Source organism: Diabrotica virgifera, chromosome 4 (genome assembly GCF_917563875.1).
Source record: "Diabrotica virgifera virgifera chromosome 4, PGI_DIABVI_V3a".
NCBI classification, from domain to species: Eukaryota; Metazoa; Arthropoda; class Insecta; order Coleoptera; family Chrysomelidae; genus Diabrotica; species Diabrotica virgifera.
The window spans coordinates 98,082,678-98,143,683 of NC_065446.1; the positions used below are offsets into that span (position 1 = coordinate 98,082,678).

The window sequence follows — 61,006 nt, forward strand, 5'->3', positions numbered from 1 at the left end:
TTTAGTATTCGAGTGTTAAGTGGAATGGTATTCGAGAATCTAAATTCTCTGGAAACGCTTAATTTGCAGAATAATAAATTAATGCATGTTCCAGAAGATGTTATGGACCCGGTTCTAGATACTTTACGAGTTGTTGATATAATGGGTAAGTCTAGCATTACATATTATAATTGTATGTTTATATTTAGGGTATGACAAGAAGATGCTGGGCTCCCTTTTTTAGTGACTTCGACCAGCTCTCTCAGGTGTAGGTCCTTTCTCGTCTTTTACAAATTAACCCTAAGGAAATTAGATGATTTACAAAAATAAAATAAAGTATTAAATATGCTTAAACACTGAACTGAAGATAAAGATGAGAAAGGAATGAGGAGTCATAAAAACCATAAAAACGAGAAAACTGGAATATCTTGGCCACATAATGAGAGTGGAAAATTACTCCCTGCAGAGGCTTATAATCCAAGGAAAAATTTCGGGAAAGAGGAATGTGGGAAGTGAATTTTCTGGTTGCGAAATTTAAGGGAGTGGTACGGGTGTAGTTCAACACAATTGTTTAGAGCTGCAGCCAACAAAGTTAAAATTGCTGTGATGATAGCCAACCTCTGATAAGAGACGGTCCTGCAAGAAAAAAAAGAAATATTGAACTAAATAAATAAATATTTCTTCTTGTATATTGATTAATACTGCATTTGAATGCTTATTACATGCATCCTACATGGTGATGAATTTGTCGCTGAGAAAGATCTGAGGGGCTTGGCCTGATCTTACGATAGTCGACTCAGAACCCTAGGGTGCTGCCCTGGAATGCGTCGTTTTTCTTAACAATCACCAGAGGACTGTTGTATGGAGATTTGCTTGGTCAGATGACTCCTGCGGACATTATCTCTTATACCTCCTGGTACATTATTTTCCTTTTCTCTTGCAAGTATTTGAAATGCTTGCAGACCACCAGTTTTTCAGTAAGGAGATGTGTCTTCCTCCAGGAGGTGGTTTTGGTTGTTGGTTGGTGGTTTGTGCAGTTTCTCATCGAAAACCTCTTCGACTTGTTTCACCAAACTGCAGATAATATTAAAGGCAAATGGTGGTGAGAAATCTACTGTCACTTGAATTCTCCGGTTTTTCCTCTGGGTTGCCAGTAAAGGGTTCTTCGGTTAAAGGTTCCCACGTGCAGGTATTCCTAGAAGAACCTATTCTTGCTTTAACCATGGCAATCCCAACACAACATCATGGTTCATTCCTAAGAAGACGATGAAGGTTGCAGCAGACTGAAGATCTTTAATGGTGGAAGTTTCGGTTATTCCGAGGCTTCAGGACTTCCTATCTTTAAGAGCCCACTGAACATCTATGGGCTTAATGGCTCCAGGGTCGACGAGTTTTACACTGGTAAAGTGTAGAATGCCTTGCGATAGTCTACGAGAGCCAGGACCAATGGTTAGTTGTATTCGATGAATACTTCTATAATCCCTTTTATGCATTGGAGGCGGTCATTAGTACCAAATCTTTTCCTAAAAGCCGCTTGTTCCCTAGGTTGGTAAAAACCTTGTGAATTCTTGTGAATAACTTGTAAAGGTGGCTTAACAGGCATATGGATCGGTAATTCTCGAGGTCCCTTGGATTGCGTTTTCGGGTATTAATATGGTAAGGGCACTATGCCATCTTATAGGTATTTTGTTTTGATGCAGACATAAGTTGAGCAGTTCCTTTATAGTATTTAAAAGTCTTTTTTTTCAATTCTTACGCATTCTATGACGATAATGTCTTCTCCCGGAGTTTTATTTATTTATTTTTTTTCATTTGTTTTAGAACGTTCCTTATTTCGTCTGTTAATATATCTGGTATTATTTCCTATCCTTGGTTGACTAATCTTTTTCCTAAATTTTCTAACTTTTCTGTTCTTCGACGACCATGATTTTGTCGACTTCTATATAATCCTGTATTGAAATCTTTCACTAGTCTAATACCTGGTTGCACCAACAAATCTTAAGCTCCATCTTAGCCCAGCTCAGCTTATAGATAGAGCCGCTTTAAGTCTCAACTTCGTTGCGCCATAATTTTCTATTCTTATCTAAGCAATCCACATGGCAATCTTTTGTGGCAAGCTGAAAATTGATCTAAGACTCAATGATGCACCGTGTTTCGTAAGCTGAGCTTAAAGCACATCTTAAGCTTAAGATCTTTTTTGCCTGGTGCAACCAGGCATTAATAATTTTTTTCTATTGTTGATCACAGTTTCATCTTTATCTTTTAATTTCGTTATTTCATTTTGCTATTTGTTAATTTTATCGTTAGAACTTTGAGTTTCTTGTTATCTTCGACCTTTTGTGGGATTTATTCACTTTTATGCTTTAGGTTGCTCCTCCTAAGAAATTTCTGTCTTATTTTACTTACCTCTCTAAGTTCATGGTATTATTTGCTTCTATTACCTGCTTTAAAATTTTCCCTTCTCTTCCATTAATGCTTGCATTTTGGAACATCCTTTCGTTATGTGGTTTCTTTTGGCAGTGTATATGCCAAAAGAAAACAGGCACTGCCAAATGAAATGCTGCCCTGACTAAAATAAAAATAAATGCTTACTTACTTTACTAATTCTTACGTTCTTCTTTTCTCTAAGAGATAGAGATAGAGTTAGATAGAGTTAGAGATAGTACAATAGTTTTAAGTACCTAGGATCGGTATTACAGAGTAATGGAAAAATAGATGGAGATGCATGCAGTAGAATTAGGGCTGAATGGATGAAGTGGAAGGAAGCGAGTGGTATGCTGTGTGACAGGAAAATTTCAATGAAGTTGAAGGAAAAATTCAATAAAACAGCCATAAGGCCGGCTATGAATCTTGGGCAGTGAAAAAGAAAGAGGAACAACGAATGCATGTGGCGGAAATAAGAATGCTTAGATAGATGAGTGAAGTGACAAAGAAGGATAAAATTAGAAATGAGTATATTAGGGGAAGTCTAGGTGTGGCACCAATTGATGCCAAAATGAGAGAGCATAGGTTAAGGTAGTTTGGTCATGTTCAACGTCGAGACGTTAATCACCCAATACGAAGAATAGCTGAAGTGCAGATTCCTGGAAGAAGTAGGAGCGGAAGACCACAGAAGACCTGGCAAAGAGAATGATGATGATTTAAAGGTATTCACGTAGCCCTACTGAAGACGTCTAGAGACAGAAACAGCTGTCTAGCGATGGTGGATATCTTCTGAATTTTCTGAAGGAAACATAAACTGTCGTTTACTTTTATCTTTTATCTTTATCTTTATCTTTACTCTGATTTTGAGTATTGAAACTATCTTTGGGACCTTTTCCTAGGCGAGTAAGACAAACTCTGATTGCATATTGTAGAATCCTTTTCGCTTTCTTTATTTGTTGTCTCTTGGCTTATAAACTGTAAAAGTCAGAGATAAAAAATGTTACCAGAAAGTGGTTTCAAAAATGGTTTCAGATTTAATTCATTATTTGCTATTTTAATTTTATTTTAATAACGAATTTAGTATCTGGGATCTTTTTTTTTTCTATAAATTCTTACTTTTAACATAATAATAAAAACATGTTTTAGATAACCCACTGCTCTGCGATTGCGAACTGCAATGGTATAAGAACTGGCTGCGCAATCTAAAGGACAAAGACGACGATCTAATGCAAAAGAAACGAACAGTTTGTACGATGCAACACGAACACAGAGAATACAGTCTCCAGAGTCTACCTCTAGACAAAATGAAGTGTGTCATCAAAAGCTACGATCTGAGTTCCAACAGCGTCACAGCCATCCAGCCCTTCGGTTTGGAAATTTCGGCCAGCACCCTTATATGTGTGGTAGCTAGATATATTCAACCATAGATAGAATTTAGACACCATAGAACTTAAAAAGATGGTTTTGTTATTAAGTTTTGGAGAAATATTTAGTCGATAAATGTTTTATAGAAAACAGTATAGAATTATAATAAGTTGCAGTTTAGATAGCGTGTACGTTGCCTTGTTGTTAAACAGCTTCTTTGCTCTAACGACTTGGTGTTATTCACAGTAGTCAATTTTTGTGCAAACAACGTAGGCGATTAGAAAATATTTTAGAATTTGTCGAATATTGTTGGCTACAGCATTACAGTTTTTGGTACATAGACAATTTGTCAATTATTCTTAAGAAAATGATTCTATAAAAGAACATTGTGGTACCAGTGTAGCCAATAATACGACCAGAACAGTATAGAATGGCAAATTAAAAATTTGATAAATATTACGAATCAAAAATAGTCTGATGAAAGCTACAAGACAGTATATAAATAAACAAGTTTGACAAAAGCAATACAGGTAAAATTTGCCATTCCATTTTGTATTTTATATAAAAGTACTAAGGTTCTTTATCCTATATATTTACTGAAAATTAAAAAATAGCGTACCACTCCTCGCTATATGATTGTGTCTCTTGCAATAAATATATGGGGGAAACCGAAGTATTATTGTATACATATCATATCGTAGACTTTACTGGAATACTAAGGGTAGTGATAAACATCCACCATTACCTATTTTGTCCCTTTTCACTCTATAACACGTTCAAAAATTGACACTCTACTATTTATAAAAAAGATATCTTGTCTTTCTAGTGACTATGCATTTATATCAACTTGTCTTCAAATATTCTTGTCTTGTAACATTTTTATGCCATATGTCATATGCCATATTATGTCATATTATGTCATATGCCATATGTCATAAGCCATGTGTCATATGCCATGTGTAATATGCCATGTGTCATATGCTATGTGTTATATTATTTTGAGAGGTATTATTATTCGAGGTTTTTTTCTATTTTTTTCTCATTTGAAGCGTGAATTAAGGATCAGAATAAAGTATCTATATTAATATATAATGCTCTAGTTCCCGGGTTTATAAGTATTTTGTTGCTTCTGCGCAAACATTGTCAGCAGCGATGCAGCAAAAGTTTGCGTCAGCTATTCTTCTTGATTTTTTCAGTGCAGCGCATGCTTGGTTTATATTTCTGATTGTATTTTCACGTTGCATAGTCATAAACATTGGAAATAAAGATATCCCCAAAAGTCAGATGTCATTTTTGGACTCCTTTCATGTATAGTTTTGTCTTTAACATTTTCTCTAAAAATCTCGATGTTTACAATCCATATATCTACTTAGTGTACGTGTGTGTGAAAATATTTAACCTTTTCTTCGGTTTTATTAAGTTTTACATCATTCAAGTCGCGTATCAAACCTAAATTTGGGACAATTGGCCTACATATCAGGTGGACGAGAGGATCTTATCATATGTGCCGCAATATTTTATAGAGTTTAAGTCATTTGATAAAAGATTAGAGTTAAGAACTATCCAAGGAATCTGCGAGACAGCAGATTTTTAAAAAAATCTACAGGTTCTTTAGGTAGAGTTCGTTTGTCACAAGAGTTTTGAATTGCCAGTGTATATCCTTTTTATTATTTTGTAATATACAGTGGCAATTCTGTATAAGATTAATTGTAAAAATTGCATAAATATTAGTCAATATATGAGCTTGATCTAATATTACTAATTATTTTCGAGGAAAGCATAAGAATTTTATCGTAGGTAAGTTTAATATTACAATGGTAAATAATAGTATATACTTTTAAAGCACTTAAGTGTTATCACATTCCTACTTCATGCAAATTGATCTAAATTAGGTTTAGTGTTAAGATATTTCACGAATACTCACATCAGCTACAAAAATTGTATATGAATATTTGTAGAACGACATATGAAAACTAAATACAGACTTTATCTAAATATTTATTTTATATACGTACATACGATTTCAAAATCCCTTATGATATTTTTAATAATGTTGTTTAAAAAATTTATAATATACCATTTGAAAATCTGTGGCACGCTTGCAATCTATGGAAATCTTATAATATATTTAAATGAGTTGAAAAAATGACTTACCACAGATTGTGCGTTTTTTCACTACTCTAAAACGTATAAATTGACATCAGCGACCATTACGACAACAAATTAAAAAATTAAATAAAATCGTGGTATTCGATTATTTATCCCTTTCGAACCGGTCGTAATATAAGAGCTTATGTGCTTAAGAGACTGCAGCTGTTACACATTTTTACAACTAGATTAAACACACTCTAGTTAATGATATAAACACAAAAAAAATAATGTCGTTCAGTACAGCGCTGTCCAAATTTTTTAGAGCTAGAAAATTATACTTTTTTCCTTCAAGACCTATACCAGCTCAGTAACCTAAGAAATGTACGAAACTACCGCTGGTACTGTGCGCAGAAAAAAAAGATAAGTATATTCCTTATGGAATAAATTAGCTAGATTGGCTAGAGTCGCTAGAGGTTTCGAGTTTCGAGTTTCGAAATTATGCAATGATAATTTTACTCTACAATAAAAATGGAACAGAAATTCGTAAAATACAAGCTCTATATATTATTACTTACACATTTATATTCTTTATGATATTATATTATATGTAATTTCCTAAATTTAAACTTCAATGATAACAAATATGTTGTTTATAATAGCGGTATAAACTTATAGTAAATAAATTATAATAAATTATAGAGCTATACAATCATGGTCATTTTGCAATGTAAGAGGATTGCTGTGCAACCTCTGTGCAACCATATGCTGTGCAACCTATTAACAATATACCTATACCTATGGAACAAAATTAGGGAATATGGGTTAAAACAGATTAAACAGACAAAAGTTTTTTTAATGTTCATATTTTTATTTTTCATATGTCGTTCATTTTAGTCCAACCTAGGATCTAAATATACAGGGTAAATGTTACTTTTCATAATATTAATATTAAAAAATTACATTAACGAATTATTTTTGAAGAAACTTTTAGATCGCATCAAATGAAGGTAATTCTTCTATATATGATTTGCTGAGTTTTTAGTGCCCTGTATGTTGTAGCAATATTTACTCCTCCGGGGTCATATAACCTAAACATATCACGTGAAAATCATCTATCTGAGATAACTAACATATCTTTTATTAATATAGGGAGTAGCAAGTAACGCAAGAAATTTTTAAATGGAGTATTTTTGTGTGGCTATGTACGGCAAGCCATTCCATATCAAAATGGCAGAAGCCAGACCATTTCGAGACATATCTGGTTAAGGCGGAGCTCCACTTCGCGTTAGTACGAACCATATATTCTGCAATAAATGCAATATTTTTCTAAAACGTATAGTGTCAGGTCGTTATCACGTACGTGCGCGAAGTTTCCACCTTAACCCCCCCATTTTTTACGATGTTTACCGTATTCATATAAATATATGTGAAGTGTAATCATTTATTGAATATATATGGCTGTTGTGTAGATGGTATCATTATCTATATCCAAAAATCGTTATATTCAATGTTTCCCAATATAATATTCTATTAATGTCAAAATTGAATAAAAATTTAAGCTGACACTTATGTATGTCTTTTATTTATTCACCCTGTAGTAAATTTTAGTAGATTTCCAGAAAAACGGAAGATCTGACAACAATGTAATTAGCACTATAATATCGGCCGCATTAGAAAACCTTTACCCACCCACCTTTACACCTTTACACCTATAAAAAACCCAAAAGATAATAGAGGCTTTCCATACATAAAGCTCACTCTATATACTCTGCTCTAGAAAAGAATATAACAAGACGAGAGAAATCAAGATAGAAAATTACACTTTTGAAAAAGTTCAACAAATAAAAAATTTGGTGTATTAACTGGCAAAAATAACAAAAGTGAAGAAGTAACGGAAAGTCACAGAAACCTGGAAGTATTATTTTCAGACCCTACTTGGAACACAAGTAGACATGGAAGATGAAATGGGTATGATCTACTTAGAAGAGAATGGAGTAGAAGCTCCAATCATAGAGGAAGTCCTCGAAGCCATTTTAGACCCAGAAAAATATTAAAGCTCCGGGAGTTGAAGAAATACCAGCAGAACTATATAAGGTAGGTGGCGACCACCTAGCAAGTCACATCCACGCGCTCATCAAAGACATATGGCAAGAAGAGAAAATACCCGACGACTCTAAGAAAAGTATAGTATGCCCGATCTATAAAAAGGAGACAAACTCCAGTGCAAAAACTACCGTGGAATCTCTCTACTATGTACAGCATATAAAGTCCTCACGTATATTATAAACCAGCGGCTCCAATCACTAGCAGAATATATTATTGGAGAGTATCAGACGGGCTTCCGACGGGGAAGATCGACACTGGATCAAATATTTACAGTCAACAGATCTTGAGCAAATCATGGGAACACGATATTGATGTTCGCAACGTGTTTGTAGACTTCAAACAGGCATACGGCTGAGTAAAAAGGAACAAACTATACTATATATTGGCTAAATTGGCAATACCGCACAAGCTAATAAGACTCATTAAAACCACAATGGATGAAACTTAGGCATGTGTACGAATACAAAACCACCGGAGAGACTTTTTCAAAATTTCGCAGGGACTAAAGCAGGAAGATGGGCTGGCCCTAACATTGTTTAACATAGCACTGGAGTATGCGGTTAGGAAAATGCAAACTGGACGAGGAAATCTACTGACCAACCGAACGGTTCAACTGGCCGCTTATGCCGATGATATTAATATTAGGAGTAGAACATCAATAGGAGCACAGGAAACAAATGCAGAGTTAAAAACACAAACAAAAATGCTAGGTCTGGAAATTAACACAGAAAAAACAAAAATAATGACTCAGGCGAGAAGAAATATAGTCCCACAAAACATCATACATGAAGATGACATTGAAACAGTTGAAAAGTTTCCACATCTGGGAGTAGAAATATATGCCGACGGATCAGAAGATGGAGAAATACGGAAGAGAATAACGCAGGCAAACAGAGCTTATTTTGACCTCCCCATATATTTCGGTCTAAAAGTGTCCACCGAAATACAAAGATGAGAATCTATAAAACCTTTCTTCTTCAGCCTTCAGTAATCCAACTTTGGACATAGGCCATAGGCCTCCCCCAATTCAATATTCAATATAAAACCTTAATTCGACCAATAATATGACTTAAGCAAGAAATTCCCAAACTACCAAGAAAAGGAACATAACGGAAAAAATACCAATTAGAGCGGCTCCAAGATAAAGAGGTAGCAAAAAGAAGAGAGGAAGAGATAAACAAGAGATTGGAAAGAATCACGACGATGACAATAGAAGGGGAATGGGAACTAATACAAGCAGCTGTGACAGAAGCGGCAGACCTTAGCATTGGGAAAGCAGAAAAAGAAAATAGAGAACAATGGTTTGATGAGGATCAAAAGAATCCTAGAGCAGAGAAACAACGCAAAAATGGAAAATATTAGAAACAACACAGAAAACGGTAAAGAGTATTATAAAAACAAAAGAAAAGAAGTTAAACGATTATGCAGGTAAAAGAAGAGAAAATTACTGGAAAAGCAACTAGAAATAATGTAAGAAAACTATGTCCAAATAGAAGTTAAAATTTTTTATCAAGGAGTAAAACACGAGAGACCCAAAATAAATGCACAATGTTTTGCAGAAATAAAGATGGTATGTTGCTGGGGGACAAGACAGAAAAATTGAATAGATGGGCAGAATAGTTCGGAAAATTATTAAACGATAAAGGCCAGACAGAAACAGAAATGCAACAGCGAGGGCAAGAAATCGAACAACAACAAATAAAAAATAGTGAAATCCTGTATAAAAGGTATATTTAAAAACCCTCAAAAGGGCCACATCAAAATCACATAACTAGTTTTCGACTGGTTTACCAGTCATCATCAGTGCTTACCTAAAATGAATATAACCTGATATAATAATACAAAGATATGGAAATTTTGACTAAGGTTAAAAAAATTATCAGCTATACTCACGTGCAATGTACATGCTAACCACCAAGATAGTATTTAACAAAAATATGTGGTTCAAAGCCCAGTAAAAGAAGTCCGTCAAGGAAACATTGGTTTAAAAAGCTACATTAAGTATGGGTGTTTAAAATATTTAGGATGGATAGGACTTCCGAACGATGACAAGACAGAAATGACAGTTCCACAGGAAGTTAAAAATTAACCTGTCATATTTAAAGACTAAGGTGTACAGCATGTTAAAATTAGAAATGATGTAACAACACACTCCATTGTGAAATTATCATTTAAAATTCATTAAGCTAGTTGTTATAATTAAAAATGTATTCACGTATACTGTAAGTGCAGTTAGGCAAACCACATTACACAAAAGTTTCGTATTCAATTACTAAATTCAGTAAACAAATCTTATTATCAAGAGATCATTACTAAATGTATTTTCATTACCAAATATAACACTCATCTTTAGTAAAACCAAATCAAAAGTCTAATTTTCTTTCTGGGTCTCGTTCATGTTCCTTTCCCACTAATTCCCTCACAGACATCTCATACCCCCAGCCCCTACTGTCATCATACTATTAGGGTTTTTGTTTTTTGTACCCTTAGGGATCCGGGCAGCCTGCGAGGAGAATTAGTCGCCTAAGTTTGAGCTTGTGCTTTCTTAATGACATATACCCTAGATTATTTAAGACATTTTTACACCTCAGTTACCCCCATTGTGATTTCTTACACACTTACCCACACAAACTCCAACAGCTACCAATAAGTTAAATAAATTCGATAACTTTAAATCAACACAAAATTGCTTTTTTTAATCATCGATCTCTTGACAATAAGATTTGTTTACTGAATTTAGTTATTGAATACGAAACTTTTGTGTAATGTGGTTTGCCTAACTGCACTTACAGTATACGTGAATACATTTTTCATGTTAACAACTAGCTTAATGAATTTTACTAGGGAACGGACGAGAGCGCGTGAAATGGTCCTCCGAAAAGGGGGTTGTGCTATGGGCCGGCGTCCCGTACATATGAAAATTTTGAAGCCACGAAACAGAAACTATTGCCTCGGAACAAGACGGATACTCGATATAAACGACACACGCAACGGAATAAGGATATTTGCATAGGTACGTGGAATGTGTTAAGTTGGTACAGACCTGGAATAGCGCCAAGAGCCATTAGACAACTGCAAGAATATAACATGGATATAACAGCAATACAGGAAATAAGATGGACAGCAACGGAAAATTTAGAAATGGAAGATGTTATAGTCTTTTGGTCGGGTAGTGAGAACAGACATGAATACGGATGTGGATTCGTAATTGCAAAAAGATCAAAAACGGCAGTGATAGATTTCAAGCCAATAAACGAACGTATCTGCTATATTAGACTCAAAGGTAAGTAGTTCAATCTCACTATATTCTCAATTTATGCCCCAACAGAAAATGCCGAAGAAGATAGGAAGGACGAATTTTACGAATTACTAGACCAACAGTATAAAGCAGCGCCAAAACATGACATCAAAATAGTAATGGGGGACTGTAATGCTAAACTAGGTAAGGAAGACTATTTAAGAGAAGTAATTGGTAAACATAGCCTACACGATACAACAAATGATAATGGACACCGGCTAACACAATTCGCGATATCTAATAACATGATTAATAAATCCACCCAATTTGAAAGAAAGGATATTTACAAGGTCACATGGGTGTCAAATGATGGAAGAACACGTAACCAAATAGATCATGTCCTCATTGATGCAAGACACTCTAGTAGCATTATTAATACACGAAGTATGAGAGGAGCTGACAGCGATAGTGATCATTTTCTTGTAAAATCAAAGTTGAGAACACGAATATCAGTACAGAAGATGGAGCAACAAGAACAAAGAGAAAGATGGGACATAGAAGCTCTTCAAACACCAAATAAAGAACTGGAGTACCAAGTAGCCATAAGCAACGGATGTCAATTGCTGGGAGAGGAAGACCAAAATGTAGACCTAGGAGATGCATGGCAGCGAGTGGCATCAGTGATAGAACAAGCAGCGAAAGAAACCATTGGGAAAAAGAGGACTCGCCCAAAACAGAAATGGTTTGACAAACAATGCGAAGAAATGCTGGAAACAAAAACTCACAAAATAATGAAAATGCTACAAAACCCTACAGATGAGAACAAAGCAGATTTTCGCAGAACGAGGGCACAGACAAGGCAACTACTCAGAACTAAAAAGAGAAGCTACATAGAACAGCAAATACGAGTAATGGAAATAAGTGGCGAGAGGAATCAAATAAGAAAATTCTTTAGGGAAGTGAAGACAGTCAGACAAGGTGGAAATGTTGGGGTAACCAAGCTATGAGAAATGAAGCAGGTGAACTGATAATGATGGAAACAGAAATCGTAGAGCGATGGAAGGAATACTTTCGGAATTTACTAAATATAATCAAGTATATTCAAATGGGAAATAAGCCACAATTTTACCTAAAAATGATTTTCTTAACGTTTGGACGCCCAAGTCGGGTGTCTTTGAATTTGATAGATCTCAAATATGTCAACACGCATGGGATAATGAACATAGAGTTCAGTGGAGAGATTCAAGTATAGTCCTAAAAGAAGCAGATAGTAAAAAGAGAAAAATCAAAGAAGCGGCTCTAATTATGCTAAATGAAACCAATTGTGTCGCAAATTCCTCGGTAGAATGCAGTAGGATGTGGTTACCCATATTAAAGGAGGAAGTCAATAGAAAGAAAATACCACAATTAGTAAATCAGTAACATATCGAGTTAGTACATATTTAGTATTTTAGTATTATTTAAAATTTAAAATATCAAGTCAGAATTTGGTATTAGTTTTGAGAGTAAACTAAATGTAAACCCAAATACTTACGATGTCGGGATAGTATCACGAGGTTTTTCCTGGTTTTCCCTCGTGATTTACTATGGAATCTCTAACGCGAGAATTTCAGTGCCACCGTTGCATTTGGTTGTCTTTTTAAAGACAGATCACATGCTATGATTTTTTGTGGCGGATATTCTTGAGTTGGGATTGATTTCATGTAATCGAATGAACTATCTTTTAGTAAAGTCGTCCCAGGAGCGCAACTCATCAATATTGGCAATATCATTTTAAAGTCGTCTACTTTAAAATGTACAATACGTGTCTGAATTGCCGATATAAATGAGTCAGATTAAATAAATTATTAGAAGAATTTTTTACTAAGCAACAGCATTTTTGTTTATTTAGTATTATTTTGTATTTTGACAACGACACCCGACTTGGGCGTCGAAACGTTAATAAAATCATTTTTAGGTAAAATTGTGGCTTATTTCCCATTTGAATATACTTGATTATAAAAATGCCACAAGAAAATAGCTTCAGAACAACATTACTAAATATTGAAAGTGAGATGGAGGAATCAGAGAATACATTTCATTCTGCAGATGTGGAAATACTACCACCAACACTCCAAGAAGTAAAGAATGCAATAGCATCTCTTAAAGATCACAAAGCACCAGGAAATGATGGTATAAATGGAGAATTGATAAAAAAAGGAGGAAACGTTTTACATCAAAAATTGTATGACATTATTCTCAGAGTATGGCAACATAGTTCAGGAACCGAAGCTTTTCGCCTCGCAATTTTTACATAATGGATGGATTTGCTTGAAAATTTGAGAATAAGTAGTGAATAGTCCAAGGATCAAAATCTATATGATGCCGAAAGGCGCTTTTACCACAGGGGTGGTTGCCACCCCATCTCGGGGATGGGAATTTTTTATTATATTTTTACCGCAAAAGTTGATAAAAACATTTATTTTAAGCAAAAAATGTTCTATGTATTCTTTTGATAAAATTAATAGTTTTCGATTTATTCGCTATCGAAAATGTTAGTTTAATATCGAAAAAATCAATGTTTTTCGATATTATACTAATTTACGATTCACTCAATTTTTGCCGTAGAAAAAATTTTTTCAAACCAAGTTCTTGGGAATTGAATAACCTACAATTTCATATTTAAACATTTTTTCGTATCTCTGATGCTAATCTTTTTATTTTGAAGAAAATGGCATTTTCTACCAAACTACAAAAAATCGTTATTCGTTTTTAACTCCATTTTTTTAAACACTAATTATACTAAGCCAGTTAAACTTCTGGAATCTATTAATAATACATAAATAAAGAAGAATAAATAATGAATAAAAACACCGATAACTTACATTATTATGCTTCCAAACGGATTTCTCCTTTTTTTTAAATATTTTGATTTTTTAACCGTAACTTTTTTATTTTTTATCCTAGAAAGTTTGTTAAAAAAGAATTGTGTAGGTTTTTATAAAATCTATAAGGCTATTGATGCTAAGTCCTTTTAAAATCCTCAGTCACAAAAAGAGGTGACTTTTAAAGGGTTGGTAAAGGTGGTTTTTGCATGTTATTACAAGTTTTAATTGTCAATAGCTCACTCAATTTTTATCGTAGAAAAATTATTTTTGAACTATCTTCTTGGGAATTAAATAACATAAAATTTTATATTTAAATATTTTTTCGTATCTCTGATGCTAATCTTTATATTATGAAGAAAATTGTATTTTTTATCAAACTATAAAAATTCGTTATTCGCTTTTAACTCAATTATTTTAAAAACTAATCATTATAAGCCGGTCAAACCTCTAGAACCCATTAATAATATATAAATTAAGAAGACCAAATAAGGTCAATAACTAATTTTAACTAGAGTGGTGAGTAGGGGGAAGTTTCCAATCACTTTGTCGCTGAAAAAAGATAGGGACTGATATTCTTTTTATTATAAGTCACTTAGTTTTTGAACTAGAGACTAATTTTTTATTTCAGGAGATAGATATTTTAAATACTTTATTTAGTTTGGACAAGTTATTTCTGAAAAATGCATAGTTTTCCCGTCTTTTGACTTTGAAACTACAATATTTAGCATTTGACGAAGAACAGCTAACATATAATAAAGTATAGCTCGATTACTATTAGTCTTACAGAAAATTAAAACAACGGTTTTGTTTATTTTTTAGAAGGTACATTTTTGTTAAGCAAAGTTCTTTTGATAAAACAAAAACTTTTTGAGTTGTTAGCAGAATACTGATTAAAAACATTAATTTTTCGATATAAAACTAAGACTTTCGATAGCGAATAAATCGAAAACTATTAATTTTATCAAAAAAATTTAAAGAACGTTTTTTGCTTAAAATGAATGTTTTTACCAACTTTTGCGGTCAAAATGAAATAAAAAATTTCCACCCCCTACATGGGGTGGCAACCACCCCCATGGTAAAAGCGCCTTTCGGCCTCATATAAATTTTGATCCTTGTACTATCCATTACTTATCCTCAAATTTTCAAGTAAATCGATCCATTCTGTAAAAATTGCGAGGTTTTGTCTTATTTTAAGCTTCATTACTTGGACTAACAGCAGAAAATGCCTAGAGAATGGAATGGAAGCGTTATAATACCCATACATAAGAAGGGAAATAAAGAGCAATTCCGAAACTACAGAGGCATATCGCTTATTAGTACAGCGTATAAGATTCTATCAATTATCTTACTAAAGAGACTCACTCCGTATTCGGAAGATATTCTAGGCGACTACCAATGCGGCTTTCGAAGTGGAAGGTCAACAATAGATCAAATATTTACCATCCGACAAATATTAGAAAAAAACTGGGAATTCAACCGAGATGTACACCAAATCTTCGTAGATTTCCAGCAAGCATATGACTCGATAAAAAGAAGCAGACTATGGCTAGCAATGCTAGAAAGGGGAATACCAAGAAAATTAGTGCAGCTCACTCAAATGTGCGTGGCAGACTCATATGCACAGGTAAAGATAGGAAACAGAACATCGATGCCATTTAGTATAACATCAGGGCTTAGACAAGGAGACCCTTTATCACCATTGCTATTCAATTTGGCTTTAGAATACGCAATAAGTAAAATATCGTCTGAACTAACAGGGGGATTCGCAAATCGAGGATCAAAACTATTGTTGGCCTTTGCCGATGATCTAGATGCAGTCGCTTATTCTACAAGAGACGTAAGAGAGGTGTTTTCACAGCTCGAGGAGGAAACAGGTAACCTGGCCTTCGAATAAATGAAGAGAAGACGAAATATATGCTGGTGACCAAAAATCCAAGACCAAGAGTTAGGCAGAAGGTAAATATTAATGACCACAACTTCGAAGTAGTAAAAGAGTTTAAATATCTGGGAGCAGTAATCACAGAGGACAATCACATAGAAAAAGAGGTCTCGGCAAGAATAGCTGCGGGAAATAGAGCATTATACTCCCTATCATCATTATTAAGATCTAAGCTGCTGAAAAGACAATCTAAATTAAGACTGTACATGTCAATTATTCGCCCAGTTGTTACATATGGGAGTGAAACATGGACTCTACATCAGCGAGAAATAAATAAATTGCTGATATTTGAAAGGAAAGTCTCAGAATGATATTTGGTCCTCAAAGAGATGAATTGACAGGAGAGTGGAGAAGGCGGCGCAACGCTGAATTGGTGACTGTATATGGTACTGAAAATATCGTCAGACATATAAAAGCTGATCGGATAAGATGGGCAGGTCATGTAGTAAGATCAGAGGAAGACAGAGTGCTAAAGACAGTGTTCTTCGAGAGACCAGACGGTAGAAGATCAGTGGGCCGTCCCAGAAAAAGATGGAAGGATGATGTTGAAACCGATCTATCTAGGATTGGGGTACAACAATGGCAAATCGAAGCGCAAAATCGCAGACGATGGAGGGCCATAGTGGATGCGGCGAAGACTCACCCCGAGTTGTAAAGCCAGTCAAGAAGAAGAAGAAGCTTAATGAATTTTAAATGATAATTTCAGAATGGAGTGTGTTGTTACATCATTTCTAATTTTAACATGCTGTACACCTTAGTCTTTAAATATGACAGGTTAATTTTTAACTTCCTGTGGAACTGTCATTTCTGTCTTGTCATCGTTCGGAAGTCCTATCCATCTCATTGTCACTTGCCGCCATACTTTCAACATGTAAACAAGTCAAATCCAATCCACATTTCTGTCTTGTCATCGTTCGGATGTCCTATCTTGTCCTATTATCCTATATGATTTTGATGTGGCCCTTTTGAGGGTTTTTAAATATACCTTTTATACAGGATTTTACTGTTTTTGTATTACATGGTATACAGCCAACCACAGGAAAACTTTTCCCTTGTGAACCATAAATACAAGAAGCGGAACTACAACAAACACAAGCACCGACAGAAATGGAGATATTAACAGTAATAAAAGACCTAAAAAATAATAAAAGTGCCGTAAAAAGCGGAGTGCCAGCAAAGATATTAAAGGTAGGAAGAAATATACTGCAACAAAAAATAGCTCGACTAATAAAGAAAATTTGGGAAAACGAAAAAATGCCGGAGCAATTGAACACAGCACTCATCTGCCCAATTCACAAGAAAGATGATAAGACCATACCATATGTGAAAATTACAGAGGAATCTCACTGTTAGAATTGGTGTATAAGGTATTAACAAAAATTATAATAACTAGATTTAAAGCTTATAAATCAGAGATAATAGGAGAATACCAGGCTGGTTTCAAACAGGGAAGAGGAACAACCGACCAATTTTTTTTGCTAAAATTATTACAAAGCAATATAGTTATGAACAAAATGTAGGCTTGCATATCATGCTGTTTATCGATTTTAAACAGGCTTAGGACTCCATCTCACGAAACGGTCTATATGAAGCAATGAGAGCACTAGGAATATCAGAGAAACTGGTACGATTTGTTAAAATGACGTTAACCAACACAGTCAATAAAGTCATGATAGAAGGCAGTTTTTCAAATCAGTTTAACGTCAACAGAGGATTAAAACAAGGGGGCCCCCTGTCATTAGATTTATTTAATCTAGTACTAGAAAAGATAATTAGAGGAGCCAAGATCCAGACAAGCGGCACGATTTATAACAGAAGACAACAGTGTATAGGTTTTGCAGATGACTTGGTGTTTCTGGCACGTTCAAGAGTAGAACTTCAAAAAAGCAATTTGAAGAAGAAGCAAAAAAATATGGCCTGACTATAAACCAAGTATATGGAAATGAGAGGAGAAAATAAGTGGATTACTCTAAGGACAAATGACAAAGATTATAAATTTGAGAAGGTAACTGAATTTGAGTACCTTGGAGTAAGACAAATAGAGGAGACGAAGAGAGAGAGATAGATAAACGGTTGTTGAAAGATAGCAAAGCAGTAGGTTAATTAAACGCACTGTTGAATGCAAAAAATGTGTCCAGGGCAGCCAAGATCCGAGCGTATGAAACAATAGTGAGACCAACGGTGTTGTACGCATGTGAAACTTGGACAATGAACCAGAAAGAAGAAAAAAAGCTAAAAACTTGGGAGAGAAAAATATTGAGAAAAATTTTTGGTGGTGTAAAGGAGGCTAACGTGGAATGGCGCAGAAGAACAACCCAGGAACTAATGGAGATGGAAAAACCTAAAATTACTCAGAAAACCAAGGGACAGAGAGTTAGATGGTTGGGTCATGAGAACACCAGGTAGACCTGTAGAAACGTGGAAAAGAAGTGTCGAGAAAGAGATTAATACTGTTGCGAAACCTGGGCTGAAGCAAAGATCAGTGCAAATGATATGACAGAATGGAGGCAGACAGTGCAGAAGGATTGGAGTAGCAAAATAACCTATAAAATGGCCGGAAAAGGAAGGAAGGAATTTGGAAGATCTACCATATTCACTATTAAAACTCTATTGACAGCATCTAATCTAATCTAGAAGGAACAGTCAAGGCCAGCCAAATTAAAGGAACTATAGCCCAATCCTCAACACAAAAAATAGCATATGCAGATGACATATTTCTTATGGGAAGAGACAATGGAAAATTAAAAGAAGTAGTAACAACCCTGGCAAATAAAATACGGAAAAAAGGTCTAGAAGTGAATGAAGGGAAAACAAAATATCTACTCTGCTCTAGAAGAGCACAATATAGAAGATAACAAGGCGAGAGAAATCAAGACAGAAAATTACACTTTTGAAAGAGTTCAACAATTTAAATATTTGTGAGCAATAATATTGTGAATGGCAAAAATAAGAGAAATGAAAGAGTTACGGAGCGAATACTAGCAGGCAACAAAACATACTAGAAGTACCATAGGCTAATGAAGGACAAGAACTTATAAACAAACAATGTTTGAATTGTTTTTATTTGAATGGTAAAAATCTGTCTTCCTTAGAGCCTCCTTGACAACAGATAGACCTAGAAATAGTGTTATCGGGGGATGGAGGAAGACAGATTTTAATCAAAACGAAACCGTAGATTTTCTTATTTTTTTAATCAAAACGAAACCGTAGATTTTCTTATTTTGTTTTTATTTATTTATACTTTTTTTACTTATCAGTGTTACCACTCCTAGCCCTTATACAAGCTTCAATTTGCGTGCGCATGCTCCTAATCAAATTGTCAACATTTTGTTGTGGTGGATTCCATTCTTTAAGAATAGCTTGTACTAGCTGTGCGATGTTTTGTGGATTATACCGGCGAGATTAATTTTTTTTAAACATATCTTACAAATTCTCCAGAGGTTTAAGGTCGGGTGAGCAAGCAGGCAACTCAAGAACAGTGGTATATTCTGCTTCAAGGAAGTCTGTCACTCTTCTAGTAGGTGAAGGTGCATTATAATTCGTTGTATCATCCAAAGTTGGTTGGATGAAAATTAAAGGAGTTTTTTACCAATAGTTCCTCTTCAGAATGGGACACTTTCTCTTTTATATCTGTTAACAGATCTGGTAGCTTCCGTTCTTGTTTGTCTTTCTTGTCCTCCAAGTAAGCACACGAATTCGTCAGTCATCTGATTTTATACAACACTGTTTCGTCTGTGAATGGTACATTTTGACAATTCTTAATGTTCCAGTTTGGGTGTTAAAGGAACCGTCTTATGCTGCCTGGATAACCTGGATAACTCGGGAACCCGTAACTATTTCCTGTTGTATACTTCTTGGGCACGAGCTATTTCTTATCGTTTCAACTGGAACTTAAACTTGTAGCTCCTAAAAGCTGCCTTGGAGCTGCAGGTGAGAAATTGGATCTTTTCTAGCTGCTCGGAAAATGAAACGATAGTAGCGAGACGTTGTTACTTTTTAGCGACTTTTCCTTGCTCTATTTTTAAGCTCTGCTACTTCCTGATACCTAGCATGTCTTTTGGACACAATGCCCTGTTTTACACCTACCACTGCAGCTATGTCCCTCTGAGACATTATTTCTTGCACCACAAGAGCAATAAACTTTCCTCTTTTCACTTCTTATAACCCCACCTAAGGCATTTTTTCGTTTTTGAACGCAAAACTTGGTTTACTTATTTTCGTTCAATTTACAATTAAAGCAAAAAAAATTTTAATGTACCGAGTTATATATAATCCGGTTCTCTTCTACCGTGAGGTGGCGAGAAATCTGTTTTTACTTTCTATTCATCTTTCTCCAAAGTTTTGGCTTCCTCCCATGTGAGGTTTCTGCTTTGTAGAGATTTTCCCGAGAATGTACCGAGTTGTGCTATCTAATTATTTTATTGATTTTTTTATTTTCAATACAAACTTTTATTCTTCGTAACGACTTTTTTTTAATAAATATTAGTTTGAAATACATGGTGATTTCATATAAGTTTAGATAATATATAACGGCACTGCAGGCCTCATGAGCACATGGCTTGAAATTTTTCAACTGCCTTTCTCCACTTTACTCTGTCCAGAGCAGCTTTCTTCCAATTTACAACGCCTGCTCTTTGTAGATCTTCTTTGGCTGCTTCCAGTCACTTTTTACCCGATAGACCCCCCCTTTTTCTACCCTCACCTCTTAATAATATACTCTTCGCCCATCCCCGGCTTCCTTTCCACATGTCCGAGCCAGCTAAGTTCTAGTTTTAACCATATGGCGGATTACTGGCTTCCCAAACAGTTCTTCAACCTCCGCATTCGTCCTTCTTCTCCATTCGTTCTGTCTCACTTTCACACCACCGAAAAGCTTCCTCAGCACGTTCCGTTCCCATCTTTTCAATGTATTTTCTTCTCTCTTATTCAAAACCAAACACTCACTACTATACAGTACTGTAGGTTGTACCACCGTACTATATAACCGCAATTTTGCTGCTCTTGAGAAAAGATAGCTCCCTTCGAAATTATTTTTTAATTTCTGGAACTGTATCTCCTTTCTTATCTGGAACTTTCATATAAGTTTGGTTGTGTATATTCTCTAAATTATTCCTTTTCACAATGTACTATACTTAATAATACCGACACACATGTATGTCGTTAATAATACAGATCATTACTCCTTTTCTAATTTTTATTGGTATTTATAGATATAAAATATAAATAAGTTTTATCTGCCTAAGATCGTCGCATCAGAAATTTTACAGTTGGTTATAAAAGCCCAGTCATTTTGGCCTATCGATGTAAATGTTTGGATGTCAGCCAGATATAGAAATCGAGTAGAAAATCAACTGAGTGATTTAATTATGACGCAAAAATAATTATGGTTTGCTGTACCCCAGTCTAGTAAAACACCAACAATGAGTTTTTTTTACACAGGTTTGGATTCAGTTTTGTTTTATTGTAAAGAGAATGTAAATGTGCATGTGAAATAGAATGTAAATGTAAAAATATCAGATGGCATCGAAAATTCAGTTACTCCCAATAGACTAAACAAATATACAGAGTGAGTCTGTAATTTGGAGTAAATTAAATAGTTCAAATACTGATTGTTTTTTTGAAAAATACTCAGACCTGTCAATTAGTATTTCAAATCTATTTTTTTAAATACAATAATAATGTATACAGGGTGTCCCAATTTAGAGATATGACGTCATCGTTGATTTTCTTAAATGGCAACACTGTTATTTTGATAGCTATTTGGATAGGGCGTGTAAAGTTATACGTGACTGCAAAATGTCAAATTTTTATTTCCCACCATTTGCAAGATAATAAGAAATAAAATTGTCTGTAATTTGGAATAAATTTAATAGTTAAAATACTAATTGTGTTTTTTTTGAAAAATGCTCAGACCTGTCGATTACTATTGCAAATCGAAATTTTTTACATACAATAATATTGTATACAGGGTGTCCCAATTTAGAGATTTAATATCATGTTTTATTATCTTGTAAATGGTAGGGAATAAAAATTTAATATTTTACAGCTATGACATACATGTATAACTTTACACACTCTATCAAAACAGCTATCAAAATGACAGTGTTGCCATTGAAGAAAATCAATGATCACGTCATATCTCTAAATTGGGACACCCTGTATACATTATTATTGTATGTTAAAAATTTTGATTTAAAATACTAATGGACAGGTGTGAGCATTCTTTAAAAAACAATTAGTATTTGAACTATTGAATTTATTCCAAATTACAGACGTAACTTTGTTATTTCTTATTACTTTTAAATGGTAGGGAGTAAAAATTTGATATTTTGCAGTTATGTATAACTTTACACACCGTATCAAAATTGCTATCAAAATGACAGTGTTGCCATTTAAGAAAATCAACGATGACGTCATATCTCTAAATTGGGACACCCTCTATACATTATTATTGTACGTAAAAAATTTTGATTTGAAATACTAATCGACAGGTCTGAGAATTTTTCAAAAAAACAATTAGTACCTATTAGAGCTATTAAATTTATTCCAAGTTACAGACTCACTCTGTATATGATGAAGACATCACGGAGACACAATTATCTCTGAGAACGGCTAATGAAAGAGCCGCTGTTCAATCTATAAGTTATGATACAAATAGCACTTGATGTTACTTTATTGATTTCCAAAAATAATTTGACATACTGCAATACCAAAAAACCATGCAGATTTTACCTTGAATGGATGGTGAGCTCTAAACTGAATAGGGGCGCTTTTCAGTACTTGATGGAAGACTGCTGGGGCGGGAGAACATTTTGATTTGGTTTAATTTTATCTCGACCCAAATCATTTGTGCGGAAAACGCACAAACCTAGGCGTGGCGTGATTGTATCTGAAAATTTGTAAAAGATCTGAGTTGAAACCAGTATCTTCTTTTCTCAAAGATTAAGAAGAAGCGTTAATAGCCTTCCCTCATTTATTTCTGATTCATAACTGCATGTCTTATTAACCAGAAGTCCCTGATGTGTCATGATTATATTATAATCTCGTATCATACCACCTATCATCCCGTAATAGTTCGGGGCCCAGGAAAATGTTGGCAGTAAATAATCAGGATTTTGGGTTTGTTTTAGCCAACCATGAGTCCAACTGTACCTTTAGTATTGTTCGTACCTAAGTTAGTGAATTATTACATTTATAATGTTCCCACAAACTGTCAAGGGCCTAAGGAATGAGGATGAGGTGTGAGTTATTCTGAAAAAGAAGCTACTAGGTTTCTAATTATTTTCAAATCTTGATTCCTTCTTCTTTTAGTCTTCGCATCATCTTCAACAGACATGCATTCAACTCTAGAATAAGACTTATTGAGAATAACGCCTCTCTCGTAGAAACAGCATTATTTGTGAACCCAAACTGATTGGGGGAAATTTGATTTTCAGAAAGGTAGCTTTTAAATTCTATTATGGCTTGAGTTTGGAGGCAGTTTTAGGAAATAATTTGTCAGACTCATCGTATGGTATTTTTTAAATTTTTTGGCTCCTGGACTTTTTGGAAGTGCGATAAACTCAGGCTTCAGCCGTTCTGTTGGTATTTTTCCAGCGTTTAATAAATGTTATTGGGTATCTTAGTGATTGTTACTATCGATTTGTTGTCCATTAGTTTGAGTAGTTCTGCTTATATACATATTACCAGGGCCTGCTACTTTGCTACGCTTTAGCTGTGTTATTGCTGAATATACTTCTGTTGTAATATATTCTGTCCATCATTTACCTCTTTCTTTCCCTCGAAGGTGTTATCACATTGGTATTCCAACAGTTTTTCTAGATATTTTTTACAATTTCTCATTTTATTCAGTTCGCATTTGTCGAGGTGATTTTTCCATCATAATGAATTAGATTTCCTTTCTGTCTCCGTCTTAGGCCACATGTGAGTTCTTTAATTTTTCTATGTAACTATCGTACATATTTGTACATTACAACTATCGTACTTTTACTATTAGTCCATGTGGTGAGACCGCTCCCGTCTGGAAAAATTTCTGATTCGGTTTCTTTGTGGATTCCTATTCAAAAATGTCCCCTTTAAACAAATCTGAAGGGTGCCGGGCGGAATTTTTGGGCAGAAATTGTTTAAAAAATTTTTTTAAACAAATACAACAGATCACGTTTTTTGCTCCGGAACATATATTTTTGAGTTTTTTTGTCGGTAATTCTGAACAAGAAAGGTATCTTGTAAATTTTCTCAAAAATTGATAGTTTTCGAGTTATAGGCGATTTAAAATCTGAAAAATGCGAAAATACGCATTTTAGAGACTTAAAAACTCATATTCAAATTAGTATTTTTGAGGTTGCCAGATACTTAAATTAAAGACTAATTATTCAGCTTCCAGATTCTGAAGAGTGATCGCGTCTAACTTTAATTTATACCGTTGTTTTTTAATTGTTAAATATGCGTGTTTATCCGATTTTTTTGCCGGTGCGGCGCGCTCCTTTTCAAAAATCTTTTATTTATCTCCGAAAATATTCTTTCTAAATTCTTTGGAACATTCTAAATAAAATAAGTTTCTTGGCATTTTTCTCAAAAGTTAATAGTTTTAAAGTTATAAGCGATTTAATATCCGAAAATGCGTTTTTTGTCGTTTTTCGGATTTTCAATCGCTTATAACTTAAAAACTATTAACTTTTGAGAAAAATGTCAAGAAACTTATTTTATTTAGAATGTCCCAAAGAATCTAGAAAAAATATTTTTCGGATGAAAATAGGAGATTTTTGAAATGTAGCGCGCCGCACCGGCAAAAAAATCGGATAAACACGCATATTTAACAATTAAAAAACAACGGTATAAATTAAAGTTAGACGCGATCACTCTTCAGAATATTGAAGCTAAATGTTCAGTCTTCAATCTAAGTATCTGGCAACCTCAAAAATGCTAATTTAAATATGAGTTTTTAAGCCTCGAAAATGCGTATTTTCGAATTTTTCAGATTTTAAATCGCCTATAACTCCAAAACTATCAATTTCTGAGAAAAATTACAAGATACCTTTCTTGTTTATATTGACCCAAAAAATCTAAAAATATATGTTCCAGAGCAAAAAAACATGATCTTTTGTATTTGTTTAAAAAAAAATTTAAACAATTTCTGCCCAAAAATTCCGCCTGACACCCTTCAGACTTGTTTAAAGGGGACATTTTTGAATAGGAATCCACAAAGAAGCCGAATCAGAAATTTTTTTCAGACAGGAGCGGTCTCACCACATGGACTATATGGAGTTTCCAATTTCTTAACATATTTCCATTGCTTCTCTGATTGTCCTTCTTATTGTTATATTTATCGTTTTAATCTCTCTGGGTCATATTTGGATTTTCTTTTTCGTCCATTAATTTCAGAATATTTTCCTGTCATCCACGATTTTTATTGATTAATTTATCTGACTTTAAGTGTTAATCCTTTACATTTTGAACTATTTCTGTAATATATTTGATCGTTTTTTCGACGAAGCGACGATCGTATAGTGTCGTCGGCGAAACGCAAGTTAGACTACATATTTTATAAAAAAAAAGTAATAAAAAACAGTACAAGTGAGAAAAGACTACGAGGAAGAAACTTACAAGGTATTCTTCTTCTCCAAATGTAATTTCCACGAAGAAGGTCGGCAATCATGATAATATACATCCGTACCATTCTCTCAGGTTGCGCAGCCATGATATTCTACGCCTTTCTATGCTTTGTTTCTTGCAATATGTTCGATATATTTAAATTTTCTTGTTTTAATTGTATTTAAGAATTCGCTTCCTTTATTCATCCTTTTCAAAACTTCTTGGTTTGGGAAGTGTTATGTCCAACATATTTTCAGAATTCTTTTATACACTCACAATTATCAGAATTACTTTTCATTTATGTCACATACAAGATCCAAGCTTCCATTCCATAAAATAAAATGGAGCATACGTAGCAAGTGGTCAACCTAGCTCTTAGCTCCAACTTCAAGTCTCTCGTGCAAAGCACTAATCATTTTGTTGAAATTTGCTCTAGTCATTTTTATTCTGATTTTGATTTATTGAAAGTAATCATTTGTGGAGTGCAGTGTTCAAAAATTTCCAATCAGATGTCCAATCTGTTTCCAGCAGATGTCCAATCATTCGAGATTGGCTCCGCTTTAATGGAATTCGATGGAATACCTTCAAACAAGTATTAAAACATATAGCAATATGAGCAAAAGGGCAAGGTACTGGAACAGCGAATTGAAAACAGAAGTAAAAAACAAGAAATAGCCATAAAGAGCTATAAGAAAACAAAGAAAAATATAATAGACGATAACAAAGAAAAATAGAAAGGAATGATTGGTAAAAACAACAGTAAGAAAAATAACAGCAGACATGAAAATATTTGGAAATGAATAACAGAAATATATACAGTGCGTCCATAAAATAACGCATAAATTCATTATTTCGTAAATGAGCTGCTTTAAGGAAAAATCCCGATACAGGTCGATTTTTATTCTTATATTACGATTTTTTGGCATATATATAATACTAATGACGTCATCTATATGGGCGTGATGACGTAATCGATGATTTTTTAAATGAGCGTAGGGGTCATGTGATAGCTCATTTGAAAGGGTATTCAATTCTCTATTCAGCAATATAAACATTACCACAATTATTTATACAGGGTGTTCCAAATTATTTTTTATTAGATAATTAAATCAATTGAGACAGAAAGAAGAATGTATGTAACTTATTTACTGCTGTCAGAAAACAGAAATTTTTTTTTGAAAAATAAACATTGATTTTCTCTTAAACTAAATGATCAAACTGTCAAGAGGCAGGTAGGTGATAACTTTAACATTGAATTTAAGCGAAAAACAATACTTATTTGTCAAATAAACATTTTTTTCCTGTTTTCTGACAACAGTAAAACGTATTTTGAATAAAATATACTACACACATTCTTATTTCTGCCCCGATTAATTTAATTAATAAAAAAAAATTTTTTTTATGTAAACAAAACACCCTGTATAAATAATTATGTTAATATTTATATTAGTGAATAGAGAATTGATTTCCCTCTCAAATAAGCTATCACATGACCCCTATTCTCATTTAAAAAAAATCATCGATTACGTCATCACGCCCAGATGGATGACGTCACTAGTATGATATATATGCCAAAAAATCGTAATTTAAAAATAAAAATCGACCTGTTTCAGGATTAAAGTCGCCGGTTTACGAAATAATAAATTTATGCGTTACTTTATGGACGCACTTTATAACAAATTACAATTTATTGTATGACAATCAAATATAATAAGAAGGTTGATACTTATATGAACGAAAAGAAAAGGCAGCAGAGTAACCAATATACAAAGAGTTAGAACATTTAATCTGCGACAAATATAAAGCAAAATGTTTATTTCTCTATGCTTTAAAATATTTTTTTAAAATAGCAGAGGCGATACAAATCTAATAGAAAAGCAGTGACTCTGGTAGAAAACTTTTAAGGGCATTCATAGAACTTTTCGAAATTCGTAGACAATAATTATTATTAAACTAGTACAAACATCTGATGCGAATAGGTCTGGATTCCGCGTACCAAAAAAAAGTTGATTAATAGCAAGCTGAAAATTTGTTAATAGCTTAACGGTGTCTAGTCAGACAAACTTTAATGTATGGGAACACTGGAACAGGGTAAGTTTTAATTGTGGAACAGGTTAAAAATTTGGAACATCAGACTATGAAAACGTCCTATGTATTTTGTCGGACGGAACTTCCAATTGATTTGTTGCCCTTTCATTAAACTCTCATGCAAAAAATCGGACTGGTATTTATCACCAACGTAATTCCTGTTATTTGACATGTTCTACGTGTCGGACTTATTAAAATGCCCAGTTGGTGATAAATAGCAGTCTCATTTTTGCATGAGAGTTTAATGAAAGGACAACAAATCAATTGGAAGTTCTGTCCGACAAAATATATGGGACGTTTTCGTAGTCTGACGTTTCAAATTTTTAAAATTTTCCACAGTTAAAACTTCCCCTGTTCCAGTGTTTCCATACATCAAAGTTTGTCCGACTAGACAGCCTTAAGCTAGTAACAAATTTTCAGTTTGCTATTAATCTACTTTTTTTGGTACGCGTGATCCAGACCTAGAATACAACCCAATAGAATAGCAAGAACATACACAAATAAATAATATAAAAATAATTTTATAAAAAGGGAAAACGTAGACCAAGAAAGAAATTGATTGATAAGACAACTTAAAGAGGCGGGAAAAATTAAGCAGAAAATATTATCCGAAGACATTCGAAAATAAAAAATTATGGATGACATGAGTAAATAAAAAAGTAATATAAATAAGCCACACCTGACACATGAAAGTGAAGATGTATGGAGAGAAAGAAAAAAAGAAAAAGTAACTTAATTGATATTATAAACTATTGCCCTCCTCCCAGTTTAAATAATAAAATCTCTTCAACTTTTATTTACCTTATTCAACTGTTCCAAACACTCACGCAATCCTTTTGAAATAAAACAACACTTCCAGTGAACCATTTTTAGATATCCTGATTTCAAACTAATTTTTACTTATGCATCCACAAGTATCAGTGATGTAGCTGATGAACGTATTTTCGAAGACATTACCCCTGTCTCCCGTCCAGACAAGGAGTGTACTCTTGTACTCCTGTACTCGAGAACTGCAAGCAATCTCTAACACACTAATCAGTGTGCCAGCATAAATTTAACTTATTATATCAGATTCTCTGAGTGACTTAAATGGTGTCAGACAGATGTATCATACTCATGCCAATTTAGCACATGTGTAATTAAGTGGCTGATAAAGCAGCAACAGAAACTGTCAATATATCATGACAGTACCTATAATGTAAAACATACAATTTCCAGGCCAAAAAACATTAATGAAATCCTACATTAACAACACCTAACAAGAAATATGGAGCCAGACAGAAGCAAAACTAAAAGTTATTAAACCAGATGTTACTTCTGCTTTACTACCGCTACCAGCTCAAATATGTATATGACCAAGTAGCCCTCAACAGACTGCGGCTAGGTCATACAAAATTTACACATGGATACATTTTCTCCAAGGACCCTCAGCCGATTTGTCAAAACTCTCAGTGCAAAACATAATGATAGACTGTCCAGTGTATACCTACTTAAGAGCAAGATCGGCAGCGAAAAGACAATACAATTTGAAAGAAGCTCTAATAGAAGACTAGTACAATAATCAACTGTAAGATTTCAAAAATATTTGTATTTTTTAAAACTTCTCTGTGAATGTAAATATGCTGTGTGTAAAAATTTTCTCTAAAATAAAAAGGAACCACCCCGCTAATAACTCTAGGGGTTTGTAAGGTCAAAAGAAACCATTGTCATATAATTAAACTTTTTCATTCCCTTAACTCAACTTCTTGATTACGGATCTGAGATTACAACCGTTTTTAATGTATACGATTAGCAAAATAATTATGAAAATAATTTCGTAAGAATCCCAAGCACTATTTTGAGAATGTCTAGTATAAATTCCTAGTACTTCCACAACTCTCTTCTATGAACTATTGGTAAAGCTCGAACCGTTCATCAGTCACCATGGGGGTAAGTTTAAAATGATTATGAAATACTTTCCAAATAGTTAAAAATTTATAGATTTTCTTGGAATATAACTTTTCTAAATTCCGGCTTATCCCATGATAGATATTTTACTCATTTTCTCTTATAAATTATTATTTTGATAAATTTTGTCGTTGGTTTACATATCTGTAGTGCAGTTTTTTCTATTTTATTTTTATTTAAATATCTACCATTTTTCCTTCTATTATTTTAATCTTTCTGTTGTGTCCTGTCTTTATTAGCTGCATTTTAACTCCAGTTTGTCTGTACCAATTTTTTTCTTTCATTTGCTCTATCATTCGTATTTTACGTATCATCTAATATATTTGCTTATTTCTAATTAACAATATATGGTATTACGGTCTCATGTTTACTTTGATTTTATGTGTTGTTCGCTCCCTCCCATTTTGCAAACTTCTAAAGAGTAATAAAGTAGGTACTATACTCTAAGAACTATGGATACTTCTATTCATGTCTTCTAAATAGTTGCTGTATTAGTTAAATATTTTGTGTCGACGCACCTCTGGATTTTATTCTTTTTTATTCTTAGTGTGCTTCATCCTTTAAGCTATTTTCCTTGTAATAGGTAGTAGGCACTAAGATTTATGAGTACTACAGATATTTTTTTTTGAATAGTTTCAAGTTGTCGGTCTGGACTGTATTATCTAACTATTGTCCGCGTGTGTAAAACTCTGTGTGCCTGCTAGTAAGGGCCGATCGTTTGTATAGAGATATAAAATAGAGTTGAGGACAAAACGCTTCCGTGCGATAACTCATTCCTTTGTATCCTAGAGCAAATTCTGTTTTCTTTGAAAGTCTTTCTCTCTCTACTATGACGCTACAGGTTAAGCTCTGGCCTCACGCAGCTTCCGCCTTCAAGTATCTCTGTCTCTAGCTCTTCTCCTCCAGTTGTCCACCCTCAATATCTCTTTAGCATCGGTTCTCACTTTGTTTATCCACTTTTTCCTTAGTCTTCCTACTGGCCGACGTCCCACCATAGTTCCGCTAATGGTTCTACTACGTGTTCTGTCGTTATCCATTCTTATAAGGTGACCTGTCCAGCGCAATCTAGAAGTCTTTAGTCATGGTATAAAGTTTCCCAAGGAGAAACCTAACGATTCCATATCAACAAGCAAATCCAACTTGTTCAAGGATGATAAATAGAAGTTTAAGAGCAGATGTCAGCCTGTTAAGAAATTTATATATGGGGAACAGCAGCAATATTGGTCTGTAACTCGTAGGATCATCTCTGCCTTTTCAGGTTTCAAGAAGAGTTTATCCAAATTTTTGGCGATTTATCACATTTAAAGCCTAAATGTTTCCTTGTTGCTTGCCATTTTTACAACGTTTTTATAGTTCCTCCGTCTCCATTTCTGGCTGTTGTTGGATATTCTACTTATCTACATTATAATACTCAACACTCTCTATAATAATATTATAGCTCTAGTTTATATTCCTAGTTCTCCATTGAATGGATGGCCATCCCATTGATGGCCATCTAATGCATCGTTCTAATAAATAGTTTGGGAGACAATTTTTACGTTTACATTTTATATCAATAATTCTGGAATATACAAAACAATATTTAAGCTTAACTTTTTTTACTTATTTCCTTGTGCTATGATCACATCAAATTGTTTCAGGACGCGGCAGAACTAAGCAAGGAACAAGTTGCATGTGAGTAAATTCTTCAATTTACATTAAAAACAAAACTAACCATAATATTTTTAGTGCTTAAAAATGCCTTTGACACGTTTGACGTCGAGAAAAAGGGCAGCATCGGTACTGTGATGATTGGAACCATCTTAAGTATGCTGGGTGTTCAGACAACGGAGCAAACTCTGAAGGAAATCATTGATGAAGTAGATGAAGACGGTAAGATATACTTAATGTTAATATTCTAATAGTATTAAGATTTTCTTGTTAAATAGCAACTGCCACCGCTTGTCTAATGGAACACTGTCATACGCCTTATTATGCGTCTCTCTCTTCTTATTTTGTTCCAAGCGTTTTTTATTAACATATTTTAAGTACTGCTGTGTTTCTGTCTTTTCAGCTCCCCTATAGGAATGAACAAAATCTTTAAACTCTTCTGTTCCTTTCCCTTTCCTTTTTGTTTCTATAAGAATTGCTACAATTTCAATTCCCTAATTTTTTTTAACACCTTAGTTAGCTTAGTGTGAATACCTTGCTTATTTTCCTTTTGATGAGGACCAGGTCCATTGCCAAAACCTCCAATCCTAGTGGAGAAAAAAAAATTTGTAGGGACCTTCTATAATTAACCAGGTGGCTCCAGTTTTTAGGCATTGGATACTCGCCCTCACTCTTGTCATTTTGATATAGAGTTTCTTGAATACGTGTTAAATACCCTATGCTTTTAGATGTTTCTTGGTATATGTGATATCCATCTATCGACGTCAATGTACATCTACTAACTGTTCTGATAGAGTCTGCCCTTTCATCCTCCTTTTTCCTTACCTGAACTTTGGTGTGTTACTGTATTTAAAAAAGCTGTATTTCTGACAGGATCTGGAGAACTAGAGTTTGAAGAGTTTATTATACTAGCTTCAAGGTTTATGGTTGAAGAAGATGCTGAAGCTATGCAACAAGAACTTAAAGAAGCATTCCGTCTCTACGACAAAGAAGGTATGAAAAATAATTGAAATGTTTTTTTAAATAAATCTTTAGTTAAATTAACTTTTGATAGCTTTTATATTTCGCGAGTAACATTTATTAAAAGCATAATCACCGACAGTAGTGAAGCATGGCAATTGGAGGAAGGATAAAAGAGGAAACTTGTGGCCCCTGAAATGGATTTCTGGAGACATCGATTAGGAAATCTAGACTGGAAAGAGTAACGAACAACAGAAGAAGAAATATTATGGAATTAAAAAATACAGTAGTAAACGATATTGGAACCCAACAACTTAGTTGGTAAAGACATGTACAAAGAATTTCTGAAAAACATCTGCCAAAATAAGTCTTAATGTGGATTCCTCACGGTAAAAGGAAAAGAGAAAGCTTTACTTGGAGAGAAGGTATGAATCGGAAAATAAGAGAAAGAGAGCTAGAAGAAGACTTATGGACGAACCGAGAGTAGTGGCTACTAGTTATCGGAAGACTTAAGAAAATGTTTTAAACCAAACCATACTGAAACAATAGTTCTTGTATTTTATTGTCGTATATTGAATATTTTTTGGACATTTCTATTTTAGAATTCAATGGATTTGTTTTATATATAATTTAATAGTTATTTATGATATAAGTGTTAAAAGTAAAATTTTAAGGCACGCATGTGAAAGTTTGCAGAATGAGCGAAGCGAATTCTGTAATTCACATGAGTGACTTAAAAATGTACTTTTTTATAAATATTATTTTACTATATTAATAACTATATTAATATATACAATATTTTTTCTACAAACGTCTTATCAACAATTATAATTTATTTATTCTCAATTATAGGCCAATACCTAATAAAACTTTTACTTGAACTTGACTGACATTCCATTTTTATATTTTTCTTGACATTACATCAAAACTACCTATACTGTCAATACGTAAATCATAACTATAGAATAACATCTACTTTTATTGTTGTATATTCTAACAAATTTTAATAGTGTCAAAAAATATAAAAATGGAATGTCAGTCTAGTTCAAGTAAAAATTTTTGTAGATATTTTTCTATAATTACATTTGTAGAAAAAATATTGTATGATATGCGTGTTAAAAAGTACATTTTTAAGGCACTCATGTGAATTGCAGAACTCGCTCTCCCTCAGTCTGCAAACTTTCACATGCGTGCCTTAAACGTGTACTTTTAACACTTATATCATAAATAACAAACATGTTAAAAATACAATAATACAGTTTAAATTAAATTTTAAAAAATCTTTTAAACCATATTTTTCAAATTGCGCAAGTTGTACTATTAATATTAATGTTAATAAACGAAATATAAATATTTTGACGTTTCACAATTTGACAATTCACTTTTAACTTCAGTGCCTTAAAAATTTTAAAGCACTAGTGCCTTAAAGTAGCATTTTCAACGCTCCTATGGAGTGCTAAAATAGTTATTTATGAAACAGTTCGTGAAGTATGCTTTTTGCGAACGCACGCGATTTTTAGAGCACGAGCGACAACGGAGCGAGCGTTATACATCGCGTAAGTTCGCAAAAAATACTTTACGCACAGTTTCATACAATATTTTATCTACGATAAACAAATAAAAAAAACTGTAGCCCTTCGTCACTGGAATTTATTTCTATTCTACAATTTTTAGAACTTTGACATTTAAAAATCCTAACTACTTTCAAACCACAAAACTGTCAAAAATTTTGTTGTAAGTCATTGCTCATATTGTCATCACCATGACAACGCGAAACTTAAGGATATTTGATTATATGAAAGTGTGCCAAAAATTCCATTGAAAGTGTGCGAAAAAGTAAATCCCATTTAAAATACATTGTTACTTCACGCACACTTTAAACCCTTCACGCACTGCTATCTATAATGACAGTTTTCACAAACTAAAAACTTATACATAATATGACATAGAGTAGATAAATTGCATTTTTAACACGGTTGTAGAAAAAATATTTTATTACATTTTTTATATTTATGACAGGAAATGGTTATATTACTACTACAACTTTAAAAGAAATTTTAAAAGAGCTAGATGACAAAATCACCAATGAAGAGTTGGACATGATGATTGAAGAAATTGATGCTGATGGATCTGGAACCGTTGATTTTGATGGTAGGTATTTTTAAAATTAGATATACAAGTATAAAGAATAGCTTTAAGGATATGTGATAGTAGAAGTTCTGAGTCGCATTGGTATGCGTAAGGTTCAACGACTAGCTGTATCAATACTACAAAGAACCTTAACTTGCCAGTCCTCTTCTAGTAGATTTCTTCTCTCCATTGCTTCGTCCACTTCATCTCTGAAGGATCTTTGGTGTCTACCTATCTTCCTTCTTCCTATAGAGCTCCACTCTGTTATTCTATTTATCTATCGATTTTGGTCTGCTCTTATGACATGTCCGTACCAGGTTAATCTCTTCTGATCGATGTAATCTATTATATCTGAGATCACTCCCATTCTTCTCTTAATTATATGTTAATTATTCTATCTCTTCTTGTTACCATGCAGCTTCTCCTTAGGAATTCCATCGCTGTTTTTCTTATTTTGTTTTTGGTTTTCTTATTTTTGTCCAATTTTCACACCCACAAGTGAGGATATTTCTTGTCATGGTTTTATATATTGATATGAAAGAAAGATGCTGCGGACTATCTATGGGCCTTGCAGAGAAGAGACAACAGGAGAATGGAGAAGAAGACACAATGATGAACTCCAGACAATATACGGAGATGAAAACATAGTACGCTACATTGAATCAAACAGAATACGATGGGCGGGTCACGTACTAAGATCAAGTGACGAAAGACTTCTAAACGCCACATTCTGGGAAAGGCCCGATGGAAAAAGGTCAGTTGGTCGCCCAAGAAAGAGATGGAAGGACGCAGTAGCCAGCGATCTACGCAAAATGGGAGTATAGCAATGGAAAATAGCTGCTCAGGACCGACAACAATGGAGGGAAATAGTAAACGCGGCCAAGACTCACATAGAGTTGTAGAGCCAAATGATGATGATGATGATGGTTTTATATATTCGTCTTTTTGTTTTTATACTAATGTTCTTATTCCACAGTACCGGGTTCAATTTTCTTATGCAGTCTCTTGTTTGTCCTAGTCTATTTTTTAAATCTTCTTTCGTTGTTATTTTATTTGATATTATGAATTAAATTCAAAATATTAACAGGTGGATAAAAAAACTGGAACGAACATGTAAACCGAATGGGACTAGATAGATTAGCGACCATCTTTAAAAACAACAAGCCGTATAGCAGAAGACCCATTGGAAGGCCGCCGAAAAGGTGGAAAGACAATGCACAATGAACAACAACTGAAACAGAATAAGAGGCAGACAAACAGAATTAATCCTAGTCGCACGAAGAAGAAAAAATAGAATAATTTCTTTTTTCTTCTAATTTCTTCTGCACACTGATATTTTTATAAAAAAAGGAGTTTGTTATAAAAAATAATTATTACTTATTTGGTTTCAGAATTTATGGAAGTGATGACAGGCGGTGATGATTAATTATGCAGTAAAATCTGGTCGAATATTTTGCTTAAAAATATTATTTTTGATGTGCAAAACTATTTTTATAATCAATTTTATCTATAGGGTGGTATAGAACTGCAGATTAGATTATAGTCTAAGAGCTAGTGAACCCTCCGACTAACGGTCGTCCTGTAAGGCTAGAAATTTGTCTAGTGATAATTCATAGCACACCAAGGCTAAAAACCATGACCTGGCAGGCATCAGCCGTGCACGTGTATCTACCAGGTGAATCGAAAAGTGCATAGTTTAGGGGTAAAATAAACTTTCTCCTGTAAGGTTTAAATTTAAGTATGTGTTTGAGTAAGTCATTTAGAAGAAATGTGTTTTGCATCGAATAATTTTTTTTAGGTTTTTTGAATCATTCCAAACAGAAAAGGTCTTTAGTGATTTTTCTCTTAAGTTAATAGTTTTTGTTATATAAGGGATTGAAAATTTTGAAATTTGCATAATCGGCCATTTTTAATCCTAAATCGGACATTTATCTAAAAATTTCAATATTTCCAAGGCACGTAGATATTCTCTAAACATTGATTGATGAAATCCCGAAGAGTTTTTTGCAATAAAATATCTAAAACACCTTTGTTTTTTTTAATTGCTAATAAAGCGGTAGCGACACTTGTAGTATAAGTGAGGACGTTTGAGTTTGCATAAATTCATTATCTCGAGAATGGGCAAATTTCAAGAGAAATCCTCAGATAGGTCGATTTTTATTTTTGAATTAGGACTTTTTGGCATATATATAATAATAATGACGTCATCCACCTGGGCGTGATGACGTAATCGATGATTTTTTTAAATAAGAGTAGGGGTTGTGTGATAGCTCATTTGAAAGGTTATTTAATTCTCTATTTACTAATATAAACATTAACATAATTATTTATACGGGGTGTACAAAAAATGTTTTTCTTCTATTTGTCAAATTTAATCAAAGTTAATTTATAAAAAAAAATTTTTTGTACACCCTGTATAAATAATTATGGTAATGTTTGCAAAAAAATAATTTTAGGAAAAACCCCTAATCTTTCCCCTCGCCTGGCAAGGGTCTTATGCTCTTCAGAATCGCCTGTCATTTTACACATTTCTTCTAAATGACTTACTCAAACACATACTTAAATTTAAACCTTACAGGAGAAAGTTTATTTTACCCCTAAACTATGCACTTTTCGATTCACCTGGTAGATATACGTGCACGGCTGATGCCTGCCAGATCATGGTTTTTAGCCTTGGTGTGCTCTGAATTATCACTAGACAAATTTCTAGCCTTACAGAACGACCGTTAGTCGGAGGGTTCACTAGCTCTTAGACTATTACTATGAAAGACTTTTTGGTAGAACATGTTTTTGCAATTTAATAGGTTGCTTATATACTATCTATAAATTTTACTGTCTTGATACCAATAAAATGTACTGTCGAAAATGATGTTTTTATTAATTCGAACCGAATAAAAAATTACATAGGGGTTCCTCCATGTACACATCCAGTGGAAAATGGAAAAGTAAAGTACAAACCACAAGTAAAGGAGAAAAACCAAGAGCGTTTTTAGAAAAAAAGGTTAAAAGTACATCAACAAAATATTACAATAATAGAAATCCTTAAGAACATGCCATCACCATCATAATCATCAGTTATTCCATCCGTCATCAGATGTAAGCGTTCATTTTTCGACAATTTGCTTCATCTATCGGTTCTATTATATCCTCTCTACGTGACCTGCCCAGTTCCATGTTAACGTAACATTTTTTTTGTTACACCTGTTCTTACACCTTTGATCTTCTTATTCAATCGCTGAGGTGTTGTTAAAAAATAATGTTTTGGTTCTTATACATTAAGACTAGCAGTGCATACTCGTTAATAGGGGAGTGCATGTAGATTTTCACTTCGGAAAAAATCAAACAAGATAGAACTTTTTGTAATTTCCTTAAGAAATGTTTAATAATCAACATATCAAAAAGTTCTACTCGAGAAGTGGGTGCTTCATTTTTTATTAAACAAATGAACTACGAAATTAGATGTTTTTTTAAATAACTCTGAAAATATAAATTTTAGAAAAAAAACTTACTTAACCACTGAAAAACACAGAAAATGTTCCAAAAAAACCTTATATAAAGAATTTTCTAAAATTTAATCTGTATCTTCTATAATTTTTTATTTATAACGCTAAAGTCACCCTTTTCACAAACATTGGCGCATGTAAAGGTGAAGTGCATGGTTGAGTTATTTTAACGTAATTCTTTTACTAATGGATCAAATGAAATTTTACAAATTGAACATGAAAGAAGAATAATTAAGCTATCTTTCCGTTATAACAGAAAGAAATAAAATGTATGATCATAAGTACGGCGGAAAGTGAGCCTTACATGAATCTTGTTTAAAAATGATTTAAAAATGTGTAACTAATACAATATTTCTTATAAAACTCTAAATTTTGCACAACTTACCTCTCAAGCATCTCGCTAAATGATGCTTTATTCAAAAAAAAATCTCAAAAATTTAATTCAAATTATATGACGTCTCAAAAAATGTAATTTTTTAAATATTCGTAGTTTTATAGAATTACCACCACTTTAAGACGGTATTACTCAAGTTTGAACAAACCTATTACAGTTTTATAAGTACTTTTTGAAAGCTTAGAATGTAATCTTTAAAATGCAATAAATTATTTTACTTTAGATATGAAATAAACTATTTCTTTTTGAGAAAATTAAGAAAGATAACAAAAATGTAATACAAAAACCGAAAATTACCAGCTAAAAACTGTTTATACAAAGTTATCAAAACTTTTTTCTGTAAAACTTACCTAAAATACATTTAATAATAAGCTTCAAATGTTCAATACATTTAATAAATGTTCAGTAAAAAATTTTTTTAGCTCTTATACAGTATGTCTGCGTAACTTGATAACTTTTTTATTATCAGTTTTACGAAAAAAAGTTATCCTTTATAAAATACTCTGCATCGTATATGATCTAAGATGCAATCATCAAATATCAAATTTAATTAATTTTATACGAGGTATGTCAAAAATATGAATTTCACTCAAGAGTTAAGTACCTTTACATTTCACAATATCGAAAAGTAGTATTAAGAAAAGTTGTTTGGAATTAAAAAAATTGTTTTGGTGTTCAATTACATCCTTCTAATTAAAATATTGTGAATAATAAAGGCATTTAACTCTTAAGAAAAATTCATATTTTTTACATACCTCGTATAAAATATAAAAAAAAATGATATCTGATGGATGTAACTTAGATTTTAGACCAGGGAGAGCATTTTATGAAGAATACCTTTTTTTCGTAAAGGTGATAATAAAATAGTTATCATAATTGTAATAAGATGATGATGCGTATCCGTAATTTGAGAAAAAATTGAATTTTTTTTTCAATTAGAATGATGTAATTGTATTTTTAAACACAGTTTTTAATTTCAAACAACTTTTCGTAATATCATTTGTTGATATTCTGGAATATAAAGGTACTTTATTCTTTAACGTAATTCATATTTTTGACATAACTCTTATAAAATTGATCAAATTTGATATCTGATGGTTAAGTTTTAGATTTTTGACTATCCAGAGCATTTTATGAAGAATAACTTTTTTCGTAAAATTGATAATAAAAAAGTTTTCCATGTGGTTCCTAGCTACGCAAACATACTCTATAAGATCTTCTGTATAAGAATTTTCAAATTGCAATGTCATATTCGGATTCAGCATAATCAAAAACAAAATAGAAACATATTTGATCAAAGTAAAATGATGAATTTAACGATATTTTTAAAATTATTTATACAAAAAAAATTGGTATTGTTTAAACAATTAATAAACAATTAGCGGCCAAATCTGCGAGTAGAACTTTTTACTTTAACAAGTATACAGGGTGTCCCGAAAAGATTGGTCATAAATTATACCACAGACTCTGGGGTCAAAAATAGGTTGATTTAACTTTACTTACCTTAGTACAAATGTGCACATAAAAAAAGTTATAGCCCTTTGAAGTTACAAAATGAAAATCAAATTTTTCCAATATACCGAAAACTATCAGATACCTTTTATTGGAAATATACGTGTGACATTCTTATGGTAGGAGGATCTTTAAAAAAAAATTATAGTCAAATTTGTGCACCACATAAAAATTTTATGGGGGTTTTGTTCCCTTAAACCCCCACTAACTTTTGTGTGCGTTCCGATTAAATTATTATTGTGCTACCATTAGTTAAACACATTATTTTTAAAACTTTTTTGCCTCTTAGTACTTTCTCGAAAACCCAGTTTTTATCGAGATATTTTGAATATTTTTCAAATCCACCACATATTTATATATGGAGATGTACGATTATAGAGATCGAGAGGTAATAAAACGAAAATAATATTTTATAATGTTACAACCATATAAAAATATGTGGTGGATTTGAAAAATATTCAAAATATCTCGATAAAAACTAACTTTTTGAGAAAGTACTAAGAGGCAAAAAAGTTTTAAAAACAATGTGTTTAACTAATAGTAGCACAAGAATAATTTAACTGGAACGTACACAAAAGTTAGGGGGGATTTAAGGGAACAAAACCCCCATAAATTTTTTATGGGATGCACAAATTTCACTATAACTTTTTTTAAAGATGCTCCTACCATAAGAATGCCACACGTTTATTTCCAATAAAAGATCTCTAATAGTTTTCGATATATTGGAAACAATTGATTTTCATTTTGTAACTTCAAAGGGCTATAACTTTTTTTATGTGCACATTTGTACTAAGGCAAGTTAGGTTCAATCAACTTATTTTTGACCTCAGAATCTGTGGTATAATTTATGACCAATATTTTCGGGACACCATGTATAAACTAACAAAACAAGTTTTAGAAAAATACAAGCTTGTTTGAATTTTTCCGAAACAATGCATGCTTTCAGTAGTAATTGCACAAGAGCTCTGAAATTATTGAATTTTTCCCGAGTGACACTTTGACAGTTTTAATTTCACGAGCCGAAGGCGAGTGAAATTATGTCAAAGTGTCACGAGAGCAAAAATTCTATATTAATTTCAGAGGTCGAGTGCAATTTGTTGCGATTATTTCATGAATAAAACTGTTCAAAACCAAAATTGTATTGTAATTTATTTATGTAAGTACCATTAAACACACAGTTTTTATAAATATTTGACGATTGAAAGTCATCACTTTTATAATTTTTAAAACATTAATTGTCATTAATGTCACTGAATGTATTTTTTCGTAGCAACGAAGGGCATCTGACGTAATATACTTAAAGACGGGAGATTATCAAAAATTATTGATTTAATTCAGATTTCTGTAGCTTTCTATTGGTCAGAATCTCCTATGAATGAAATAATCAAAAATTATCGATTTAATTCAGATTTCTGTAGATTTCTATTGGTCAGAATCTCCTATGAATGAAATAATCAGTTTAATTTAGATTTATGTAGGTTTCTATTGGTCAGAATCTCCTATGAATGAAATAATCTCTGAAATATTATCTGAGAAATTCAATCTATTGATACCAAAATCATGGTAGTATTTGGACGTGGGTACCAAAATGTTTAAAAGTTATTGTTATTAGCCATTTAATTTGATTTAATTCAGATTTCTGTAGCTTTCTATTGGTCAGAATCTCCTATGAATGAAATAATCGTTCTAATTGCACTCCCCTATAACGGTTTTGGCTTTTTTGTTTGTTAGGTGAGATTTCAAAACAGTTTGTAGTCGATAAAATGCTGGTACATTCCTAATATACCAGCCCCTAATTTATGGATTTTATAAGTTCCAAGTCTCCAACTTCAGCAGAGAGGAAATAATAGAGTATAAAACAACTCAAAAAGGGAAATGCAGCAGGTCCAGATGATATTGTAAGTGAGCTGTTTAAAGTAAACACTAAAAAAATGACACATTTACTGTATAAACTATTTGAAAATATATGGAGTCAAGAGAAAATTCCCAAAGAATGGGACACCTCAAAGTGCGAGAACTGGAGACCTATAACCCACTTATGTGTTGCGAGTAAAATAATGACCCGTATCATGCTTAACCCTGCTGTCCTGTTCGGGTCTATTTGACCCAAAAAATAATTTATTTCTTATTTTACAAAATATTACGCGGCGTAGCGATTTGGTGTTTGGTGACTTTATTACCTAATATGAGGTCTTTCAATTGCATATGAGATAAACATTCTACTTCCTGATTTTTTTGATTAAAATGAAATTGTTACCTAGAGTACGTTCGGGTCAATGTGACCCGCGTACTTAAATCGTTAAAAATTACCTGTGTATGTGTGTTTAGTTGGCAGTATTCTATATTAGCAGTACCTGTGTGTTTGTCAGCCGGATACGTCTCTAAATAAAAACAGGTTTCTGCAAGCTAAAACTTGTAAAATAAACTGTAGTATAGCTGGACGATCTTGCAAACCAAATTATAAATATGACCAACATGGACAGACAGCATGTATTTGGAACCAACTGGAGAGGTATGAATAAAGTTGGTTTCCAAGCATACATTGGTCTTTTATTTTTAGCTTGAGTTTATAAGTCCCATGGTGAATCAACTAAAAGTTTATGGAATGAAGAAACGGGTCATACTATATTTAGATCAACAATGTCGCTTGATATATTTACAAAAAGTTTACAAGTAATAGGTTTTGATAACAAAACTACTAGACAGGATAGAAGACGTTTTGATAAACTTGCGGCAATACGTGAAATTTATGAAATATGGGTAGAAAATGTAAAAAGAACTTTTAACCCTGATGAAAATGTTACCGTCGATAAACAACTAGTTGCCTTTAGAGGCCGTTCTCCCTTCAAATGGTACATTCCAGCAAGCCAGAGAAATATGGCACAAAACTTTAGGGTTTATATAATTATGAACAGTAAAACTTCTTACGCTCTAAAATTGCAGATCTATACAGAAATGCGTGTGATGTGTGACTTGAATAGTGATTTGGAATGCCACAATATTTCGTGTATAATAACTTTTTTACATCGTAAAATTTAGGAAAATTTCTTCTAAAACAAAGTAGATACAATGCCGGGGATTATAAGTAAAATAAACCGGAGTTTTCAGCAAAAATCGCGAATAAAGAAGTTCGTAGCTCGTCTTTTATGCTTCATGCAAGATTTGACACTATTCCCAAAAATAATAAAAATGTTTTTCTTTTGAGCACTTTCATCAAATGAAAAAGTCCCAAATTATTTTAGATTACAATTCTAATAAGGGAGCAGTGGATACTCTACATTAGCTTGTTGGCACGTATACATGTGAGAAAAGATAAATCGCTCGCCAATGATTGTTTTTTATAATCTACTGGACATTTCTGCCTACAACGCGTTCGTGTTATGGGCATCAATAAATATCCAATGGAATACCAATCAATTGGGAAAACGGCGAATTTTTCTTGAGGAATTCGGAAAAAACTAATGAAACCAGTCATCATTTCCAGAAAAAATATACCAATAACTAAAGGCTCTTACGAACTGGCAAAAAGGACACGAGCAGGAACAAGTAGACAATATGGAAATGCTAGTGAACCGTCTATCAAATCTAACTCCGCCTGCTAAACGAACACGCTGTAAACTTGCCGTAAAAACGATAACAAGACAAATTATTATGTTGGATTATATCACAAACATATTTGTAAAATCCATTCTTTTTATTAATGTCCCAGTTGTAAACTGAATTAAATTTTTGTAGATATTTTTTACTAGGCTTTTTTGAAAGAAAGAATGCATTTTGTTTTTGTTAATAAGGTTAATTTACATTAACAACATAATTTTTGTTTAATTAACCATAATTTCTTGTTAATAAAGTTTTATTTATCACCATTAGCTTATTTTATTTCGATTAAGGAGCTTAAACCATAGTTGGGTCATATTGACCCGAACAGTACATTTGTGTAGTTGACTCGAACGGGACAGCAGGGTTAATAGAATGAAAAATAAAATAGACCAAAAATTGAGACCAAATCAAGCTGGCTTCCGAGCAAATAAGTAATGTATAGACCAGATCTGCACGCTCAGAATGATTATCTAGCAATCAGTGAAATGCCAAAGTAAACTATATCTAAACTTCATTAACTTTAGGCGTTCGATATCCTACATTGGACCAAGAGCTAGCAACGTCGGAAAAAAATCATTTTAAGACGGCTGATTGCACACTTGTACAGGTAAACATATCGAAATTAAAATTATTGTAAGACGAAAAATTTTTTTGTCATTACTTTTTAAACATTATTAGATATATGAACTGTAAAATTGAAAGACATTTCTGTGGTTTAAAAAGTAATGACAAAAAAATTTTTCGTCCTAAAATAATTTAAATTCAATATACAGGGTGATTGATGAGTGTGATAAAGCTCAGTAGTTCCGCTATAGTAATAGATAGCAATAAAGGTTAATAATAAAAATGATGGCCAACTTTCAGCTTCACATTACGAAATTAGTTAGATTGTTACAGGGTGTTCGATAACATAGTGGCAGACCAAACTTATGTTTTTTTAAATGGAACACCCTATATTTTATTTTATATTCGAAATCCTCTTAACTTACCCATCACAAAAATATAAAGGTTTGTTATGTTATATAGGGCTTTTACAAAGTTATAACCAATTTTTTATGAAAATCGTAACAAGTTCAGCTCCCTGTATAAATAAAAAAAAACAACAGCGTGAAAATTATTAAGAATTGTTAATATTGCTAATTTTCCTTATATCGAATACAGGGTGAGTCCAAACGCAAGTACATTCTTTTCTCAGAAATTTTAAGTGGAACGATTTACGATTTTCATAGAACATTGGTTATAACTTTGTAAATACCCTATATAACATAACAAACCTTTATATTTTTGTGATGGGGAAGTTAAGAAGATTTCGAATATAAAATAAAATATGGGGTGTTCCATTTAAAAAAACAAAAGTTTGGTCTGCCACTATGTTATCGAACACCCTGTAACATTCTAACTAATTTTTTAATGTGTAGCGCAAGGCTAGCTACAATTTTTGTTATTAACTTTTATTGCTATATATTACTATAGCGGATCTACTAAGCTTTTTCACACTAATCAATCACCCTGATTTTGTGTTTACCTGTACAGGTGTGCTGCGCAGTAATGAACGCAACCTGTATCAGCATCCAGATGGCCGGTACGGTGTTCGAGGAAGCATAGGGAACAATATATGAAAGAATCAGCCGTCTTAAAATGATTTCTCGAAAACGTTGCTAGCTTTTAGACCATACTTTCAGCAAAGACAGAGCATGCAGAAAAAAGTGAGAAATTAGATAAAGAAGGTAAAAAAGTAAGTATGAAGATAAACATGAATAAAACTGAATTAATGAAGATTAACAGACCGAGAGAAATGGGCATACAAATAGAAAACCAAGAGCTGAAATCAGTGGAAATAGTTAATTACCTAGGAATTATACTGAACACGACAGGAGGAGCAGAGGAGGATATCCAGACACGAATTGACAAAGCACAGACAGCATACTATATGTTACATAATATATGGAAATCTAGTGGGATAAAACTGAACACCAAAGTAAAAATCTTCAATAGAAATGTAAAGGCAATACTATTATACGGATCACAAACTTAGAGAATAACAAAACACAACACTGGAAAGATTCAATCCTTCATCAATAAATGCTTACGAAAAATTCTAAGAATATTTTGGCCCAACAGAATCACAAGCTCAGACTTATGAAAGAAAACGAAGCAAGAACCAATAAATAAAGAAATAAGAAAGAGAAGATGGAAATAGGTGGGCCATACTCTGCGGAAATCAGACACATACAAAACAAAACAAGTATTGGAATTCCAACCTCCAGGAAAACGGAAACAGGGGAGGCCGATAAATACATGGAAGAAAACAATTAATAAAGCAGCAGAAAATGTCGGCCTAACCTGGAAAGAAGTTAGAGAAAAAGAACAAGATCGGCAAAAATGGAGAATAACAGTAAATGCCCTATGTTCCAGTGCCAAAGTTCAAAAATGCCCAATGATGTTCAATTATGTTCAAAAATGTCTTAGTTCTGAGGCAAGGTATGGCTAAGACACCAAAACAGTCCATTCTTAGACGAAATGATAAAAGTAGAATTATATAGTATACTAAGCATTCACAAACCCAGATACAAAACGTACCCCCAGATGAAATCCAATCAAGTAGTGTAGAGTTTAGGCTGTTCTAAGACGATATGTGGCAGAAAACATGTTTTGATGAATTTTTCCCAGATTTTCCCAAAAGGAGTTTTCAAGACTAATGGCAAAGGTATGGAAAAGGAAGCAGTTGTTCTAAATATAATGGTAATTGAATTAATAAATACACCTCCCACCCCGACTTCGTTAGTGCCCTAACTCTAAAAAAATGGAAAATCGTTTTTTTTTTTGCCTAACACGTTCATTAAGGCGTTATCTCCATTTTGGAATATTGTCGTATAATTTAGTTTTCTTAAAATCTAGATATTGCGCCTGTATCGTTATTATCTTTTTGGGGTTTGGCGCTCCCAGCATTATACCCCAGGCTGTGGGTGAAAAAACGTGATATAATTCAGGAATTTTTGAAACCTATTAGGTGTTGTAAAGGACGATGGCAGGAATAACTTATACTAAAATGTAACCAAAAATTTCAGGAATTTTTTTATTTATGATGTTTTTCATTTGTTAAATTTGCAATTTTTAAAGATTTTTAATTTTGCAGGATATTCATTTTAGAAAAAAAATTTTAACTAGAAAATTGTAGTAAATTAAAAAACCTAAAATTTGAGCAATAACAAGTTTAATTTTGTTGCCAAAACGGCCGTTTTTTGCAATTTCAATATTTATTGTAAAAATAATTTTTATTTATTTTTTAAGACTTTAAAATGAAGATCCTTCAATACCAAACAAAAAAATTATAGTGCCCGATTGGTAAACTTGTTGCTTAGATATTAAAACTTGTTTATCCTAAGGGGTCAAATGTAGAAGGCAACAACTTTTTGAAAAAAAAATCGTAGAAAGTTAATCCAAGATCCACTCTCCTTCTAAAGACTTATATTTTCATATTCTGATGTAAATAAATGCGTAAACATTTTTTAAAATCTTATTTTGGGTTTGAAAATAAGGGGGCAAATTTCGTTATAAACATTTAGAACTGAAGCCGCCCCTGTACATTCTATGAGTTTCTAGCTTGCAGATTATTGTTGTCGAAGACAAAATAAAGATTCAGAACAGAATAAAAATTTTCTACGGCCAACTGAAGCCGAGATAATTGCTTTTCTTCCTAAATCGTAGTGACTTTATTTATAACAATTAAAAAATTATTTCACAGTCATGAACTAAAGAAAGACTTAGATTATCTTAAAATAAAAATAATTTTAAACGAAAATTACATTTAATTATTAAAAATTATTTTTAAAGTGTAGTGGAGATTTATTATTCTCTACGAAAGTGATTTATTCTGTCGGTTTCCCTTAGCAACGGTTAGCAACTTACAGTACATTAAATCACGGTTTTTGCTCCAAATTTTAAAGCACCGCTTGGATTGACTTGAAACTTGGCAAACAAATAGATAAAATGTCAAAAAATAAAAATTGTATTGGGCCTCTGTGTGCACTTGCCCTGGGGGTGATCTTCACCCCGTAGAATGGGTGAAAAAATATACGTTCAAAATAAGTTAGGAAATGGACAAAACGTATAATTCTAAGTAACTTTTGTTCTACAACTTTTTCTCATTTAGTTAATACTTTTCGAGTTATTTCCGAGTACATACGTTCATTTTTCAACAAGAAAACCCTCGTTTTTAGGCGGTTTTTGGCAAATAACTCAAAAAGTAAGTATTTTATTGAAAAAACATTCTGAGAAAAAATATAGCCCACTAAAAAATAAAAAAATGGTGTATGTATGAACTTACTAGACCGTCAAATTTCAAAGTGAATATTTCAAAGTGAATTACACAAAAAATGATGCACTTTTTGAAAAACACTCATTACAAATTTTAGAGTATTTAAAAAGCATGTGTATTTGTTTTTTATAAAGAAGTTTGTAGCATCAATAGTAAGCAAGTTACGCTCAAAACAAAGTGGGTCTCTTTTTTTTTTAGTCAAAAAAACTCGGGAAAGTCAGCCCCTAATTAGCATCAAAAATGAAATTAATCCTTTTTACTTCATAAGTTGTTTTACTCGTGTATTATTTGAAAAAACATTTTTTTCACAATTAAAAATTAAAACAGATTTACTTTAAAACCATTTTTTAATAAGCCCTTTTAACCGATGAGACTTACATATCATATAAATAATACATGAGCAAAGTAATTTGTGAAGCGGTAACGATTAATTTGATTTAAGATGGTAATTAGGGGGTGACATTCCTGAGTTTTTTGATAAAAAAAGAGATCAACTTTATTTTGAGCTTAACTTGCTTACTTTTGAAGCGTTTAACATGTCTGCTCTAATGGAGGCAGGGATAGAACTAACTATAAAAATACTGGGGGGTCGAAATGGGGCCAATAGAAGAAGAAGCAGACACGCAAACCTTCATGCAAACAACAGCTCATTTGTTGTGCGGTGGCTAGGTCGTAGATTCGTTAAGGGGGTAGGAGGGTGTTAAGAAGACTAAACTACCATAATCAAACATAAAGGGTACTTACTCTGACTAGAGGATCTTTCTACTATTTAAAAAAAAGGACGCCGTTTGAAACAAATCCTCTGGTTCACATATGGGTACTTACTGGACATATTCCGTACTTACAGGTATCAAATGGGGGGACATTCATCTTTGATTCCTCTTTGGGGTTAAACTGGGCTACTTTTTCTCAACACTGGCTTCTATGCCAAATTTCTTTTCTTCTACTCTAAAACTCATTTCATTTGTATTAGAACCTAGTTAATATTTTTCCAAGAAAAGGTTACAGAAATAAAATGGTAGATACACTTACAAAAACGTTTATTTAAAACTTCAAACTTTTACTATGTTTATTCAAAACTTTACTGTAATTTTACTACAAAAATAAACAATATTTGTTTTAACCTTTCAATACGAAGTTATTTATCAAACATGACTACTAAGATACAAAACTTTTGACTGGTTTTAAACATTACAAACACAACAATTACAATTGAACTTGTTGGGCAGTATATGTCAAATAAAATTTGACCCACTTATTTCAACACAAAAATTTGACTTTGACAGATGTCATAAGTCACTGCCATTTTGTTTTACTTACAAACAATTTTCATCATGAAAGCACTATATCTTTATACAAATACTTAAACTTTTTACCAACAAATTTTAGTATATCCACTTGGAATTTAGCAAAATTAAAAAACATCTCATACCTTTATTTTAATGTAAAATCTCATCGTCACACGTCACAAACTACACGGGGAAAGGGGTTCATAATTCCGACACAAAGGCTTCATCTTCAATAGAACGGGAAACAAGACATCGATGTCTTTTTGACACAAGGAGTGGCGGTTCATTCAAAACGGGACAGGAAAGACATTTCTTCGGTGAAATCAGGGCTTGACATCATAAATAAGACAGGAAACAAAGGACAATGCCGGCTTCCAGAACTGCATCATTAAGTCATAGGAGTACTCGATTTTCACCATACAAATCCATTTCATTATCATGGGTAAAAAATCTTCCTAGAGCACTCAGTACGGATTTAGATCTTCATAGCTTCACAAAACGACAATTCTACACATTACCGGCGAGGGGCAACGGGCCACGCCCTATTGGTGAGTACCAGCGAGCGGAGCAGATCCTAGTCCTTCAGATCTTTAAACTGGACTGAATTTCTTCTCAGCGGCGAAGTACCTCACCGAGAACCTGTCACGCATTTAAGAGCGATTTTCGCCCTTAATGCATGCAACTTTGCAAGTTTCGGACGAAACCATTATTTTTTTCAGGGGGGGTAGGGGTACTGATCCAACGTTATGCAATACTTTGTAAGATTCTGTAATTTTCAAACAGGGACGGCTTGGGATATTTTAATGATATTCAACTTCACAAAATAAATTAAAAAAATGGACATTCTTTTTGGAAATTGGGATATTAAATTTATGAATGATATTAATAATATATTATAGCGGAATATCCGTCTGCTATAATAGCCTCCTCGGAAGAGAGGAAACTGGATTATCTATTCAGTTTTCGATAACAACAAAGAAAATCTAACATTGACATCTAGGGTGTGACAGGACAACAATATCAAAATATTTAGATAATGGCTAGTGGGGATTAAACAAAACAAAAAAGTCGTTAGGGATTGGGCTAGCGTGCCATCAATCGCCAGACTCTTTAAAGTCGAGTAGACTAAAATGTTTCATGACTCTACTAAGAACTGTTGGTGACAAGAGTTTCTGTGTCTTGGGAAAGAAACTAAACTTGTGCCCTGTGTGGACCTCGCTGACATCCACAGCAGTAACACAAGTGACATACCAGGGCAGACACAGCCTTGTCACCTCGTTGCCTAACCGCGAGCGGTTCTCAAAAACTAAAAATATGACAGATAAACATCTGCCCAAACTCTGCTAACACCTAGCGAGTTTCACGGGACATTTCGGCAACGGTTCTTCAAAAGGAGGATTTAGACAATCCAGTCTAAACACCTCAGTGAGACAAAATCTCACCAACAACTTACCTCAACAACTCATTCAAACAAGACAGGGCTAGACAAAGGGGTGTATGACAACAACAAGGACTAAAATCAAGACAAGATTAACAAGGGGGGTACATGTGACAACAACAAAAGACCAAAAAGACTAGTATACTGGGTTCAAACGGGATATCATACTTTTTAAACAAGACTAGTAGGGGAATGAACGCAACATATGATATAGGGAACACTACATCATTACGTTTTCACTCAACAGTCCAATCTAGGACATAAGAACCTTTCATGAAAGTTCACAAGACAACTCTCTCATTTTCAAATCCCAAACTGTGTGAAGACTTCATTTTTTCAAAACAGGGCTACACTTCACTTTTCTAAACAGGGGATAGACTTCATTTTTCAAAACAGGGGTTGGACTTTTAATAGACTTCATTTCTCAGGACTGGGGGTAGACTTTTTAAAACAGGGGATGAAAGCAACACACAAGGGAAAGACCAAAGGGACATGTAGAAAGTATGACAGTTCCGACGAACAACCGCTTCTATTTATCGACCGAAAGCAAGCCTCACCTGTACTCAACGCGACCAGATCCTAACCTCACCAGTCTTGTCACAGCTTCTGCTCTTGGCCTACATTCAATCAACAAACAAAAGAGAGGTCAACAAACTATTCGCCAAAAAAATCAAACTCCTTCACGGACACGGGCTAACAGATAACACAGGCTAACAGACAACACGGGCTAACAGACAACACGGGACAATGGGTTCTAAAATTTCCAGACAAACAAACAGGCAACATTATCAAAGACTTCTAGACATACACAGGGGCTTACAAACACAAACAATATTGAAACTTGGTTCCTATATGAGCTTACACGGGATAAGGCAGTTCTTGCTCCGACTACTAATGAAAGTGTTCACACATAGCTGAACAACACTTCCTTCATCACGAGTATTACACTTGTGATATGTCAGACACAAAAAGACATACTTCATTCACGGGGGGAAAATTCTACTACTTCACTTCACGGGGGGGGGAGACTTCTACTACTTCTTCACTTCACGGGCTCTTTTCGACTAACCTCTGGCATCCTTTTGACACCTACAAAGATAGATTAGTCAAAAAAAATAAGGGGCACCACAGACAAGGGGGGAGGGTTTTCACGGGCTAACCTCTACACTTCATCAATACAGTTATTTTCAAACAGTGTCGACAGAGAACGCCATCTTCGAACAGCGACAGCTTTTCTCCTAGCTGCTTGAAAAAAACAAGGGGCTCTACTTCTTCATGAACAAGTGGAGTGGCCTCTCCATGGTTTCCCTCTTCACTTCTTCATGGGGTTACTTTTTCAAGGGTGACTTCTCCAACTAACCTGTGGCATAGCATACACCAACAGAGATAGGCTTCGCTGAAAAAACAAGGGACTACTCTCACAGACAATACGGGACTAAGCTCATACACGGACCATACCAAAAACATCACACATCTACTCAAATGACCAAATCAATAAATCACAAAAAACGATTATTCTGTAAAAAACTGTTGATCTATAGGAATACATGCAAAAAATACAACATACTGTTATACTCTATAAGTGGATTCAATATTTAAAAAATTTAACGTTACTTTTACCAAAATTTTCAAAAAAAATTTTTACGTTACTTTTTACTCAGCTGTTTGTCTATATATTTCATCAATATTCAAAAAATTTCAAATCAATGCTTTCATCATGGGTACACTATCAATACAATACAGTTAGTACGCTACAATAACATACAATTCTGATCTACGATACATACAATACCAGTATACATATGGGGTTACAAGTTAAATACACTATGATGTATGAAATGGTATATGCCTATACAATCAACAGCATGACTAAATCAACACCACAACAAAATGTGTACATACTTACACCTCTTTGGAAAAATTATTAACATTCTGCAACAAAAACTACAAAAATGGGATCTTTGATGGGGACTAATAGACTGAAACAGTTTCGGGGGCACTACAAGACATGAAACAGTTTCTGGGGGCAAGACAAGAGGAATCTGGGCTAAACTACATGGGACGACTGGGGAGATATTTACACGGGTCAAACTTCAGGGTGAACGTTACAAGTATTACAACTTTAACACTAAGTGGGGGTGGCTATAGACATTGGGGACTAGTAGATAGACTAACTACTAGTGGAACAGGTACACAAACTGAACTTGTAACAGTGGGCATACACAAAAAAGACAAAAGTCGAGCTTCCATGTTATCGGAAACACCTGTACCACACACTGAGATCGGGCTGCCCAAGGGGACGGGCTCTACCCCAACAGTTGTAGTACAAATGAAACCGAAAGGAGGCTAAAAGGACATGGTAGTGGGCACATGCTAATGGGGTCTGGGGGGCTACAAAATGAATCGAGCCCCAGTATACGGCGCCATTTGAGGCGTTTTCAAATGGAGCCGGAAGCAGGCTAAAAATGAGTCGAGCTCCACACGTTGGGCGGAATTTGAAGCGTTTTACATGTCTGCTCTAATGGGGGCAGGGATAGAACTAACTATAAAAATACTGGGGGGTCGAAATGGGGCCAATAGAAGAAGAAGCAGACACGCAAACCTTCATGCGAATGACAGCTCATTTGTTGTGCGGTGGCTAGGTCGTAGATTCGTTAAGGGGGGTAGGAGGGTGTTAAGAAGACTAAACTACCATGATCAAACATAAAGGGTACTTACTCTGACTAGAAGATCTTTCTACTATTTAAAAAAAAGGACGCCGTTCGAAAGAAATCCTCTGGTTCACATATGGGTATTTACTGGACATATTCCGTACTTACAGGTATCAAATGGGGGGACATTCATCTTTGATTCCTCTTTGGGGTTAAACTGGGCTACTTTTTCTCAACACTGGCTTCTATGCCAAATTTCTTTTCTTCTACTCTAAAACTCATTTCATTTGTATTAGAACCTAGTTAATATTTTTCCAAGAAGAGGTTACAGAAATAAAAGGTAGATACACTTACAAAAACGTTTATTTAAAACTTCAAACTTTTACTATGTTTATTCAAAACTTTACTGTAATTTTACTACAAAAAAAACAATATTTATTTTAACCTTTCAATACGAAGTTATTTATCAAACATGACTACTAAGATACAAAATTTTGACTGGTTTTAAACATTACAAACAAAACAATTACAATTAAACTTGTTGGGCAGTATATGTCAAATAAAATTTGACCCACTTATTTCAACACAAAAATTTGACTTTGAAAGATGTCATAAGTCACTGCCATTTTGTTTTACTTACAAACAATTTTCATCATGAAAGCACTATATCTTTATACAAATACTTAAACTTTTTACCAACAAGTTTTAGTATATCCACTTGGAATTTAGCAAAATTAAAAAACATCTCATACCTTTATTTTAATGTAAAATCTCATCGTCACACGTCACAAACTACACGGGGAAAGGGGTTCATAATTCCGACACAAATGATTCATCTTCAATAGAACGGGAAACAAGACATCGGTGTCTTTTTGACACAAGGAGTGGCGGTTCATTCAAAACGGGACAGGAAAGACATTTCTTCGGTGAAATCAGGGCTTGACATCATAAATAAGACAGGAAACAAAGGGCAATGCCGGCTTCTAGAACTGCGTCATTAAGTCATAGGAGTACTCGATTTTCACCATACAAATCCATTCCATTATCATGGGTAAAAAATCTTCCTAGAGCACTCACTACGGATTTAGATCTGCATAGCTTCACAAAACGACAATTCTACACATTACCGGCGAGGGGCAACGGGCCACGCCCTCTTGGTGAGTACCAGCGAGCGGAGCAGATCCTACTCCTGCAGATCTCTAAACTGGACTGAATTTCTTCTCAGCGGCGAAGTACCTCACCGAGAACCTGTCACGCATTTAAGAGCGATTTTCGCCCTTAATGCATGCAACTTTGCAAGTTTCGGACGAAACCATTATTTTTTTCAAGGGGGTAGGGGTACTGATCCAACGTTATGCAATACTTTGTAAGATTCTGTAATTTTCAAACAGGGACGGCTTGGGATATTTTAATGATATTCAACTTCACAAAATAAATTTAAAAAATGGACATTCTTTTTGGGAATTGGGATATTAAATTAATGAATGATATTAATAATATATTATAGCGGAAAATCCGTCTGCTATACTTTTGATACTAGAAACCTTTTTAAAAAACAAAAAATAATATTTTGTTAAAAACTTTAAAAGAGTTCTAATGAGTTTTCTCCAAAAAGTGCATTATTTTTTGGTTATTTCACTTTGAAATATTCACTTTGAAATTTGAGGGTTATGAACCTATTTTTCATTAGCTAGAACTTTGCTTCTACTGGGTCTAGTGAGTTCATACATACACCAGTTTTTTAAATTTTTAATGGGCTATATTTTTTAAGAATTTTTTTTCAATAAAGTACTTACTTTTCGAGCTATTTGCCAAAAACCTGTTTTTTTCTTGTTGAAAAATGAACGTATTTACTCGGAGATAACTCGAAAAGAATTAACTCAATGAGAAAGTGTTGTAGAACAAAAGTTGCTTAGAATTAGACGTTTTATCTATTTCCTAACTTATTTTGAACGTATATTTTTTCACCCCTTTAAAGTGGAGAAGGTCATCCCCAGGGCAAAAGCACACAGAGGCCCAATACCATTTTTATTATTTGACATGTTATCTATGTGTTTGCGAAATTTCAAGTCAATCCAAGCGGTGCTTTAAAACTTGGAGCAAAAACCGTGATTCAATGTACTATAAGTTGCTAACCGTTGCTAAGGGCAACCGATACAATAAATCACTTTCGTAGAGAATAATAAATCTCCACTACAATTTAAAAATCATTTTTATTAATTAAATGTAATTTTCGTTTTAAATAATTTTTATTTTAACATATTATAAGTCTTCCTTTAGTCAATGACTGTGAAATAATTTCTTAATTGTTATAAATAAAATCACTAATATTTAAGAAAACAAAACAATTATCTCGGCTTCAGTGGGTCGTAGAAAATTTTGAGTTTGTTTTGAATCTTTATTTTGTCTTCGGCAACAATAATCTGCAAGTTAGAAACTCATAGGACGTACAGGGGCAACTTTAGTTCTAAATATTTATAACGAAATTTGCCCCCTTATTTTCAAACCCGAAATAAGAGGTTGAAAAACGTTTTACGCATTTATTTACATCTGTCAAATATCAAACATTCATTATTCATATCCGATATTTAACAGTATAATATTATCACCCCATACATCACATGAACCAACTTGTTATTGTATATTTACATGTGCGGGTCTCTAATTTAGTTCACGAATTGTAAATTGTAAACAATAATTCGGGCAATTGCATATTTAATTTGATGATAGAATATATTCCTTTGTTCTCAATATTTTGTAAAAATACTCAGCGCGTGGCCTGGCACGGATATTGGTGCCACCGCTGAGAAAGAATGTACATTTTAGAATCATTCTCAAGAATCACTTCAACCAGGCCAGAGGTGCCTTTGACTTCAATCACTAGAATCAATATGTAGAGAAAGAGTCTTCAACTAAATCGCGTATAAGCCATAGTCAGTACTCATCGTTCTCCCGTAGTGTTGCCCAAATGCAAGACCAAGACGACACTTGGACAATCTTGGTCTTGGTCTTGCACCAGTACACCTGGTCTTGGTCTTGGTCTTGGTATTGCACTCCCAGTCTTGGTCTTGGTCTTGGTCTTGCAGCAAGAGTCTTGCAAGTCTCGCAGTTACCCACTAGCATATTGCTATTTATTAATAAACAACTCACATTAGGTGGGTTTGAACCCACGATCTAAACTATCCCTGCCTATACTCTAACTAACTGGGCTATCTACCATGTCCCACGGGGGTTAGTCTGTTTGTTAATAAACGTTTGCATTTAATAACCTAACATGTGCTAAAACATGGTGAAAACACAAAAAAACAAATAAATGACATAAAATTGACTGTATTTTAAAGAACATTTTCTGTCTAGAAAGGGATTGATGTACTCTCACATTAGGTGTATGAAATGAAATGGAATAAAAGAGTTCTACAATTTGCCATTTATTCAAATAAAAAATTTAAAAAAAATACAAATTAAATTACACCACAGTACGCAATAGCTTTGACACTATTATTAGTTGATAATTTTTGTTTGCTATTAGTTGAAAATTTTAAGATTGACTTTTTTTAACAAGAATTAATACAAAGTAATGCACGCAGTTTAATTAAATAACATTTATACAGAGTGAGTTTTATGTATTGAACGCCTCAAATATATCAGAAACGACTTGAACGATTTTTATAGAATTTGGTGGGTAAAGGTCTTCTAACGCGGCCGATATTATAGTGGTAATTACACATTGTTGTCAGATCTTGCGTTCTTTTGAAATTATAATGAACTTTCGTATTTCGAATAGAACACGCTGTATATTTTTGCATTTTGAACCATAATAACTACTAATTAATTTTCATGTAATATTTCCTATACGGAAATGCCGTAATTTCTGAGTTATTTCTATATTTATTTAAAAAAAAATTTAAACAAATTATAAAAATCAATTGTTTCAGCCCTGGCAGGGCTGAACTATTTTAGGTTCTTTGAATCATATGGAACAAAAAAGGTCTTTTGTAGTTTTTGTCTAAAGTTATTCGTTTCCGAGTTATAAACAATTTAAAACTGAAAAAAATCAAAAAATGACTATTTTCAAGGCTCAAAACACAAGTAAAAAATATTATTTTCGAAATCTCGAAGTGCCTAAACTGATGTTTAAACTTTATTTATCAGTTGTTGATAAGTAATTTGTTTATTTCATTTTAAAAAACATTGTTTTTTAGTTTTTAATGCAGCCCGATCGTCCATCCTCTCATAAGTTCTTCATTAACAATAAAAAAACAATGGCAAATCACACATCGGCCAATATCTCTTTTTATATAATAATAGGTATCTCTTTTTTTGAAATTTGAAGGTTTTGTAATATTTTACCGTGCGTGAATGGACTATACAGGGTAGCCAGGCATTATCTTATCTAGTGCTTTTTCAGCAAAAAATTTGGTTTGGCCGATTGATCTAATATCTAATTGCACACCCTGCAAACAGTTTATAAGTAGGACGTTTAGTCTTTACGATATGGATAAGGAAAAACAATTGAGTGTTTGTCCGTAACACTGGATATACTATTCGTATTATATTTCTATTACTTTAGGCGACATACTTCTTTACAAGTTTCAATGCGATATTATTATACTGTCGTCACACATACTGTCGTCATACGGCGTCACCGGGTTGCTATTCTCAAAGGGGAAAGGTTGCTAGTCTCAAAGTCTAGACAATTGCTCAATTGTAATTAATTTCGGAGCGAAGGCGTCGTCTGATATATTAGGAAAGAATGAAATATTTTATTTTTACATTGTATAATCATTTATTATGACCTCGGAGTACGTATCCAATAAATAAGTGTTTATATTTTTAATTCGGTATGTATGTTCATCGTATTGTTCATAATGCGGATAAATCCAATTTTCCAAATTTTTGTTACATATTTTTTTGTATCTCATAGTCTCTAAGCATATACCCGAACTAATATACAGGGTGTAACAAAAATACAGGTCATAAATTAAATCACCTATTCTAGGACCAAAAATAGTTCGAATGAACCTAACTTACCTTAGTACAAATATGCACATAAAAAAAGTTACTTTGAAGTTACAAAATGAAAATCGATTTTTTCCAATATATCGAAAACTATTGTGGCATTTTTATGGCAGGAACATCTTAAAGAAAAATGATAGTGAAATTTGTGCACCCCATAAAAATGTTATGGGGTTTTGTTCCCTTAAACCCACCCAAACTTTTGTGTACGTTCCAATTAAATTATTATTGCGATACTATTAGTTGAATTCAATATTTTTAAAACTTTTTTTGGTTCTTAGTATTTTTTCGATAAGGCAGTTTTTATCGAGTTGCGGCTTCTTTTCTAATTTGTTTACGTAGAGATTTTATGGGGGTTTTGTTTTTTAAACCTCCCAAATGGTTGTGTACGTTCCAATTAAACTATTACTGCGATACCATTAGTTAAACACAGTGTTTTTAAATTTTTTTGCTTCTTTGTGTTTTTTCGATAAGGCACATTTTATCGAGATGTGACTTCTTTTTTAATATGGTTCAAAATATACCTAAAAATGTAAATCATAAATAAATTTTCCTATTATTATCAAGTCTCCCTAATCGTACACTTCGCGTCATATAAAACTGGTACACTTTTTTTTCCCAATGTAAACCTGTGTTCAGACTGACAATTATTGTTCGTGAATCACGTCGTTGTTGCCATCACAGATAACGGAATTGCACTAAATCTAAATGCAAAAAAATAACATTTACAATATATATTTCAAATTGTAATACATATATTTAAATTCCACACTTGTTCACTATAAAAGTTATTCATTTTGTATTAATTTCAAATTAAATTTTTAATTTTTCCAATGTTTTTTATTTATTCTTCACAACTTAATGCAATTTTGTCCTAATTTACGAGAAACCAATCACACCTCTCGATTTGACGTTAAACATAATAATTTAAAGTCATGTCAAGATCTATCAATATTTTTGAATTGAAATATTTTCATAAATTATAATAAAACACGAATCAATGTATGGATACTTAATTGAGATGACGGAAAATTACAATTGTTTTAGTTTTTAGTATAACATTAAAAAATGCGGTCTGTCGCACAGTCCCGTTTTTACCTAGTTTGATATAATATTTTCGTTGAACTGGCAACGTTGCCCTAGAAATTAGAATGACACTTGTGACAAGATCAACTTACACAACTTGAAAAACACGGTTTTCGGTTATAAGAGTTGTACCAGTTTTTTTTTTGACTTAATATCCATATACAAATATGTGGTGGATTTGACAAATTATATGCAAAATATCTCGACAAATACTGACTTTTCGTAAAAGTACCAAGAGGCAAAGAAGTTTTTAAAGCATTGTGTTTAACTAATGGTACTACAATTATAATCAAATTGAAACGTACACAAAAGTTTGGGGGGGTTTAAAAAAACCAAACCCCAATAAAATTTTTATGGGGTGTCTAAATTTCACTATAATTTTTTATTAAGATACTACTGCCATAATAATGCCACATGTTCATTTTCAATAAAAAATCTCCAATAGTTTTCAATATATTGGAAAAAATAGATTTTCATTTTGTAACTTCAAAGGGCTGTAACTTTTTTTATATACACTTTTGTACTAAGGTAAGTTAGGTTCAATCGAACTATTTTTAGTCCCAGAATATGTAATTGAATTTATAACCTGTATTTTTGTTACACTCTGTATTATTCCATAAAACGACACTCAAACTGCAAGACGCAAGAGTCTCGCAGGCTTAGTCTTGTTCTTGCTCAAGTCTTGCACGGTCCGTCTTGGTCTTGGTCTTGGTCTTGCTAAAACGCAAGAACAAGACCAAGACTGCAAGACCAAGACCGATTTTGGGCAACACTATTCTCCCGGGGTAACTTCCCTAGTGTCGGTCTTTAATAAATTATCTAAATTCTATTGGTGTTTCAATCAACTGAAGAGCAGCCTCCACTGAGCCCCCGAAGATTAGACACATCAGAATATGAAAATAAGTCTTTAGAAGGAGAGTGGATTTTGGATTAACTCTCAACGATTTTTTTTTTGCAAAAAGTTATAGCCTTCGACATTTGACCCCTTGGGATAAACAAATTATAATATCTAAGCAACAAGTTTACTAATCGGGCTCTATAAATTTTTTTATGTTTGGTATTAAAGGATCTTTATTTTAAGCCTTAAAAACTAAATAAAAGTTATTTTTACAATAAATAATGCAATTGCAAAAAAGGCCATTTTGGAGTTTTCGCAGGCTGTTTTGCAATAACGGATTAACGAAATTAAACTTGCCATAGCTCAAAATGTATATTTGTTAATTTACTACAATTTTCTATTTAAAAGTTTTTCTCTAAAATGAATATCCTAAGCTGCAAAATTAAAAATCTTTAAAAATTGAAAATTTAACAAATGAAAAACGTCATAAATAAAAAAGCTCCTGAAATTTTTGGTTACATTTTAGTACAAGTTATTCCTGCCATCGTCCGTTACAACACCTGATAGGTTTCAAAAATTCCTGAATTATATCCTGAAATCGACCTATTTTTTACCCACAGCTTGGACTATTAGCAACCCCGTCACAAACCATTTTGCGTCACGCTGTGGTAGAGAGTGAATGTGTAGTAAGTACCTACCGCTCATTTTTTAAAATTGCTCTAACATGTGATAATGATTTATTTGCCAAGAAAAAATACTCTAAACCCTGTGTTAGTGCAATAACCTGTGATAAGGCAGGTTGATACGCTCTAATCCTCGAATTTTAATTATTGCTGCCCTAGCAATAGCGCCTTATCATATATTTTAAGGCTGAATTTCAAGCAACGTCAATAACTAAAAAATAAATATACTAAATATACTAAATATAGTAAATATACTAAATAATATACTAGCATTAGATAGCTACACACATGATAACATAAGTG

General features: G+C 33.2%; 2 protein-coding genes across 3 annotated transcripts in view; both read left to right on the forward strand.

Moving 5' to 3' along the window:
• The window catches only part of LOC114326299 (leucine-rich repeats and immunoglobulin-like domains protein 2), an 831,802-nt gene extending 824,374 nt beyond the window's left edge, over positions 1–7,428 (forward strand). For both annotated transcript variants that reach the window (XM_028274612.2, XM_028274611.2), the window contains 2 exons: positions 6–145; positions 3,550–7,428. In XM_028274612.2, coding sequence (XP_028130413.1) covers positions 6–145; positions 3,550–3,830 — 421 coding nt within the window. In that variant the 3' untranslated portion in view covers positions 3,831–7,428. The remainder of the gene's footprint in view (positions 1–5; positions 146–3,549) is intronic.
• A 22,058-nt stretch (positions 7,429–29,486) lies between these two features.
• Positions 29,487–37,241, forward strand: LOC114326303 (troponin C-like). The gene is made up of 6 exons (XM_028274616.2): positions 29,487–29,617; positions 31,276–31,309; positions 31,364–31,507; positions 32,159–32,278; positions 34,265–34,396; positions 35,767–37,241. Exons 1-6 carry the CDS (start codon positions 29,612–29,614, stop codon positions 35,799–35,801), a joined length of 471 nt encoding a protein of 156 aa, XP_028130417.1. The 5' UTR covers positions 29,487–29,611; the 3' UTR covers positions 35,802–37,241.
• Positions 37,242–61,006: the final 23,765 nt, after the last annotated feature.

Coding starts and splice junctions, on each gene's coding strand:
- LOC114326303 (XM_028274616.2), top strand. Junction 31,310..31,363: donor AAGCAAGGAACAAGTTGCAT/GTGAGTAAATTC, acceptor TAATATTTTTAG/TGCTTAAAAATGCCTTTGAC. Junction 32,279..34,264: donor CCGTCTCTACGACAAAGAAG/GTATGAAAAATA, acceptor TATTTATGACAG/GAAATGGTTATATTACTACT.